Source organism: Lolium perenne, chromosome 6 (assembly GCF_019359855.2).
Source record: "Lolium perenne isolate Kyuss_39 chromosome 6, Kyuss_2.0, whole genome shotgun sequence".
In the NCBI taxonomy this organism is placed as follows: domain Eukaryota; kingdom Viridiplantae; phylum Streptophyta; class Magnoliopsida; order Poales; family Poaceae; genus Lolium; species Lolium perenne.
In genome coordinates this window covers 80,394,443-80,463,801 of record NC_067249.2, presented here as the reverse complement: position 1 = coordinate 80,463,801, position 69,359 = coordinate 80,394,443, and the positions used below count along the sequence as shown (strand labels likewise).

Here is a 69,359-nt window from a genome sequence, read left to right as displayed (position 1 = left end):
TTGTTTCCCATTAGCATCTGGGAAGGTGCAAGTGGCCAAAGGTGGAGAATTTGGGATCTGGTTCTGAAAATACAGCTGAGCCCATAGCTGAATAAACCACCAGGGGCCTCCTGTTTTGACTGTCTTTTGGGAGAACAGGTTGACAGACATCAGTTGGAGATATCGATAGACCTCTCCAAGGAACAGTTTACCGATGCCAAGTTGGGTGCCTTTGGCAAGTTCATAGGCCAAAGAAAGATAGTTCTTGGTTGGGGCAAGCGAAGGGCCACAGAAGATGAAATGTTCCAACCAGAAATTCAGAAAGGCCGTGTGTTCTCTATCTGTTACAGGGCCTTTGTTTTTCATGTGGCGTCTAAGGTAGGCACCCCAGTTTGTGCACTCTGTTTTAGAGGAGAGTGTAAAAGGTACCTTTTGCATCATAAAAGCAGAAGGGCTTGGGGATGCAATGTCTAGACCGGTGATCATGGCCACATCTAGCAGAGTTGGTGTCATGGGGCCGTGGCCAAACATGAAACAGTTCAGAGCATCAGACCAAAAGTAGCCGATGGTTTTCAGAAGGTTCTCATGCTTCTCAAGGGGAGACAGTGACAATGATAAAGCATCGGCTATTCCTGTAGTTTCCCATGTGGCTTGGTGAGTTTTAGATACTCTACTGTACCATGACACCCAATCTTCAGGAGAGTTAGGCCAGGCTCGTAAGCAGTCGGCCCAGGAAGTTAGATCTAAGTTCTGGTTGACAAAGGGAATCCTATTGGCCTCGCAAGAAATCAAATGGGCAGGACTCTCGGTAGAACGAGGGCCAAGGCAGATAGAATTTGGAAGAGAAGGATGCGGCAGCAGAATGTCTGATACCTAAATTAATGATGAGATGAAACATTAATTCAGGTGTTTGCTGTTAATTCTAACACTATGCTCGGATGGCGAGGAGCGGCTGAGGATTACCTTCAGGCCAGAGACCGTAGCATTGGCATTGGATGATTCCGCCATTGGATTCGTTGTGGAGTTGAATTGGCGCGGTTGAGATCTGAGATTCGCGTGGCTGTGAATTGGATCTGTTCGAGCGGCGGTTTGGGGATCTGAGTTTACTCCTTCAGACAGAGGTCGCAGGTTACCGTTTGAACAGGCAACTAAGTTTGGCCTTATCAGCGTTTTATGGTAAAGGCCGATGCGCTGCCATCGGCTCTTTGGCATTGACTTACTTTGACTATCGGCAAAATCAATTGAAAGCACTTTTCATTGATAAAGGGGATTTCTTACAGAGAAGAGCCGATTGCTCGAGAAAGGAAGAACAAAAGAAGAGCCGATTACTACTACTGGTCCTATGCTAGTAGTCCCTAATCTAGGGGCCGTCGCTGCCCTCGTCGTCGCTGTCGTAGCTGCCGTCAGCGCTGCTGCCGGCAAGCTCCTCGTCACTACTACCGTAGCCCTCGGCAGGGGCTTCTTCCTCCTCCTCATCGTCGTCATCGTCGTCGTCGTCCGACCCCGCGCGGAAGCGTTTCGCCGGCGGGTACTCGTCGGAGGAGTCGTCATCCTCCTCTTCTTCCTCCTCTTCTTCCTCCTCGTCGTAGGAGGAGAAGCTCGCCCAGGAGAAGAGGTCGTCCTCGCTCTCCGCCTCCAATTCCCCGTCGACAAGGAACCGGAGGTCCGCCTCCCCGTCGGTCAGGGACAAGTCGTCGTCTGACCCGACGATGGTCAGGGGTGCGTCGTTCACCCTGACGGTGAAGTCCCACTCCCTCTCATCCCAATGCTCGGGAGCCTCCTTCTCGTACTGCGCCATCTGGTCGTACTCTGGTATCGGCTCGCTGGAGGAGGAGGATTGGAAGGAGAGACCCGATGAGGCAGAGGAGGAAGAGGAAGACATGGTTGCAGAGGAGAGGGCTTTTCGATGGCGAGTGCAGAGCAAGAGGATGAAGAGGCGAACTGCTCGGTACGGTTAAATAAAGGGGATATAGTGGAAATTTAATGCTGCGGCGGTTTCCGAGGAAGTGGTGCCAAAGAACTGTCAAATTGTGCAGAGAAGTTGAGAAGGCAAGGCATCATGATGAAGGATACTGTGACGGTTCTGCTCTTCCACGACATGACCCGACGAAGAAAAAATAGAGTGGTTTTGGAATTATCATTACCAAAACCAGGGGGCATGTGTTATCGCCAGATTTTAACCAAGTCCGGAGATGGGCTGTGATTGAGATGGGCTTGGAGAATATGCACGGAAAATATTCATGAATCGGCCTTGTACAAGAGTTTGGGCTAGATTGCCCGTGTATCTGTAAATTATGGTAGGTTACGTGTCGGTTAGAATTAAGAGATAGAGTTTAGCTTGTACACGGTTGGGTTTATTCCCAAGTTAGAAAGTCTACGGACTATAAATATGTATCTAGGGTTATTAAGAAAGGAGGACGATCACGTTTGCAACAAACCAATCTAGGCGCATCGCCACCCCTTGTTTCGAGGGTTTCTTCCGGGTAAGCGCTATGCTGCCTAGGCAGTATCTTGTTTATTCGTTGTTCATGTGTTGCTCATACTGAAGCCTTGTTGATGGCGAGCAACACCGTTATCATGGATATGTTAGGGCTAGCATTGGTACTTTCTCGACGTATTTGCTTAGTTATGCTACCCCTGGATATCTAGCTGCCCTTGCACCCATCTTGGGTGTAAGGGCAGCACCTTGCTTAGTCTTTATTTGGTAGATTCGATCTGTTACGGTTGTTCCTTGTTCTTCAAGGATTAGTTTGATATCCATATGGTTAGGCCTTGCAAACGGGTTGAATGATCCAGTAGTACGTAAGGTACGGTTTGCTGATCCTAGAAGGGATGTTCCGGGAATCAACTCCATGTTGGTTTTTAGGCCTTTTCTAGGGCTGGTTTTCTTGTTATCTTTCGTATCTGCCAGGCTCAACTACGTGTAGGACGTTCCGGTTATGTGGTGAAAACCCTAAATCGTCGTAGATCGTTTTAGCTTAGTATTGATCAAGCAGGACCACCATGTTATCGTAGATCCAATACGAATCATGGGTGGATCGGCTCCTTGAGCCGATTCACAGGATAACCTGAGAGCCGATCGAGGCTCGTATTTAATGTTTACGTGTCTGCCATGCAGGAAATTAATCGAAGCACTCATCACCTTCCTGACCAGGTATAGGTCAGGTGGCACGCCCTTGCACCAGCTTGGACGTGTGCCGGAGCATTGCGGGCCATCGCCCGAGGGACCAGGACTCACCAGCAGTCCTGGGAGCCTCCCGGCTCTCCGTGTTGCCCATCGCTGCTCGCCGGTGGGTTTTGGCAGGCAACCTTTGTACAGGCGGCATAGATGTACCCCTTTGTGATACTTGGTTAAAACATATGTATTGCAATGATAATCCATGTAAATCCAAGCTAATTAGGACAAGGTGCGGGCACTATTGGTAATCTATGCATGAGGCTTGCAACTTGTAGGATATAATTTACATAATGCATATGCTTTATTACTACCGTTGACAAAATTGTTTCTTGTTTTCAAAATAAAAGCTCTAGCACAAATATAGAAATCAATGCTTCCCTCTTCGAAGGGCCATTCTTTTACTTTTATGTTGAGTCAGTTTACCCACTTCCTTCTATCTTAGAGGCAAACACTTGTGTTAACTGTGCATTGATTCCTACATACTTGCTTATTGCACTTATTATTTTACTTTATGTTGACAATTATCCATGAGATATGCATGTTGAAAGTTGAAAGCAACCGCTGAAACTTAATCTTCCCTTGTGTTGCTTCAATGCCTTTATTTAGAATCTATTGCTTTATGAGTTAACTCTTATGCAAGACTTATTGATGCTTGTCTTGAAAGTACTATTCATGAAAAGTCTTTGCTATATGATTCAGTTGTTTAATCATTGTCTTTACCATTGCTTTGAATCGCTGCATTCATCTCATATGCTTTACAATAGTATGATCAAGATTATGTTGGTAGCATGTCACTTCAGAAATTATTCTTTTATCGTTTACCTACTCGAGGACGAGTAGGAACTAAGCTTGGGGATGCTGATACGTCTCCAACGTATCTATAATTTCTGATGTTCCATGCTTATTTTATGACAATACCTACATGTTTTGTTCACACTTTATGATGATTTTATGCGTTTTCCGGAACTAACCTATTGACGAGATGCCGAAGTGCTAGTTCATGTTTTCTGCTGTTTTTGGTTTCAGAAATCCTAGTAAGGAAATATTCTCGGAATTGGACGAAATCAACGCCCAACATCTTATAATGCCACGAAGCTTCCAGAACACCCGAGAGGGACCAGAGGAGGGCCACAGGGGGCCCACACGTGTGGGCGGCGCGGCCAAGGAGCCAGGCGCGCCCCCCTACTGTGTGGTGGCCCCGTCAGCCTTCCGACTCCGCCTCTTCGCCTATAAGAAGCCCCCTGACCTAAATCTTCGAGACGAATAAGCCACAGTACGAGAAACCTTCCAGAGCCGCCGCCATCGTGAAGCCAAGATCTGGGGGACAGAAGTCTCTGTTCCGGCACCCTGCCGGGACGGGGAATTGCCCCCGGAAGCCATCTCCACCACCATCTTCACCGCCATCGCTGTCTCCATGATGAGGAGGGAGTAGTTCACCCCCGGGGCTGAGGGCTCTACTGTAGCTATGTGGTTCATCTCTCTCTTTGTGATCTAGTTGAATATCATGTATGTGCTACTCTAGTGATGTTATTAAAGTAGTCTATTCCTCCATGATGTAATGTTGACAGTGTGTGCATCATGTAGTACTTGGTATATGCTATGATTGTGATCTCTTGTAGATTATGAAGTTAACTATTACTATGATGGTAGTGATGTGGTTATTCCCCCTTTCATAGTCTGTCGGTGACGGTGTGCATGCTATGTTAGTACTCGGTATAATTGTGTTGATCTATCATGCACTCTAAGGTTATTTAAATATGAACATTGAATGTTATGGAGCTTGTTAACTCCGGCATTGAGGTGCTCTTGTAGCCCTACACAATTAGTAGTGTTCATCATCCAACAAGAGAGTGTAGAGTGGTTTTATTATGTGATCAATGTTGAGAGTGTCCACTAGTGAAAGTATGATCCCTAGGCCTTGTTTCCAAATACTGCAATCATCGCTTATTTACTGTTTTACTGCATCTGTACTTCCTGCAATATTACTACCATCAACTGCACGCCAGCAAGCTATTTTCTGGCGCCGTTACTACTGCTCATATTCTTTCATACCACTTGTATTTCACTATCTCTTCGCCGAACTAGTGCACCTATACATCTGACAAGTGTATTGGTGTTATCGCCAGATTTTAACCAAGTCCGGAGATGGGCCGTGATTGAGATGGGCTTGGAGAATATGCACGGAAAATATTCATGAATCGGCCTTGTACAAGAGTTTGGGCTAGATTGCCCATGTATCTGTAAATTATGGTAGGTTACGTGTCGGTTAGAATTAAGAGATAGAGTTTAGCTTGTACACGGTTGGGTTTATTCCCAAGTTAGAAAGTCTACGGACTATAAATATGTATCTAGGGTTATTGAGAAAGGAGGACGATCACGTTCACAACAAACCAATCTAGGCGCATCGCCACCCCTTGTTTCGAGGGTTTCTTCCGGGTAAGCGCTATGCTGCCTAGATCGCATCTTGCGATCTAGGCAGTATCTTGTTTATTCGTTGTTCATGTGTTGCTCGTACTAAAGCATTATTGATGGTGAGCAACACCGTTATCATGGATATGTTAGGGCTAGCATTGGTACTTTCTCGACGTATTTGCTTAGTTATGCTACCCCTGGATATCTAGCTGCCCTTGCACCCATCTTGGGTGTAAGGGCAGCACCTTGCTTAGTCTTTATTTGGTAGATTCGATCTGTTACGGTTGTTCCTTGTTCTTCAAGGATTAGTTTGATATCCATATGGTTAGGCCTTGCAAACGGGTTGAATGATCCAGTAGTACGTAAGGTACGGTTTGCTGATCCTAGAAGGGATGTTCCGGGAATCAACTCCATGTTGGTTTTTAGGCCTTTTCTAGGGCTGGTTTTCTTGTTATCTTTCGTATCTGCCAGGCTCAACTACGTGTAGGACGTTCCGGTTATGTGGTGAAAACCCTAAATCATTGTAACACCCCAAATTTCAATGAAAAGAAAGTTAGAGAATTCCAGAAAGCAAAATTTCAAACCAACAAAAACTTTTCTTTTGCATATAGTACCATGCATAGGACTTGTGCATTTGAGTGATATGCCATGATGATTGTTATTACTTGTATTTTGATGGGCTCTAAAACCCTAGAGTGATCATATGAAGATCACCAACCAAATAAATCAAAGAGGAAGAAATTCCAATATTTGAAAAACCCTAAAAACCCTCACATATGCCCTATGGCATTTTTATAAATTTTGACCCTAGACCTATTTGGTCTTCACCATTAGTGGAATAATGTTATTAAACACTTATTACAACTTTTGAACCAGGGTTGCACAATTCAAATGAATTTTAAACACTTTTCCCACTCACATGTGATGATGACCAAATCTGCCAATTTTAGTCTGATCACCACTTTGAGCCCCTGCAATTCAATCTTCCCAAACCAATCTTTGCTAACTCTTTGCACCATTTCAAAGTCAACATCAAGGTGAACAACTTTGATGAAGACCACCCTGCCAAATTCATCTTGGATCACTAGCTATGCTCATCCAAAGTCTTGACTTTTTAACATTGTCAACAATCTCCACTTAGCCATTTTGGCCAAATTTTGAAATCTAATTTTTCCACCACCACCTCAATTCATCTCTGGTCAATTACAACTTATCTCAACCTTCACATATCACAAACTTTCACCTTTTGAACTTTTTCCAATTTGGATAATTTTGCATTTTCCAAAATTGGGCACTATTTGCAACTATTGCAAATAGTGATCTACCTCATCCAAATTTAAACCAAAGCTATCCTACAATGCTCCCTGGTCCCCTTAAACCCTAAATAACGCATAGTGGAGCTAAGGAGGGAGAGAGAGCAAGCATGGCATGGCCATGCCGGCCACATGCCGGCCATGCCGCGCCACCCCCTCTCCCCTTGCTTCCCCAACCCTGGCCCCTGCGCCACCGTGTGCCACCACCTCTCCTACGCCACCCTAGCCCAGCCCTGGTCGAGGAGGAGCTCGACAACGCCGAGACCAGCACGCGTCCATGGCGCCCTGGACGCCGCGCACGTCGCGCGTGTGCACGCCGCGGGCACACACTGGCCACGCACCGCGCCATCACCACGAGCACGCCCTGGACTCGCTGACCAGCCGTTGAGCATCGCCGCGTCGCCACGCAGCCACCAGACATGCCCTCGACCCCGACCCGTGCCCGCCGTCGCCGGAGACGACAACGCGATCCCGCGACCAACACGGCAGACACGGAAGCAATGCGACCAATTTAGCCACCGCCCGACCCCGCTGTCGCCGCCAATAGCATCGCCAGGAGCCGTAGAACACTGCCACCACCTCGCCTAGCTCGATCACTTGCCGGAGAAGCCGCGCCATGGTCGACTTCTTCACGGCCAAGCCGCACCCTTGGCCATCTATAAATACCGCGTTCCCTGGACGAAGTTGAGCACACCATCTCGTTCACCACCCTCCACTGCTTCTACTCCACCCAACCACTCACTCGATTGTCGCCGGAGTTGCTCCAATTTGAAGATCGGAGCCCGCCAGTGCCGCACCTCGCCGCCGTCGATTGGAGCCGATCCAGGAGACGCCGCCGGTGCCAGGAGCTTCGCCGTCGTCCACATCGACATCACGCACACTGCCAGCCACCGCGGGAGCCCTGGTTAGCTCTCCCACCCCCTAGGCTCGCCGCCAGAACCTCTGCTTCTCGCCGGAGAAGACGACGACCGTGCGCCGTTGGATTGCCTTCTAATCCAACGCGCCACGTCGCTCGTACCGTTTCGGGTTTTAAACGCCGCTGACATGCGGGACCCCCCTGTCAGGCAGCCCACGCGGGCACAGACGCGTGGTGGGCTGAGGTGGGCCGTTTTATTTCAAATCGGCCCAGCTTCGTTTTCCCGCCGGCCTGTTTAATTCAAATTCGTTTTAAACATTTTCCAAACAATCCAATACTGCCCAAACTTTGAAATTCAACCATTTCAAATTGGCTAAACCAAATTTAGTGAATTTGACATTGTTAGAAAGCCACTGAAATTCTCTATCCAATGCCACTGGCCTCATGGTCAATCTCTTTGTAGAATTAATGTGACAAAAATAACAAGCCAGGGACTTTTCCCTATTCAAATAATTCTTAAAAATCAACCAAAATATATATTAAGTAAATTCCAACTCTAATAGCTCACATTTGACTTACACTAATTGTTTATGCAATAAAATGGTGTGGTCACTTTGCATGATCATGCCATGGTTTTGTGAATGGATATTTTGACTAGTTAACTAGTTGATATTGTCCAAAACTATTAAAGTTAAATGGTGTGAAGTCTTATACTTCATTTAAACTTGTCTCACATGAATTCATGGGATGCTTGGACCCCTGGTTCCAAACTCTCTTATATGAATTTCTTGAGATTTAAATCAAATGTAGTGTTATTTAAATGGTATGAGGTGTTCCACCTCATTTAAATCATTCTACCAAATAATGATGATGATGAACATTTGATGTAGGTCAATATGAGTTCATCCATGATTGTTGGAGAAATTAAATCTTAAGAAGATTTCAATGAGAGGAAATTATTTCTCAAGAACCCTATGGAAACTATCATCTACTTTTGGAATACACATTCTACTTAAATCCCACAACCCATGCACCCTAGTTTATTTATGTGTGTGCATAGAGTAGTTTGTGTGTTTATTTGTGATGTGTGGAATAGCCATTGAATTAGTGAGTAATTATACTCGTATTCAAATTTAGACGGTAGCACCGGAGAGTACGCCGAAGAAGAAGGTTGCTACCAGGAGGAGGAAGAGGAACAGTTTGAAAACTACCAAGGCAAGCTAAATTACTGTGCAAGCTAATATTCTTGTAAGGTGCAAAGCCCCTTTGGGGCAAGGCACCATGTTTCTTATCTTGGATTATGAGAACCCATCCCAAGTTTTTACTCTACAAGTTTTTACTTGTTTTCTAAAAGAGTTACTTTTATAGTTAACTTTGGTCAAAATACAATTTGGATACTAGAGTAGTGAGTTAGTCTCTTCCACGCAAGGCAAGATAGCACCCCTCATGAATTAGAGCTAGTGCTAATCAACTAAATGTGACTACTCTAGATGGGAGACTTGTGATTTTGAAAGGATTTTGAAACCTTGGAATGAAGATGCATTCCATTGAATGATTTTTGAAGGTGAATATGACCAAGAGAAGATGGTGAATTTTGATAAAACATGATGTTGGTTGGAATGCGATACCTTTCCAATTCTCAAGTACCCCCACAATACCTGATTATGGGTAGGGCTTAACTGGAAGTTTATGCGTCTTAGTATGGGTTCCCTCTAAACAAGCGTCATCGGGGTGATGCCGAAAGCTGCCTCTACCACAAAAGAAACGATACGATATGATGCGAAATGAGGTGAATGTCCGGCCCAAGCCCTGTGCAGTTCCCAGGTTGACAGTTAGTCTTCACTGGGAGGCCAAGCTCATGGGGAGAGGTGCTCATACTAGGGTTCGTAAGTGAAAGGTTATGGTTGATGATCCGCGTACTGTGTTACGATTATTCGGGGAAATCCCGACGGATGAAATCAAATGTTGTGGCACAAGTGTGCAACCTCTGCAGAGTGTAAACCTATTCGAATAGCCGCGTCCACGGTTACGGACGGTTGGAAAGGCCATACAGTTTCCGATGTCATATCTTTGAAAATGATGTTGAAAAGGTTGATGGTGAAATGACTTGTGGTGACTTGACTTGAAATCACCACTTGAATGGTGGGGATGACACTAGTGTTCCCACTTGAGTTAGTTAGCACTTGAGTAAGCTTTTCTCAAAACTTTGTGAACTAAAACTAGCTTTATGCAAATAAACTAGAGCTTAGCAAACCCTACTAGAATGTCTTGCACTTCCATTAGTTTGAGTTTGCGAGTACTCAACGTACTCACGGCTTTGTCCCTGGCTATTCCAATGGCCAGAGTATGAAGATGAACACGGAGATGACCAGCAGGACGCCTACGACAACTAAGCGCCTTCCGACGTCAAGCGTTGGCCTGTGGACTAGAGAGTCCTTGTATCTTACGCTTCCGCTATGTTGAACTATGAACTTGTGTTTGTTCGTTGATCAATAGATCAACTATTCGTGTAATATGGATCATGTGATTCCAATTTGTAAGACTTATGGGTTGTAATGAATGATGACTGTGATACTTAACTATTATGCCTCGCAACAACAATATTCCTGGGATTGCGATGTATGACATAATAGGCATTCGGACTTAAAAATCCGGGTGTTGACAAGTTGGTATCAGAGCCATTGTTTGACCTTAGAAGACCTTAGTTAGAATGGGCGTTCTGAAAAATTTAACTTTGAAATCAAAGGAAAGAACTTATTTGTGAAAACTTACTACACTCTTGTCTTGAGACTTTGCCAAAATTTGGGGAATCATGTTCTATCTTATTTGAATCAACTTAAAAATTTGCCACACTTTGCACTCTCTAACTTACTCATCCAATTCTCTTCAGATGGAGCCGAATGAACCCCTCAACACCAAGTTTTATCAGCTTGGGAACGGAGGAAGCTTGATCTTCGAGCATGACCTCGACTCCCTGTCGGATCACCTTGGCCGCCCACACCCCGAGTTTCACGGGATTCAGGTGGACGACCAGCCGGGAGGGGAGCTGCAGTGGATTATCACTGCCGACTTGAGGGGCAAGCTGGAGCCTCCCACCTCGGAGAGGATCCTTTTCTCTTTCAGGGAAAGCAACTGGCTCGACGGGCTTGCACGTGCTCTTCAGGAAGCACTTGCTCGTCTGTGCGGACAGAATACCGAAGCCCTTCGTGAGGAACGCTTTGCGCATCTCGCACGGCGTAACTCTGACGGAAGACCCATGGAGGTGCCACTCCACCCCCAGTTGAGGCACCATGTGGATCACTTGGACTTCATGCTCTACCAGACTCAGAGGGACCTAGACGCCTCTCGCGCTTACGCGAACCAGACCCATGCTCACATCATCGAGCAGGGTGAGGCGATCAAGCTACTCAACAAAGACCGCAGAAGCCTTCGCCAGCAGCGTGCCAAGAAGGACGCTACGATTCGCCGCCTTCGCGACCGGATCGCGTCACTCGAGGCCACTGTCAAGGCCCAGGAGGATCAGATTCTTCAGCTGGAGGAGGACGATGGAGGCCTCGACATCCGAGGAGGAGACGCCTTTCTGAGCGATGACGATGACTTTGAGGAGGACGAGAACACCGAGGAGGAGGACTACGAGTTCCTGGAGGCCGGACAGGATGACTACGTCCCGATCGATATCGATGATGAGGAGTAGTTGCACTAGTCTCACTTATAGTAGGTGTGAGTTGTATCCCGTCCTTTGTATCGTAGCATGAGAATGGTTCTTAAAACCATTGGAGTATGTGTAGTTTGTACTATGTGTTGCATGAATGAATGAATGTTATGTTTGTCATGAAAAGTTTACAAGTTATCAAATGTTTTTCAAACTTAACCCCAAAATGAACCATAGAATGTTCCCTCTTATCTCATGATCTTCTATATCTTCAGATGGCCCCTCCGAATCGCACCAACGACGCGATGATGCAACTTCTGCAAACCCTGCTTGCAGACCGGGAAACCGAGAGAGCCGAGCGACAAGCCAACATCATCGCCTTGCAGAACATCGCCAACCAAGGCCATGGAAATCATGACCACCCCGGATCCAAGCTCAAGAACTTCCAGAACACCAACCCTCCGGTGTTTAGCAAGACCGAGGAGCCCCTCGACGCCGACGATTGGCTCCAGACTATGGAGAACAATCTGGAAGTAGCTGGAGTGGAAGCCAACGAGAAGGTGTTGTTCGCCACTCACTACCTCGCTGGACCAGCTCGCGCTTGGTGGACAAGTACCCGTGCCATGAACGGAGGTCAATTCATGACTTGGGAGGATTTCAAACTCAAGTTCAGCAAGTACCATGTACCCCCGGGTCTTATCAAGAAGATGAGGGATGAATTCCGTGAGCTGAAACAAGGTCGCATGACGGTGGTTGAGTACCGCGACAAGTTTCTCACTTTGTCAAGGTATGCCCCTGATGAGACTGACACCGTTGAGAAGAGGAAGGAGAGATTCCTGAACGGACTGCATGATGAGATGCAGACTGTCCTCGTCAACATCCCCTTCGCCGACCTCGAAGCCCTTGTTGACTCCGCCATCCAGATGGAGGGCAAGTTAAACCAAGCCAATGAGAACCGCAAGCGCCGCATGGCAAATCAGAGTGGATCAAGCCACCCCCAAAAGTTTCGCCCTAGCTCAAGCGGAGGATTCCCTCCGAGACACAACAAACCCCCGATGCAGAACTCTCGCCCCGGTTATCAGAACCGGAGTGGAGGAAACCCCAAGCCAGGAGGCTACAACAACAACAACTACAACCGCGCTCCACCCCGAGCCCCGAACACCAACAACACCAACACCAACACCAACCCCAGAACCGGGAGCAATGCCATTCCCGTTGCGAACAAGCAGGACAAGAGCACTATCACTTGTTATGAGTGTGGTGTAGTGGGGCACTACTCCAACGAGTGTCCCAAGCGTCTTGCCAAGCTCGCCGGCAACACCGCTGCTCCTGCTCAGCAGCAACGCCGTGTCTCCACCGGCAAGAAGTTCGCTCCCAACAACCCCAACAACCGCAACGGCCGCCTCTACCACATGAACGCCGAAGAAGCCCAGGAAGCACCAGATGTGGTACTGGGTATGTTTTCTGTCAACCACACCCCTGCTAGAGTGTTGTTTGATTCCGGAGCATCGCATTCCTTTGTCACCGAAGATTTTGCATCAACAAGTAAAATTCAACCCCTCAGTTTGAAGCATGTTATGATAGTTCAAATCCCCGGATCAACCACCAAAGCCAGGAAATTTTGCAAAAATGTGCCTATCAAAATCCATGATGTTGATTTCTTTGCAAATCTCATCATACTTGGAACCAAAGGTTTGGAAGTTGTCCTAGGAATGGACTGGATGTCCAAGCACAATGGATTGATAGACTGCGCCAAGAAAGCCATAACCATGACTAGCAGCACCGGTATCGTAGTTGAGCACGTCTCTGAAAAACTACCCAGAAAATTTACCTGCAACCAAAGTGTATCCAAGCCAACTCTGGATCAAATCAGGGTCGTTTGTCGCTACCCTGATGTGTTCCCGGATGATCTACCCGGTATGCCCCCGGACCGGGATATCGAGTTTATCATCGAGTTAACCCCCTGAACTGGTCGGAAGTCGGAGAGAGTCAAGTGTTCGGCCCGGATGTTCTTCGTGAAGCCGAAGAGAAGGTTCACAAGATCCGCGAGTACCTCAAGACTGCGCAATCCAGGCAGAAGAGCTACGCCGACAAGAGGCGTCGTGAGATGACCTTTGAGATCGGAGACTTCGCCTATCTTAAAGTATCCCCCTTGAAAGGGATGCAAAGGTTTCAGCTGAAAGGAAAGCTTGCACCTCGCTATGTGGGACCTTTCCAAGTCCTCAGCCGCCGAGGTGAAGTATCTTATCAACTGGAGTTGCCTGAAGAAATGTCGGCTGTGCACGACGTTTTTCACATCTCACTTCTCCGGAAATGTCTTGAAGTCCCTGAGAAGACCGAAGTGTTCAAGAACATCGATCACCGATCGGTGGATATCAACCAGGATCTGACTTACCGCGAAGTGCCGATTCGCATCCTAGAAGAAGCTTACAGAACCACCCGCACCAGAAGCATCAAGTTTCTGAAGATCCAATGGAGCAATCATACAGAGGATGAAGCCACCTGGGAACGCGAAGATTTCATGAAGAAGGAATACCCAGATCTCTTTAGTACCTAACTTTCTTTTCGATCTCGGGACGAGATCTTTTGTAAGGGGGAAGGGTTTGTAACACCCCAAATTTCAATGAAAAGAAAGTTAGAGAATTCCAGAAAGCAAAATTTCAAACCAACAAAAACTTTTCTTTTGCATATAGTACCATGCATAGGACTTGTGCATTTGAGTGATATGCCATGATGATTGTTATTACTTGTATTTTGATGGGCTCTAAAACCCTAGAGTGATCATATGAAGATCACCAACCAAATAAATCAAAGAGGAAGAAATTCCAATATTTGAAAAACCCTAAAAACCCTCACATATGCCCTATGGCATTTTTATAAATTTTGACCCTAGACCTATTTGGTCTTCACCATTAGTGGAATAATGTTATTAAACACTTATTACAACTTTTGAACCAGGGTTGCACAATTCAAATGAATTTTAAACACTTTTCCCACTCACATGTGATGATGACCAAATCTGCCAATTTTAGTCTGATCACCACTTTGAGCCCCTGCAATTCAATCTTCCCAAACCAATCTTTGCTAACTCTTTGCACCATTTCAAAGTAAACATCAAGGTGAACAACTTTGATGAAGACCACCCTGCCAAATTCATCTTGGATCACTAGCTATGCTCATCCAAAGTCTTGACTTTTTAACATTGTCAACAATCTCCACTTAGCCATTTTGGCCAAATTTTGAAATCTAATTTTTCCACCACCACCTCAATTCATCTCTGGTCAATTACAACTTATCTCAACCTTCACATATCACAAACTTTCACCTTTTGAACTTTTTCCAATTTGGATAATTTTGCATTTTCCAAAATTGGGCACTATTTCCAACTATTGCAAATAGTGATCTACCTCATCCAAATTTAAACCAAAGCTATCCTACAATGCTCCCTGGTCCCCTTAAACCCTAAATAAAGCATAGTGGAGCTAAGGAGGGAGAGAGAGCAAGCATGGCATGGCCATGCCGGCCACATGCCGGCCATGCCGCGCCACCCCCTCTCCCCTTGCTTCCCCAACCCTGGCCCCTGCGCCACCGTGTGCCACCACCTCTCCTACGCCACCCTAGCCCAGCCCTGGTCGAGGAGGAGCTCGACAACGCCGAGACCAGCACGCGTCCATGGCGCCCTGGACGCCGCGCACGTCGCGCGTGTGCACGCCGCGGGCACACACTGGCCACGCACCGCGCCATCACCACGAGCACGCCCTGGACTCGCTGACCAGCCGTTGAGCATCGCCGCGTCGCCACGCAGCCACCAGACATGCCCCCGACCCCGACCCGTGCCCGCCGTCGCCGGAGACGACAACGCGATCCCGCGACCAACACGGCAGACACGGAAGCAATGCGACCAATTTAGCCACCGCCCGACCCCGCTGTCGCCGCCAATAGCATCGCCAGGAGCCGTAGAACACTGCCACCACCTCGCCTAGCTCGATCACTTGCCGAAGAAGCCGCGCCATGGTCGACTTCTTCACGGCCAAGCCGCACCCTTGGCCATCTATAAATACCGCGTTCCCTGGACGAAGTTGAGCACACCATCTCGTTCACCACCCTCCACTGCTTCTACTCCACCCAACCACTCACTCGATTGTCGCCGGAGTTGCTCCAATTTGAAGATCGGAGCCCGCCAGTGCCGCACCTCGCCGCCGTCGATTGGAGCCGATCCAGGAGACGCCGCCGGTGCCAGGAGCTTCGCCGTCGTCCACATCGACATCACGCACACTGCCAGCCACCGCGGGAGCCCTGGTTAGCTCTCCCACCCCCTAGGCTCGCCGCCAGAACCTCTGCTTCTCGCCGGAGAAGACGACGACCGTGCGCCGTTGGATTGCCTTCTAATCCAACGCGCCACGTCGCTCGTACCGTTTCGGGTTTTAAACGCCGCTGACATGCGGGACCCCCCTGTCAGGCAGCCCACGCGGGCACAGACGCGTGGTGGGCTGAGGTGGGCCGTTTTATTTCAAATCGGCCCAGCTTCGTTTTCCCGCCGGCCTGTTTAATTCAAATTCGTTTTAAACATTTTCCAAACAATCCAATACTGCCCCAAACTTTGAAATTCAACCATTTCAAATTGGCTAAACCAAATTTAGTGAATTTGACATTGTTAGAAAGCCACTGAAATTCTCTATCCAATGCCACTGGCCTCATGGTCAATCTCTTTGTAGAATTAATGTGACAAAAATAACAAGCCAGGGACTTTTCCCTATTCAAATAATTCTTAAAAATCAACCAAAATATATATTAAGTAAATTCCAACTCTAATAGCTCACATTTGACTTACACTAATTGTTTATGCAATAAAATGGTGTGGTCACTTTGCATGATCATGCCATGGTTTTGTGAATGGATATTTTGACTAGTTAACTAGTTGATATTGTCCAAAACTATTAAAGTTAAATGGTGTGAAGTCTTATACTTCATTTAAACTTGTCTCACATGAATTCATGGGATGCTTGGACCCCTGGTTCCAAACTCTCTTATATGAATTTCTTGAGATTTAAATCAAATGTAGTGTTATTTAAATGGTATGAGGTGTTCCACCTCATTTAAATCATTCTACCAAATAATGATGATGATGAACATTTGATGTAGGTCAATATGAGTTCATCCATGATTGTTGGAGAAATTAAATCTTAAGAAGATTTCAATGAGAGGAAATTATTTCTCAAGAACCCTATGGAAACTATCATCTACTTTTGGAATACACATTCTACTTAAATCCCACAACCCATGCACCCTAGTTTATTTATGTGTGTGCATAGAGTAGTTTGTGTGTTTATTTGTGATGTGTGGAATAGCCATTGAATTAGTGAGTAATTATACTCGTATTCAAATTTAGACGGTAGCACCGGAGAGTACGCCGAAGAAGAAGGTTGCTACCAGGAGGAGGAAGAGGAACAGTTTGAAAACTACCAAGGCAAGCTAAATTACTGTGCAAGCTAATATTCTTGTAAGGTGCAAAGCCCCTTTGGGGCAAGGCACCATGTTTCTTATCTTGGATTATGAGAACCCATCCCAAGTTTTTACTCTACAAGTTTTTACTTGTTTTCTAAAAGAGTTACTTTTATAGTTAACTTTGGTCAAAATACAATTTGGATACTAGAGTAGTGAGTTAGTCTCTTCCACGCAAGGCAAGATAGCACCCCTCATGAATTAGAGCTAGTGCTAATCAACTAAATGTGACTACTCTAGATGGGAGACTTGTGATTTTGAAAGGATTTTGAAACCTTGGAATGAAGATGCATTCCATTGAATGATTTTTGAAGGTGAATATGACCAAGAGAAGATGGTGAATTTTGATAAAACATGATGTTGGTTGGAATGCGATACCTTTCCAATTCTCAAGTACCCCCACAATACCTGATTATGGGTAGGGCTTAACTGGAAGTTTATGCGTCTTAGTATGGGTTCCCTCTAAACAAGCGTCATCGGGGTGATGCCGAAAGCTGCCTCTACCACAAAAGAAACGATACGATATGATGCGAAATGAGGTGAATGTCCGGCCCAAGCCCTGTGCAGTTCCCCGGGTGACCGTTGGTCTTCACTGGGCGGCCCAGCTCATGGGGAGAGGTGCTCATACTAGGGTTCGTAAGTGAAAGGTTATGGTTGATGATCCGCGTACTGTGTTACGATTATTCGGGGAAATCCCGACGGATGAAATCAAATGTTGTGGCACAAGTGTGCAACCTCTGCAGAGTGTAAACCTATTCGAATAGCCGCGTCCACGGTTACGGACGGTTGGAAAGGCCATACAGTTTCCGATGTCATATCTTTGAAAATGATGTTGAAAAGGTTGATGGTGAAATGACTTGTGGTGACTTGACTTGAAATCACCACTTGAATGGTGGGGATGACACTAGTGTTCCCACTTGAGTTAGTTAGCACTTGAGTAAGCTTTTCTCAAAACTTTGTGAACTAAAACTAGCTTTATGCAAATAAACTAGAGCTTAGCAAACCCTACTAGAATGTCTTGCACTTCCATTAGTTTGAGTTTGCGAGTACTCAACGTACTCACGGCTTTGTCCCTGGCTATTCCAATGGCCAGAGTATGAAGATGAACACGGAGATGACCAGCAGGACGCCTACGACAACTAAGCGCCTTCCGACGTCAAGCGTTGGCCTGTGGACTAGAGAGTCCTTGTATCTTACGCTTCCGCTATGTTGAACTATGAACTTGTGTTTGTTCGTTGATCAATAGATCAACTATTCGTGTAATATGGATCATGTGATTCCAATTTGTAAGACTTATGGGTTGTAATGAATGATGACTGTGATACTTAACTATTATGCCTCGCAACAACAATATTCCTGGGATTGCGATGTATGACATAATAGGCATTCGGACTTAAAAATCCGGGTGTTGACAATCATCGTAGATCGTTTTAGCTTAGTATTGATCAAGCAGGACCACCATGTTATCGTAGATCCAATACGAATCATGGGTGGATCGGCTCCTTGAGCCGATTCACAGGATAACCTGAGAGCCGATCGAGGCTCGTATTTAATGTTTACGTGTCTGCCATGCAGGAAATTAATCGAAGCAACTCATCACCTTCCTGACCAGGTATAGGTCAGGTGGCACGCCCTTGCACCAGCTTGGACGTGTGACGGAGCATTGCGGGCCGCCGCCCGAGGGACCAGGACCCACCAGCAGTCCTGGGAGCCTCCCGGCTCTCCGTGTTGCCCGTCGCTGCTCGCCGGTGGGTTTTGGCAGGCAACAATTGGGTGTGTTGGGGACACAAGAGACTTCTTGTATCGTGATTGAAGGGTTGCTTGAGAGGGATATCTTTGACCTCTTTCTCCCTGAGTTCGATAAACCTTGGGTGATCCACTTAAGGGAAAACTTGCTGTTGTTCTACAAACCTCTGCTCTTGGAGGCCCAACACTATCTACAGGAATAGAAGCGTGCGTAGACATCATTGTTTCATGTAGACATTTTCTTCTAAATCCCCGTTTAGAAATGCCGTCTTTACATCCATTTGATGCAACTCTAAATCAAAATGTGCAACTAGTGCCATTATGATTCTGAAGAAATCCTTACATGAGACCGAAGAAAATGTCTCATTGTAATCTATCCCTTCTCTTTGTGTAAATCCTTTTGCCACAAGTCGTGCTTTATACTTTTCGATGTTCCCATTGGAGTCATATTTTATTTTATAGACCCATTTGCAGCCCACTGTTTTGGCTCCTCTAGGAATATTCTCTAAGTCCCAAAATTGGTTGGCACTCATCGATCTCATTTCGTCTTCCATGGCCTCCACCCACTTTGATGAATCTGGGTTTCTCATGTCTTCTTCATATGAAGTGGGATCACCTTCCATATGAACTGTTTCTGTGTTGTAAACTTTGTAATCAGTCAAAATGGCTGATTTTCTAGCTCTTGTAGACCTTCTAGGGGCCTCAATCTCTGGAACATTCTGTTCCTCAACTTGTGGTTCAGCTTCAGGAGGTGGCTGTTGTTGCTCCCTTTCATGCTCAACAAATGGTTCATTCGGCTCCTGGCGGACAGGTTCCGAATTTTCACTCATCATTGTCATGGGTGGAGTCACAACAGGCGCTTGCACCACAATCGCAGGGATCGTCGGTACAGGTGCACATGGTAGCACAAAAATGGCTCCTGAGTCATCGGATTAGGTGCATGCACCCTATTCTCCTCAAGATCAATTTTCCGAGCTACCATGCTCCCCCTCATCATTTCGTCCTCTAAGAAGACAGCATGTCTCGTTTCCACAAACTTTGTGTATTTCTCTGGACAGTAGAAACGATAACCTTTTGACTTTTCAGGATAGCCAATAAAATGGCAGCTGACTGTTTTGGTATCTAACTTTGCGGATTGAATACTTTGGCCTCAGCAGGGCTCCCCCACAATTTCAGGTGGTTTAGAGAAGGCACTCTCTCTGTCCATAGCTCATACGGCATTTTGGGCACCGATTTGCTTGGTACTATGTTTAGAATGTGAATAGCGGTTTTTAATGCCTCAATCCACAATCCCAATGGTAGGGTGGAATAGCTCATCATACTGCGCACCATATATATCCTTAAGGGTACGGTTGCGCCTTTCAGCTACCCCATTCTGCTGAGGTTCGCCCGGCATCGAGTACTGGCGACTATTCCAGTCTTCTGTAGGAACCTTGCAAAAGGTCCAGGGACTTGGCCATATGGAGTATGTCGACCGTAGTACTCCTCTCCACGATCAGACCTGACTATCTTTATTCTTTTATCATGCTGATTTTCAACTTCAGCTTTGAATATTTTGAATTTATCCAACGCTTTTGTTCTTTCTTTTATTGGATAAATATAACCATATCGGGAGTAATCATCAGTGAATGTTACGAACGAATCATAGCCATCCACACTTTTCACACAAAATGGTCCACATATATCGGTGTGAATTATTTCTAGTGTTGTTGTGCTTCGATTTGCACCCTTTTTAATTTGCTTTACAATTTTTTCTTTAATGCAATCGATGCACTGTTCTATGTCTGAGAATCCTAATGGAGGAAGAATATCATTTTTAACAAGTCATTCTATCTCCCCCTCGAAATATGGCCTAAGCGACAGCACCATAATTTCGATGATTCATCAGTTCTTTTTTCTTTTATTTTGTTCTTTGTCCGACGCGGACAACACTTTTTCACTCACATTACACAGAGAGAATATTTTTTTTACGCAAGGACAATAAATAAAGCTCATCATGGAGTAACGCAACCCCACATAAGCATTATTACAACCCTATGGAACACTCACCATGTCCTTCATGTCCATGTGTACTTTTCTGTCACCAGTTGCTTCAGCAGCTGGGTCGCACATATCTTTGAAGAACCAGTGAACTAGCTCTTTATACTTTCAAGATACTCCCCTACGGAAGCACACTCTGCAATTGAGCCCACAATAGAGTTCTCAATTGTATTCTTTATAAATGGCACTTAGCCACTTTTTTATGCTGCCATGCAGCATCATCATCCTTGTCATTTCTGACTGGATCTTTTCGTCTCACCGGCTATGGGAACCCAGTCCACCTCAGCCGACCTTCTTTTCTCCATTCAGTGTAGTTGTCACCTTTAAGGGTTGGAACATCCTTGATGCAGCTCATCAAGTAGTACCCTCCTATAAACCACGATGAAATGAGATCATAACAACAATTGCATGCAATAATCCAACGTTGGTCAAAATTAGAACATACAACTTTTCGTGCAATTAAAACTATATCACCGTTGGGCAGAAATAGAGATAAATGCACTTCTTATTACAACAAAATATGATCATGTCATTAATAACGTTGGTCCAGAAATAACATAACCATAATTGTCACAATAATCACTTTAATCATTTCTTCGAAATTTTGATTATCACTTTTGCATTTTTTTCAGAATTAAAATGCAACTTTAACTATCTGTAGCGGAAACTTTGAATTCCTTAAACTTTAAAACTGTCAGAAGCATCTTTGTTACTTTTTAATTTTCTAAAAACAAATATCTCGTTGGTTCAATTTGCTCAGGAAAAAACTTGACCAAAATGCTTCTTTTACTATTTGCAGCGGAAACTTTGACATTAAACTATTAACTTTTGAACTTTTCAGAAGCATTACTGTCACTTTTTATTTCCTAAAACAAATATCTCGTTGGTTCAATTTGTTAGGAAAAAACTAGACAAAAACCGGCTAAAAAAAGCCCAAAATGTCTAAAATATGCCTCTAGAACTTTTCAATTTGTGCAGGGCCCAAAAACGCTGCGCGGTCCACGGCCCACGCGAGCGAAAAAAATTACGCGCCGCTCGGCGCCTCACGGCGGCAGCGTCCTGGACGCGGCCCGACGGCCCACACGGCCTGCCTGCACGGTCCGCGAACTCTGCCGGCCTACTCTGGGCGCCAGCTAGCTGCTGGCCGTCGGATCTCATCCGACGGTCCCCCTTCTCTTACGCCTGGTACAAAAGGACGGCTGAACCGCCGCCCCCTCTGTAACCCTAACCCTAATTCATTTTTCCCCAGCTCGGTCTCCCGCTCGCTGGCGGCGGCGGAGAGAAAAACTGCGCGCCCGCCCTGCTCTTGCAGCGAGGCCGTGTCCTGGCGGCGGCTAGGCAACGGCGCCGCCCAGCCCAAGGCCGGCGACGGCGGAGCCAGCCCCCTTGCCCTTTTCTTCCTACACGGCGGAGCTCGCCCTTCTGTCCTTTTCTTCCTGCACCAAGAACCTGATGGCCACGACCACGAGGAGATGAAGTGGCGCCCCTCTAGCCCTCTCGCCGGCGCGTGCGTGCACTCACGGGTGAAACGAGCGGCTCAGTGGCAGCGCCCTTTGTCGGTGATGACGAGCAGCAGTGGCGGCCGCTACCCGCAACCGGTGTCTTTTCTCTCTGCCCCGTGTGGTTGGGTACAGGGTTAGGCGCGGCCAAATGGCGGCGCTGCTTTGCCGGCGAGTTGCCAGTGACGCTTTCTTTTCTTTGCCCTTTCTCAATCAGATCAAGGGTTAGGGTTTGGGGCGGGTTAGGATTTTCATTTCTATTTTCTTTGCTTTTCTTTTCCCGGATCAACGATCGACGACTAGGAACAACTGCTCTGATACCAATGATGTATGTGCTAGATCGCCTAGAGTAGATCATTGCCGGGTAGGTGAGGGTACTGTGAACATTTACCTTCTCACTTGAGGAAGACGAACCCGCCGGGGTAGACATGGCGACGACGGCGATGTGTGGGTGACGGAGTGGTGGCGGCTTCCCGTCGGCACTGTGCAAAACCCCAGATCGTTGGGTTATCTCGGTGGGGCGAGCGGCACTCCAGTCAACCTCGTGATCTGTGCCACCGCCCCCACCACTCTATATATAGCACAGGCGACAGGGGCCCACCAACCAGAAATGCGGTTGGGCGCCCCCGATCAGGGCGCAGACGAGGTCAAAGGGTCGTGCTCGATCCGTTGGGTTCAACCACGTTGGAGATCATCCTAACAACCAACTCTTAGATGCTTATGGGCTGACGATGCATTGATTCATGCCATCTTAGAGTCGCATCCTGTCAACGACCAAGCTACTCGAAGTCAAGGCTCCACTCAAGATGTTGCTGACCAAGCTCCAAGTCAAGAAGTGGGCCGGCCCAAGCGAAGGCGATGGCTCCGAAGTGGCACGCTGGCGAAGAGTGGGCCCAGTAATCGGCCACACGAGAGACGCGTCGGCTTGTGCTACAAGAAGAGAGAGTGAACAACGCAAGACACTGGCTTGTATTTTTGAATTGGATGTATTGGACGGTTGTGCCGTATGAACTAAGCAAGGGGTGGTTGGGAGGAAATTGGCCAGGATCCTCTGGATCTGGATCGCTTGTTCGTATTAACTCTGTGAGATCTGAGAGTAGACTAGACACCTCTTACAATTGGTATCAAGAGCCACTTCCGATCCACGATCTGGAGATTCCTAGACACAAATATCCCACCAGATTTTCGTCTCGCTGCCGCTCGGAGTTCATGGAGGATCTGTCGTCGGAATCCAAGGCTCTATGAGATCCTCAAGGCCGACACGGAGGAGGAGTACGAGCGCCGATTCGCTGATTACAAGAAGCAGATGCTCGACCTCATCCACCCCTTCGCCGTCGACACCAACAGGCAACTCAAGTCCGTCACCACCGCCGTCGCGTCGGTCCAAACATCGGTCATGGCGGACCTCGATGCAGTCAAGGCCCAGATCGGCGACGAGCTTGAGAGGGTACGTCACACCTTCACCTCGGAGATCTCTCAACTGGCGGCCTCGTTTGGGCGCACCTCGCGTCCAGATCCTGGCGCCGTGGCGGAAGGGCCCTGGGCTTCTCGACCCCGGGAACCAGGAGGAGATTCCATAGGCCCGGATGGGCACCGCGCTGCACACACTAACCGGGGAACAGCAGGTGGTTTCCACCTGTCTTCTCCGGTCGGAGATACGAATTCCGGCCGAAATTTCTCCAGTTCCTTGAACATTGGTACTAGCTATGGAAACACTTCTGACTCTGGCCATGGCCCCCGTGCTGAATTGCCGCAATTCGATGGTGCCAACCCGAAATTGTGGCAACGAAGGTGCGAGGAATATTTCCAGAGATGGCAGACACCAACAAGTATGTGGGCTTGCTATGCGTCAGACCAGTTCGTCGGCCCCGCGGCGACGTGGCTGGAATCATATCTCCAGCAACATCCTCGATCAACCTGGTCGGAATTTGTTGATGCTGTTCAGACTCGTTTCAGCCGCAATCAGCATCAGATCCTAGTGCGCCAACTGTTACACATCAAGCAGGAGACCACAGTGGAGGACTATGTTGCTCGTTTCTCTGCTCTGATGGATCAGATTGTTGTGTATGAACCAACGCCTAATCAGGTACACCACACTACCAAGTTCCTGGATGGGTTGTTCCCCGGTGTGCGTATTTTGGTGGCTATCCAGCAACCCAAGGATTTAGACACCGCTTATTCCCTGGCCTTGTTGTATGAGGAATTTGGCGAAGATTGTGGTCCAATTGCTCTTCCAGTGCAACCGGCTGTGTCTGTCTGCACACCGTTTTTCGCCATCACAGTTGCCTCCTCCACCGCCACCGCAGAGATGGGTATCTAAGTCTGTTGATGAGAAAAGAGCAGCCGAGAACCAGAAACGTGCTAGCGATGACAAGTGTCAGAGTCTACGGAATTACAGGCGCTCGAAGGGCTTATGCTTTGTTTGTGGAGAGAAATGGGGCCGTGAGCATCAATGTAAGAACACCATTCAGCTTCATGTGGTGCAGGAAATGATGGAGTGTATGTCTGCGCCAGGCGACACTGATGATGAAGCGTCCGAATCTGAACAAGGGGCTTCACCGACATATCAACAGCACCAGCAACTGATGATGTTGTCAGTAGCAGCTATTGATAGTTCAGTCCAAGCCACGAAGACCATGCAGCTGCAAGTCTCCATTCAAGGGCATGATTTTTTGTTTCTGGTTGACTCTGGAAGTTCCTCTTGTTTCATCAGTCCAGATTGTGCAGAGAAGCTGGAAGGAGCTCAATGTTTAGCTATGCTAGTGCCTGTCAAGGTTGCAGGAGGTGCTGTATTGCAGAGTACCAAATTTTTTCCTCAGTTAACTTGGTCTGCAGGTGGAGCACAATTCGAGGATGATTTCAGAATTTTGCAGTTGGGCGGCTATGATGGAATCATTGGTTTGGATTGGCTTGGAAAGTACAGTCCAATGCTAACTCATTGGGAGCAAGGTTGGCTTGCTATCCAGCATCAAGGAAACACAGTTGTGTTGTATGAAAAGGGCATCAACAATGTACACATGCAATTGTGGAGTTGCACCTCATTCATGAAGATGGACAGGATAAGCCCCCACCTATTCCACCTGAAGTGCAAGCCTTGCTCGACAAGTATGCTACAGTTTTTTCTAACCCAGTTGGGCTACCTCCTTGACGAATTTATGATCACCACATTCCATTACTGCCCGGTGCTCGTCCTGTATCTATTCGACCCTACAGAGTTGCTCCTGAGCTGAAAACTGAATTGGAAAATCAGATTAAGGAATTATTAGCTCAAGGTGTCATTGATACGTCTCCGACGTATCGATAATTTCTTATGTTCCATGCCACATTATTGATGATATCTACATGTATTATGCACACTTTATGTCATATTTGTGCATTTTCTGGAACTAACCTATTAACAAGATGCCGAAGTGCCAGTTGCTGTTTTCTGCTGTTTTTGGTTTCAAAAATCCTAGTAAGGAAATATTCTCGGAATTGGACGAAATCAACGCCCAGGGTCCTATTTTGCCACGAAGCTTCCAGAAGACCGAAGAGTCAACGAAGTGGGGCCACGAGGTGGCTAGGAGGGTAGGTGGCGCGGCCCCACCCTTGGCCGCGCCGACCTGTCTCCTGGGCCCCTCGCGACGCCCCCTGACCTACCCTTCCGCCTACAAATAGCCTTCGTCGCGAAACCCCCAGTACCGAGAGCCACGATACGGAAAACCTTCCAGAGACGCCGCCGCCACCAATCCCATCTCGGGGGATTCAGGAGATCGCCTCCGGCACCCTGCCGGAGAGGGGAATCATCTCCCGGAGGACTCTACGCCGCCATGGTCGCCTCCGGAGTGATGTGTGAGTAGTCTACCCCTGGACTATGGGTCCATAGCAGTAGCTAGATGGTTGTCTTGTCCTCATTGTGCTTAATTGTCGGATCTTGTGAGCTGCCGAACATGATCAAGATCATCTATCTGTAATTCTATATGTTGTGTTTGTTGGGATCCGATGAATAGAGAATACTATGTTATGTTGATTGACAATTTATATCTATGTGTTGTTTATGATCTTGCATGCTCTCCGTTATTAGTAGATGCTCTGGCCAAGTTGATGTTAGTAACTCCAAGAGGGGGTATTTATGCTCGATAGTGGGTTCATGTCTCCGTGAATCTGGGGGAGTGACAGAAACCTCTAAGGTTATGGATGTGCTGTTGCCACTAGGGATAAAACATTGATGCTATGTCCGAGGATGTAGTTATTGATTACATTACGCGCAATACTTAATGCAATTGTCTGTTGTTAGCAACTTAATACTGGAAGGGGTTCGGATGATAAACTGAAGGTGGACTTTTTAGGCATAGATGCATGCTGGATAGCGGTCTATGTACTTTGTCGTAATGCCCAATTAAATCTCACTATACTCATCATAATATGTAAGTGCATGGTCATGCCCTCTTTATTTGTCAATTGCCCAACTGTAATTTGTTCACCCAACATGCTATTTATCTTATGGGAGAGACACCTCTAGTGAACTGTGGACCCCGGTCCAATTCTCTTTACTGAAATACAATCTACTGCAATACTCGTTCTACTGTTTTCTGCAAACAATCATCATCCACACTATACATCTAATCCTTTGTTACAGCAAGCCGGTGAGATTGACAACCTCACTGTTTCGTTGGGGCAAAGTACTTGGTTTGTGTTGTGCAGGTTCCACGTTGGCGCCGGAATCCCTGGTGTTGCGCCGCACTACATCTCGCCGCCATCAACCTTCAACGTGCTTCTTCACTCCTACTGGTTCGATAAACCTTGGTTTCTAACTGAGGGAAACTTACTGCTGTATGCATCACACCTTCCACTTGGGGTTCCCAACGGTCGCGTGCTGTACGCGTGTCAAGCTAAATTTCTGGCGCCATTGCCGGGGAGATCAAGACACGCTGCAAGGGGAGTCTCCACATCCCAATCTCTTTACTTTGTTTTTTTCTTGCTTAGTTTTATTTACTACTTTGTTTGCTGCACTAAATCAAAATACAAAAAAATTAGTTGCTAGTTTTACTTTATTTACTATCTTGTTTGCTATATCGAAAACACAAAAAAATTAGTTACTTGCATTTACTTTATCTAGTTTGCTTTATTTACTATTGCTAAAATGGGTACTCCTGAAAATACTAAGTTGTGTGACTTCACAACCACAAATAATAATGATTTCTTATGCACACCTATTGCTCCACCTGCTACTACAGCAGAATTCTTTGAAATTAAACCTGCTTTACTAAATCTTGTTATGCGAGAACAATTTTCTGGTGTTAGTTCTGATGATGCTGCTGCCCATCTCAATAATTTTGTTGAACTTTGTGAAATGCAAAAGTATAAAGATGTATATGGTGACATTATAAAATTAAAATTGTTCCCTTTCTCATTAAGAGGAAGAGCTAAAGATTGGTTGCTATCTCTGCCTAAGAATAGTATTGATTCATGGACTAAATGCAAGGATGCTTTTATTGGTAGATATTATCCCCCTGCTAAAATTATATCTTTGAGGAGTAGCATAATGAATTTTAAACAATTGGATACTGAGCATGTTGCACAAGCATGGGAAATAATGAAATCTTTGGTTAAAAATTGCCCAACCCATGGACTGACTACTTGGATGATCATCCAAACCTTTTATGCAGGACTGAATTTTTCTTCGCGGAACCTATTGGATTCAGCTGCTGGAGGTACCTTTATGTCCATCACTCTTGGTGAAGCAACAACGCTTCTTGATAATATGATGATCAATTACTCTGAATGGCACACGGAAAGAGCTCCACAAGGTAAGAAGGTAAATTCTGTCGAAGAAACCTCTTCCTTGAATGATAAGATTGACGCTATTATGTCTATGCTTGTGAATGATAGGACTAATGTTGATCCTAATAATATTCCGTTAGCTTCATTGGTTGCTCAAGAAGAACATGTTGATGTAAACTTCATTAAAAATAATAATTTCAACAACAATGCTTACCGGAACAATTCTAGTAACAACTATAGGCCATATCCTTATAATAATGGCAACGGCTATGGTAATTCTTATGGGAATTATTACAACAATAATAGGAATTCACCCCCTGGACTTGAATCCATGCTTAAAGAATTTATTAGTACACAAACTGCTTTTAACAAATCTGTTGAAGAAAAGCTTGGGAAAATTGATATACTTGCTTCTAAAGTCGATAGTCTTGCTGCTGATGTTGATCTTTTGAAATCGAAAGTTATGCCTAATGAAAATCATCATAATAAAATTGTTACTACAGTAAATGCCATCCAAGTTAGAATTAATGAGAATATAAGATTGATGGCCGAATTGCGTGCTAGGTGGGAAAGAGAAGAAAATGAAAAAGAAGATAATACAGCTAAAGTTTGGACTATTACCACCACTAGTAATGCTAATGCTACACAAGTTGCTGCACCTCCTACTATTAATGGTAAAATAATTGGTGTTGGCAATGTTTCCACTTCTAATGCAAAGCGCGAGAAACTGCCCGAAATTGCTAAAACTGCTGAAACTGCCTGTGATAAAACTGCTGAAATTTTTTCCAACATTGGGGATGATGATCCCATTGCTTTAGATTATAATGGTTTGAATTTTGATGATTGCCACATCTCTGAAGTTATAAAGTTCTTACAAAAACTTGCTAAAAGTCCTAATGCTAGCGCTATAAATTTGGCTTTCACGAAACATATTACAAATGCTCTCATAAAAGCTAGAGAAGAGAAATTAGAACGCGAAGCTTCTATTCCTAGGAAGCTAGAGGATGGTTGGGAGCCCATCATTAAGATGAAGGTCAATGACTTTGATTGTAATGCTTTATGTGATCTTGGTGCAAGTATTTCTGTTATGCCTAAGAAGATTTATAATATGCTTGACTTGCCACCATTGAAAAATTGTTATTTGGATGTTAATCTTGCTGATCATTCTACAAAGAAACCTTTGGGGAAAGTTGATAATGTTCGCATTACCGTTAACAACAACCTTGTCCCCGTTGATTTTGTTGTCTTGGATATTGAATGCAATGCATCTTGTCCCATTATATTGGGAAGACCTTTTCTTCGAACTGTTGGTGCTATCATTGATATGAAGGAAGGTAATATTAAATATCAATTTCCTCTCAAGAAAGGTATGGAACACTTCCCTAGAAAGAGAATGAAGTTACCTTTTTATTCTATTATTAGAACAAATTATGATGTTGACACTTCGTCTCTTGATAATACTTGATGTACACTTTCTGCGCCTAGCGGAAAGGCGTTAAAGAAAAGCGCTTATGGGAGACAACCCATGTTTTTACTACAGTACTTTGTTTTTATTTTGTGTCTTGGAAGTTGTTTACTACTGTAGCAACCTCTCCTTATCTTAGTTTTGTGTTTTATTGTGCCAAGTAAAGTCGTTGATAGCAAGGTTCATACTAGATTTGGATTACTGCACAGAAACAGATTTCTTTGCTGTCACGAATCTGGGAAAAATTCTCTTTAGGTAACTCAGAAAATTATGCCAATTTACGTGAGTGATCCTCAGATATGTACGCAACTTTCATTCAATTTGAGCATTTTCATTTGAGCAAGTCTGGTGCCTCAGTAAAATTTGTCATTACGAACTGTTCTGTTTTTGACAGATTCTGCCTTTTATTTCGCATTGCCTGTTTTGTTATGTTCGATGGATATTTCGATTCCATTGACTTTCAGTAGCTTTGTGCAATGTCCAGAAGTGTTAAGAATGATTATGTCACCTCTGAACATGTATATTTTGATTGTGCACTAACTCTCTAATGAGTTGTTTTGAGTTTGGTGTGGAGGAAGTTTTCAAGGATCAAGAGAGGGAGATGATACAACATGATCAAGGAGAGTGAAAGATCTAACCTTGGGGATGCCCCGGTGGTTCACCCCTGCATATATCAAGAAGACTCAAGCGTCTAAGCTTGGGGATGCCCAAGGCATCCCCTTCTTCATCGACAACATTATCAGGTTCCTCCCCTGAAACTATATTTTTATTCCGTCACATCTTATGTGCTTTGCTTGGAGCGTCGGTTTGTTTTTGTTTTTTTTTGTTTGAATAAAATAGATCCTAGCATTCTTTGTGTGGGAGAGAGACACGCTCCGCTGTAGCATATGGACAAATATGTCCTTAGGCTCTACTCATAATATTCATGGCGAAGTTTCTTCTTCGTTAAATTGTTATATGGTTGGAATTGGAAAATGATACATGTAGTAATGTGCTAAAATGTCTTGGATAATGTGATACTTGGCAATTGTTGTGCTCATGTTTAAGCTCTTGCATCATATACTTTGCACCTATTAATGAAGAAATACATAGAGCATGCTAAAATTTGGTTTGCATAATTGGTCTCTCTAAGGTCTAGATAATTTCTAGTATTGAGTTTGAACAACAAGGAAGACGGTGTAGAGTCTTATAATGTTTTCAATATGTCTTTTATGTGAGTTTTGCTGCACCGGTTCATCCTTGTGTTTGTTTCAAATAACCTTGCTAGCCTAAACCTTGTATCGAGAGGGAATACTTCTCATGCATCCAAAATACTTGAGCCAATCACTATGCCATTTGTGTCCACCATACCTACCTACTACATGGTATTTCTCCACCATTCCAAAGTAAATTGCTTGAGTGCTACCTTTAAATTTCTATCCTCTACCTTTACAATATATAGCTCATGGGACAAATAGCTTAAAAACTATTGTGGTATTGAATATGTACTTATGCACTTTATCTCTTATTAAGTTGCTTGTTGTGCGATAACCATGTTCCTGGGGACGCCATCAACTACTCTTTGTTGAATATCATGTGAGTTGCTATGCATGTCCGTCTTGTCTGAAGTAAGGGAGATTTACCACCTAATGGTTAGAGCATGCATGTTGTTAGAGAAGAACATTGGGCCGCTAACTAAAGCCATGATCCATGGTGGAAGTTTCAGTTTTGGACAAATATCCTCAATCTCATATGAGAAAATTAATTGTTGCTACATGCTTATGCATAAAAGAGGAGTCCATTATCTGTTGTCTATGTTGTCCCGGTATGGATGTCTAAGTTGAGAATAATCAATAGCGAGAAATCCAATGCGAGCTTTCTCCTTAGACCTTTGTACAGGCGGCATAGAGGTACCCCTTTGTGACACTTGGTTAAAACATGTGCATTGCGATAATCCCGGTAATCCAAGCTAATTAGGACAAGGTGCGGGCACTATTAGTATACTATGCATGAGGCTTGCAACTTGTAAGATATAATTTACATAACACATATGCTTTATTACTACCGTTGACAAAATTGTTTCTTGTTTTCAAAACCAAAGCTCTAGCGCAAATATAGCAATCGATGCTTTCCTCTTTGAAGGACCATTCTTTTACTTTTATTGTTGAGTCAGTTCACCTATCTCTCTCCACCTCAAGAAGCAAACACTTGTGTGAACTGTGCATTGATTTCTACATACTTGCATATTGCACTTGTTATATTACTCTGTGTTGACAATATCCATGAGATATACATGTTACAAGTTGAAAGCAACCGCTGAAACTTAATCTTCCTTTGTGTTGCTTCAATGCCTCTACTATGAATTATTGCTTTATGAGTTAACTCTTATGCAAGACTCATTGATGCTTGTCTTGAAGTACTATTTATGAAAAGTCTTTGCTTTATGATTCAGTTGTTTACTCATGTCATTTACATTGTTTTGATCGCTGCATTCACTACATATGCTTACAATAGTATGATCAAGGTTATGATGGCATGTCACTCCAGAAATTATCTTTGTTTATCGTTTACCTGCTCGGGACGAGCAGAAACTAAGCTTGGGGATGCTGATACGTCTCCGACGTATCGATAATTTCTTATGTTCCATGCCACATTATTGATGATATCTACATGTTTTATGCACACTTTATGTCATATTTGTGCATTTTCTGGAACTAACCTATTAACAAGATGCCGAAGTGCCGATTCTTTGTTTTCTGCTGTTTTTGGTTTCAGAAATCCTAGTAAGGAAATATTCTCGGAATTGGACGAAATCAACGCCCAGGGTCCTATTTTGCCACGAAGCTTCCAGAAGACCGAAGAGTCAACGAAGTGGGGCCACGAGGTGGCCAGGAGGGTAGGCGGCGCGGCCCCACCCTTGGCCGCGCCGACCTGTCTCCTGGGCCCCTCGCGACGCCCCCTGACCTACCCTTCCGCCTACAAATAGCCTTCATCGCGAAACCCCCAGTACCGAGAGCCACGATACGGAAAACCTTCCAGAGACGCCGCCGCCGCCAATCCCATCTCGGGGGATTCAGGAGATCGCCTCCGGCACCCTGCCGGAGAGGGGAATCATCTCCCGGAGGACTCTACGCCGCCATGGTCGCCTCCGGAGTGATGTGTGAGTAGTCTACCCCTGGACTATGGGTCCATAGCAGTAGCTAGATGGTTGTCTTCTCCTCATTGTGCTTAATTGTCGGGTCTTGTGAGCTGCCGAACATGATCAAGATCATCTATCTGTAATTCTATATGTTGTGTTTGTTGGGATCCGATGAATAGAGAATACTATGTTATGTTGATTATCAATTTATATCTATGTGTTGTTTATGATCTTGCATGCTCTCCGTTATTAGTAGATGCTCTGGCCAAGTTGATGCTAGTAACTCCAAGAGGGGGTATTTATGCTCGATAGTGGGTTCATGTCTCCGTGAATCTGGGGGAGTGACAGAAACCTCTAAGGTTATGGATGTGCTGTTGCCACTAGGGATAAAACATTGATGCTATGTCCGAGGATGTAGTTATTGATTACATTACGCGCAATACTTAATGCAATTGTCTGTTGTTAGCAACTTAATACTGGAAGGGGTTCGGATGATAACCTGAAGGTGGACTTTTTAGGCATAGATGCATGCTGGATAGCGGTCTATGTACTTTGTCGTAATGCCCAATTAAATCTCACTATACTCATCATAATATGTAAGTGCATGGTCATGCCCTCTTTATTTGACAATTGCCCAACTGTAATTTGTTCACCCAACATGTTGTTTATCTTATGGGAGAGACACCTCTAGTGAACTGTGGACCCCGGTCCAATTCTCTTTACTGAAATACAATCTACTGCAATACTCATTTTACTGTTTTCTGCAAACAATCATCATCCACACTATACATCTAATCCTTTGTTACAGCAAGCCGGTGAGATTGACAACCTCACTGTTTCGTTGGGGCAAAGTACTTGGTTTGTGTTGTGCAGGTTCCACGTTGGCGCCGGAATCCCTGGTGTTGCGCCGCACTACATCTCGCTGCCATCAACCTTCAACGTGCTTCTTGACTCCTACTGGTTCGATAAACCTTGGTTTCTAACTGAGGGAAACTTACTGATGTACGCATCACACCTTCCACTTGGGGTTCCCAACGGTCGCGTGCTGTACGCGTGTCAGTCATCACCCACAATAACAGTGCCTTTGGTTCTCCAGTAATCTTGGTCAAGAAAAGTGAAAACACTTGGCGTTTGGTGGTCGATTACTGGCACCTCAATGCACTAACAGTCAAGGGAAAATACCCACTACCAGTTATTGATGAGCTATTGGATGAACTTGCGGGCACCAAATGGTTTTCCAAATTGGATTTGAAAGCAGGGTATCACCAAATTCGGTTAGCTCCTGGAGAAGAGTACAAAACAGCCTTCCAGACACACAGTGGCCATTATGAATTCAAAGTCATGGCCTTCGGTCTCACTGGTGCGCCAGCAACCTTCCAGCATGTGATGAACGCCACCTTGGCACCGGTCTTGCGCAAGTTCACCTTGGTTTTTTTCGATGACATCTTAATATACAGTTCCACTTACAAAGAGCATTTGCAACATCTAGCTACTGTGCTTGATATCTTGCAAAGGGATAAATGGCAGGTTAAAATGTCCAAATGTACTTTTGCACAAGAACAAGTGGCGTATCTGGGGCATGTTATATCAGGTGCTGGTGTGGCAACAGACAACACGAAGATTCAGTCCATCAGTTTTTGGCCTGTACCTAGTAATTTGAAAGAGTTGCGTGGATTTCTGGGCATCACGGGTTACTACAGGAAATTTATCAACCATTATGCTATTATCAACAAACCTCTCACACAATTGCTGAAGAAAGGAACCTTGTTCATTTGGACTGACATCACTGACACGGCCTTCAGGACATTGAGACAAGCTCTAGTCAGTGCACCAGTTCTTGCCTTACCGGATTATAAGCTGCAATTCACAGTGGAGACTGACGCGTGTGATGTTGGCATAGGAGCAGTCCTCTCTCAAGCGGGGCATCCCATTGCTTATGTCAGTAGAGCTTTGGGGCCACGAAATCAAGGACTATCTGTTTATGAAAAAGAATATCTGGCTATTTTACTGGCTGTACAATAGTGGCACCCTTATTTGCAATTAGCTGAATTTGTTATTCGCACTGATCATAAGAGCTTGATTCATTTGACTGACCAGCGACTCCATACTGTGTGGCAGCAAAAGGTTCTTACCAAAATGATGGGGCTCAATTTCCGAGTGCATTATAAAAAGGGTATTCATAATGGAGCAGCAGATGCCTTGTCCAGGAAGCCGATACAGAGTTCCCAGTTGTTCTCAGTTACAACCATTCAACCAACTTGGCTTCAATCTGTCATGTCCAGCTATGATGCTGATGAGAGAGCACAACAACTCTTGCAGAAATTAGCCCTTGACCCATATGCTGACGGACAATACTCGCTGGACAATGGTCTTTTGCGTCATAAAGGAAGAATATGGGTTGGCCCTGATATAAAACTGCAATAGCAGATTGTGTCTGCTTTTCATGATAGCCCACAAGGGGGACACTCTGGGTTTCCTGTAACATACCGCAGGATTGTTTCCTTGTTCAGTTGGCCTCGCATGAAAGAGCTAATCCGGGAATGGGTGCGCAAATGCCAGGTATGCCAACAAGCCAAACCCGAGAGATTGCCACCTGCAGGCTGCTTCAACCCCTGCCAATACCTTCTGGGCCCTGGGAAGTAGCCACTATGGACTTCATCGACGGATTACCTTCTTCCAACCACTACAATTGCTTGCTGATTATTGTTGATAAGTTCTCGAAGTATTCTCACTTCATTCCTTTGAAGCACCCATACACGGCAACCAAAGTGGCTAAGCTCTTTGTGGATAACATTTACCGTCTCCATGGCATGCCTAAGTCGCTGGTTTCGGATCGAGACCCCGTGTTCACAAGCAAGTTTTGGCAAGCAGTGTTTCGCGCTACTGGCACCCAGCTCAAGCTCAGTACAGCGAATCATCCGGAAACAGATGGGCAGACTGAACGTGTGAATCAGTCAGTGGAATGCTATTTGCGCTGCTTTGCTAGCGCGCACCCTCACCATTGGGCCAAATGGATATCCTTGTGCGAGTTCTGGTACAATACCAATTGGCATTCCTCTTCTGGTAAGTCTCCGTTTGAGCTCATCTATGGCCGCCAGCCCAGATACTTTGGTGTCACAGCTACTAGTCACATTGCTCCGTCAGATAACAAAGAATGGCTTGATGAACGCACAGTCATCATCGCATCAGTCCGGCAACACCTCTTGCGTATGCAGCAAAGGATGAAAGATCAGGCCGACAAACATCGCACCGAAAGGACCTTTGCAGTAGGTGACAAGGTCTTCCTCCGCTTGCAACCCTATTTGCAGTCATCCCTGGTGAAACGCTCCTGTCAGAAGCTAGCATTCAAGTTCTATGGCCCGTACAGTATTCTCGAGCGGGTTGGACAAATGGCATACAAACTTGATTTACCAGTGACACGCAAAGTACACCCAGTCTTCCATGTGTCCCAGCTCAAGCTGTGTGTTGGCCCGAATTGCCAGGTATCGTCGCAACTGCCTTCACCTGATGCTCTCTTCCAGATTCCTGTTCAGGTTCTTCACCGTCGAGCGCGCCAAGTGGGGAACCGCACGGTGGCTCAAGTTCTGGTGCAATGGAGTGGAGCTCCATCGGATGCTGCTACCTGGGAAGATGTGGACGCGCTTCAACAACAGTTTCCGTTTGCACCTGCTTGGGGGCAAGCAGGTATTCAAGGAAGGGGGATTGTCAACGACCAAGCTACTCCAAGTCAAGGCTCCACTCAAGATGTTGCTGACCAAGCTCCAAGTCAAGACGTGGGCCGGCTCAAGTGAAGGCGATGGGCTCCGAAGTGGCACGCCGGCGAAGAGTGGGCCCAGTAATCGGCCACACGAGAGACGTGTCGGCTTGTGCTACAAGAAGAGAGAATGAACAACGTAAGACACTGGCTTGTATTTTTGAATTGGATGTATTGGACGGCTGTGCCGTATGAACTAAGCAAGGGGATGGTTGGGAGGAAATTGGCCAGGATCCTCTGGATCTGCATCGCTCGTTCGTACTGTGAGATCTGAGAGTAGACTAGACACCTCTTACACATCCAGTCTCTTGAAGTTCCCTTCTTGGGTCATGACGCGGCCAAGAAACTCAGTGTATCGCCTCCTCGATATTCATGCCAGGAGACAGTGCAAGGCAAGTCGTGTTGTATCGGGTAGCCTTGCATAGCGTTGTACGTACCGTCTTGGCTTCTTGTATGAAACGTGATACACCTTCCGTGGTGTATTTTAGAACAAGAAAAATGTCCTGGCATGTCTAGGGGGGAATCAACGGCAAGGGCGAGTCATGTCGGTATAGTAAACCGATCAAAACACGTCCTACGAAGAGAAATACAGGGAGTACAAACCATGCAGAACATACATTTCCTTCTTCAGAGCAACAAATTCCATTAGATCTAGTCTCCTAAGTTTCATAAAAAAATTCAAACGAAATTTCATGAACACAAGGCAAATCAAGCGCTAATTTTATTTTCATGGTTGCAGACAATACAAGCTCAGAATTTATGTGATTAGCATTTTAATTACTCACTATTCCTGCTCATGGGTATTGTAACGGGACACTCAGTACTTAGGCAGTACAGATGCACAACTCTTCAGTACTCACCTTCCTGTGAAGGAAGTGGAAGTGATGGAGCAGAAACTTGGCTGTCCTCCCGTGAAGAGCAGACCAACCTGCGCGAGCTCGATCTCCTGCTGCGTGCCGGACAGAGGCCAAACAAACGCAGGCCTCTCAAGTGGGGGAATCGGGGCTGGTGCTCCGCCGATTAGCACCTGCACTGCCTTCTTCATGGATGGTCTATGCCTTGGGTTTGGATGGCAGCAAGCCAAGGCCAGCCTCACCGCAGCATCCACCTGTTCATCATCGTACACTCCACCAAGCTCTGCATCAGCCGTCTCCACGACTTTCCCAAGGCTGTAATGCCTCCAAAACCAATCCACGATGTACATTTCCTGTCTGTCATACAGCATAGACCTGCTTGGGCTCTTCCCGCTGATAACCTCCATGACAAACACACCGAAGGCGTAGACGTCGGTGTCGAGGCTGGCACGGCCGGTGAAGAAGCTCTCGTGCGCCATGTACCCACGAGTGCCGGCGACTGCCTGGGTGGAGTGGTGCGTCACTCCTTCGAGCTGGATGGCACGGGCGAGGCCGAAGTCGCCCAGCCGCGCATTGTACTCCTCGTCGAGCATCACGTTCCCAGCCTTCACGTCCCTGTGAAGGATCCTCCTGCTGCTCCCATGGTGCAGGTAGTCGAGCGCAGATGCCACGCCGCAGATTATCCTGAATCGGCGGTCCCATGTGAGCTCAGGGGTTCCCGGCGACAACGCGGTCGCTCTGCAATTGGCAAACAAGAGCTTGTCAAGGCTGCCCAGGGGAAAGTAGTCGTAGACTAGGAGTAGCTCGCCCCCCTCGTGACACCAGCCCATCAGCTTGACGAGGTTGCGGTGGGAGAGCTTGCTTATGGTGTTCACCTCCGCGACAAACTCCTTCTCTCCTCGGCGTGACTTGTCGTTGGCTGAGACCCGCTTCACGGCCACCTCCCTCCTGATCCTGCTCAGGTAACCATGATAAACAGTGCCGCCGCCTCCTCTACCGAGCTTACGACGAGGACTGAAGTTACCCGTCGCGTGCTTCAGCTCCTTGAGCTTAAATCTGACCGGACCATGTGCGTCGATCCTTTTCTCGAGGGCCTGGTAGGCTAGCCTTCTCTGCCGCGTCACCCTTCTCCACACAAACAACACCAGAATCGAACATGTAGTAAACGAAACCAAGGTAACCAGACATACAAACACGTTCCTGGTCTCATGTCTTGTTTCAACTACGACCTCCTCTACTGTGGTAAAGTTCCACGACTTTATCTGGCTCAGTTGGGTGTAATCACCAGTGGAACCTGCGAATCCCAGATGTATTTCATTTTCATCTAGTAGGTGTTGGGATAGATCAACTGGCCAGCTTTCTCGCAAATTGTGTCCCCCATGGCCGATTACAGATAATATAAAAGCAGGTGTTGTGCTATTGTAGGTGATACTGACCAACACATCAAAACCGCTTGTCAGGATAATGGAAAGATTGCTGAGAGGATACTGGTTAGCTGATTTGATACTGTTCAAGTCGAGGCCGACATGGTTGCCGTCAAGGTCGTCCTCGTAGCTTTTCCTTGTGTCGAATTCCACAGCAACTATTCGATTCATCGGGGCGCCATCGGTCTTGTTGTTGCAAATGCCGAGCCACTGGCCGCTGCTATTCCTGGGCAACGATGGATTATTTGTCAATATGAAAGCCATACCTTCTCCAGTCTCATGACTCTCATCCTGTGGAAGGATGTTCAGTGTGAACTGCGTCCTAAAAGATGTGGGCACCCCCTGCTTCCTGTTCCATAGCTTGAGTGTTTCCTTTGTGTATACTACCCTTCCCGATCGCTGGTTCAAGTCTCCGGTGTTTGGCACGACGACTTGCAGGGAACCATTTGCAATTGCTGAGCCTGGGCTAAAGCTGAAATCATCCTTGTTGGTCATGTCGAAGCTGGGGTAATTGAACTGCAAGCAACTGCAGGTTCTACCTCCGAGGATAAGAGCTACAGAAGCTATGAACGAAAAGCTCAAGATCATGCTATTGGGCCTTGTCATGGCTAAATGGAACCTCGATTCCTCAATCTCCCCAAGAAAATACATAAACACAAGATGTGAATTCCTGCCGTCCACGTATTTCAGGATAACACCTTTCAGTACCGAAGGGAGGAAGACTTGGAAGAGTCATGGTCAATGGAAAAAATCTCCATGTGCAGGACACCTGTCAGTTCATCTTGAACTCACTGCTAGCCACTGTAGAAGGCTAGGGTTTTAGGTGCAAGCGGAATACATTGATCGGTGCACCTTGGCACATATATATAGTACATGATGCGGGCCTCTACCTCAACTATACAAGAAAACTAGGAGGTGGGCCGGATACACAACGCACACATATACAATATATTCAACACCCCCCCGCAGTCGAAGCGTCGCCAGAGACACAGAGACTGGAACGAAACTCCTCAAAGGTAGAAGTCGGCAATCCCTTGGTCATCACATCGGCGAACTGTTGCGCAGTCGGAACATGAAGAACCCTAGTCTGTCCGAGAGCAACCTGGTCGCGGACGAAGTGAATGTCAAGCTCAATGTGCTTTGTCCGGCGATGATGAACGGGGTTGGCGGAGAGATATACGGCCGAGACGTTGTCACAATAGACAACCGTAGCGCGGGACACACCGTGATGCAACTCCTGAAGCAGCTGTCGAAGCCATGTGCACTCGGCAACGGCGTTGGCCACAGCTCGGTACTCAGCCTCCGCGCTAGAGCGCGAAACAGTAGGCTGTCGTTTCGAGGACCAGGAAACTAGTGAGGGACCGAGGTAGACGCAGTAGCCGGATGTAGAGCGCCGAGTGTCGGGGCAGCCGGCCCAGTCGGCATCCGAATAGGCGACCATCTCCATAGAGGGGGACGCTGTGAGGGTGAGTCCCAGATGCGTCGTGCCACGGATATAGCGGAGAATCCGTTTGACGAGCGTCCAATGGGAATCACGAGGAGCGTGCATATGGAGACACACCTGCTGAACAGCATACTGCAAGTCTGGGCGTGTGAGCGTCAGGTACTGGAGAGCTCCAACAATAGAGCGATAGAACGGAGCATCAGACGCTGGAGAACCGTCGAGAGCAGAAACCTTGGCCTTCGTGTCTACAGGGGTGGCGACGGGATGACAATTGAGCATACCAGCGCGCTCAAGTAACTCATGGGCATACTTCTGCTGATGAAGGAAAAAGCCATCAGGGCGCCGAGTGACCTCAATGCCAAGGAAGTAATGAAGAGCGCCCAGGTCCTTGATGGCAAACTCATCACGTAGCCGGAGAGTGAGCTGCTGAAGGAGAGCGGCGGAGGAGGCCGTGAGTATGATGTCATCGACGTACAGGAGCAAGTAGGCAGTCATGTCACCGTGGTGATAGACAAACAGCGAGGCATCCGAGCGAGTAACACAGAATCCCATAGTCTGCAGAAAGCTGGCGATCCGCTGGTACCAGGCGCGAGGGGCTTGCTTGAGGCCGTAGAGCGACCTAGAGAGCAAGCACACATGTCCAGGATGAGAAGCATCAACGAAGCCAGTAGGTTGCTCACAATAGACCTGCTCAGTAAGGTGTCCATGAAGAAACGCATTAGAGACATCCATCTGGTGAACTGGCCATCCGCGAGAGACCGCAAGCTGCAGAACAGTGCGAATCGTGCCCGGTTTAACAACCGGTGCAAAGGTCTCGGTGAAGTCGACGCCGGCACGCTGACGGAAACCGCGAACCACCCAACGAGCCTTGTAGCGCTCAAGGGTACCATCGGAGTGAGTCTTGTGCCGAAAGACCCACTTGCCACTGATGACATTGGCGCGAGGTGGCCGAGGAACCAGTGTCCAGGTGCGGTTCCGCTGTAAGGCGGCGTACTCCTCCTGCATCGCAGCGAACCAGTGAGGACCCCGAAGAGCGGCCCGTACGGATACGGGGATCGGAGACGGCGCGGATGTAGAGGCCTCAAGGAGATACTCGTCGCTAGAGTATCTCAGGCTCGGGCGGTGGGTACCGGTCCGAGACCGCGTCGTAGGGGCGACGGTGGGAACCGTCGCGGCAGGGGCTCCGGCCACACCAGGGGCCGAAGAGGCGGGCGACGCCGAAGGCGGGGCAGCGGCCGCGCCAGGGGCCGAGGTGGCGGGCGACGCCGTGGGCGGTGCAGCAGGCGACGGGGCGAACTCCGAGTCGGAGTCGGACGGCGAGCAGCCGGGCGGCGAGGGGGCGCGACCAGGGAGGGTCGCAGCACGTCCCGAGGCGCATGCAGCGCCAAAGCCAGGGGGCGGCCCAAGGCTGGACCGTCCAGGACCGTCCGTGGTGGACGGCGAAGCGAGTACCGGCGGCGAGGAAGAGGCGGCGGGTACCTGCTGAAAAGGAAACTGCATCTCGTCAAAGTAAACGTGTCGCGACGTGAAGACGCGATGGGAGACGGGATCATAGCAGCGATATCCTTTTGTGTTGGGCGGGTAGCCAATGAAGACACAGGCTAACGAGCGGGGTGCAAGCTTATGAGGCGCAGTAGCGGCGATGCTAGGATAGCAGAGACAGCCGAAGATGCGAAGCTCGTCATAAGAAGGCGGTGCACCGAAGAGGAGATGATGAGGAGCGAAGTTACCGCGGGTGCGACATGGGCGGATATTAAGAAGGAGAGTGGCTGTGGAGAGTGCGGCGGGCCAGAAACGCGGAGGCATGTAGGCGTGAAAGAGGAGGGTGCGAACGCAGTCATTGAGAGTGCGGAGGACACGTTCGGCGCGACCATTCTATTGCGAAGTATATGGGCATGTGAGGCGAAAGGTGGTGCCATGAGTGGTGAGGAGAGTGCGAACAGCGAGGTTGTCAAACTCCTTCCCGTTGTCTGTTTGCAACGCAAGAATGGGACGACCAAACTGCGTGGCGACATAGGAGTAAAACGCGGCAAGAGTGGCGAGAGTATCGGACTTGCGGCGCAACGGAAAGGTCCACACATAATGAGAGAAATCATCAAGGATGACAAGATAATAAGTATAGCCCGTATTACTTGCAACAGGAGGGGTCCAAACATCACTATGAATTAACTCAAAAGGGTAGGAGGCGACATGAGAAGAAGCCTGAAACGAAAGCCTAGTATGTTTGCCGAGACGACATGCATGACAAGAATGATCAGCGATCTTATTACACGTGAAAGAAAAACTCCTAAGAATGTGGCGAAGGGTGGCGGGGTTGGGATGACCCAAGCGAGCATGCCAAAGGTCCACACCGGTGGCGAGGGCGACAGGGGCGGCGGATGTGGAAGGCGAGGAGTGCACGGGGTAGAGGTCGCCGGGACTGTCACATCGGAGGAGCACCATCCGGGTTCGGGAATCCTTGACAGAGAAACCAAACAAGTCAAACTCAACAGTCACAGGATTATCACGTGTAAATTGTTTAACAGAGACAAGATTTTTGATGAGGTTAGGAGACACTAAGACATTAGACAGTGAGAGGGGAGTAGATGAAGACGGAAGAGATGCATGGCCTATATGGGTGATAGGAAGAGAGGAACCATTGCCGACGGTAATGCGAGTAGAAGTGGTGACGGGGCGGGAGGTATGAAGAGTACCGGGGTGGGCAGCCATATGAGCAGAGGCGCCCGTGTCCATGTGCCAGTCGCCACCGCCAGCGTAGGTGGTCGGAGTCGGAGCGGCGTGCAGCGCGGCGAGGAGGGCCGGATCCCAAGGCGCAGGCGGCATCGGGGGCAGCGGTGGCAGCCCGCCTGGCTGCGACGGCTGTCCTACCCATCCGTAGGGCGGCATGTACGGCTGCGGCGCGGCGAAGTACGCCTGGTGGGAGGGTGGCCGCGGGCCAAGGACGCCGGGGGCAGGCGCGCGGGGGACCGGCATGGTGTAGGCATGCACGACGCCGGTCCAGGGGTTCTGCCCGGCGTACCAAGGAGCCGGCTGGAAGACCTGCTGCGGACGGGCAGCGCCGCCCGTGGGCGGTTGCTGCGCCTGAGGCTGCTGCTGCTGCTGGCGGCCGCCGCGACGACCCCCACGGCGGCGATTGTTGTTGTTGGCGGGTGGGGCCGGCTGCGGTGGAGGCGGCACCGGCTGGTAGGCCGGCGGGTGAGGAAAGCCGGGCGGCGGAGGGCGAGCAGCGGGGGGCGCAGGGCCGGCGCGGGTGCCGGTGACGAGGGCGGTGTGCGTCGCACGGGACCGCACCATCCGCAGCCGACGCTCCTCAAGCTTGAGGTACGCCACGACCTTGGGAAAGGTGGGGTCCGGGAGCAGGGTGAGGTTGGAGGCGGCGTTGCCGTAGTCCTCGTGCAGGCCGGCGGTGAAGGTGGTGATGAGGAGCTCGTCGCCGATGGGCTCGCCGAGATCGCGAAGCTCGTCCGCAATCTTCTTGAGGCGCATGCAGTAGTCGTCGATGGAGGAGTCGAGCTGGTGGCACCCGTAGAACTCGCCATGGAGGAGGACCTTGCGCTGGAGCTTGTTGTCGGTGAAGAGACCGTTGAGCTTGAGCCAGACGGCGCGGGCGTCGTCCTCGTCGGCCACCACCGTGTGGAAGAGGTCGGTGGAGATGGTGAGGTAGAACCAGCGAATGATGGTGGCGTCGATGATCATCCACTCCTCGTCGTTGACCATGAGCTTGGAGTCCACGGAGCCGTCGACATGGCTGTGAAGGAGGAACTCGCGAAAAACGAGAGAGAAGTACCGCTTCCAAGGAGAGTAGGACGCGGAGGTCTGGCTGAGGGTTACCGGGACGCGATCGGCGATGTTGAGGTCGCGGATGAGAGCCATGTCCGGGCCGGCAAAGGGGTTGCTGCCGGAGGAGAGGGAGGAGCCCGGGGACTGCATGGCGGCGTCAGGGGAGAGGGGCGCGCGGTGGGGCGGGTAGGCAGCGGCGGCGGCTCGGAGAAGAGAGCGGCGGCGGCGGCGGCGCAGGGGGAGCGCGGCGGCGACGGCGGCTAGGTTAGGATGCGTGGATGGAATCTGATACCATGTAGAAGGCTAGGGTTTTAGGTGCAAGCGGAATACATTGATCGGTGCACCTTGGCACATATATATAGTACATGATGCGGGCCTCTACCTCAACTATACAAGAAAACTAGGAGGTGGGCCGGATACACAACGCACACATATACAATATATTCAACAGCCACATACCTGTGTGTTGGTACGTGAAAAAAATCTAGAGATGTTGATTATGGAAACCTAGTTCTACATTGACCTTCGGGAGTGCCAAGTGCAGTATTTGAGTGCCTCCTGACAAATGTCGGATCTTTCTTTCTAGCTATTGTGCCCCTTCTAATTCCCTTTTTTTTATCGTGTCTTATTTTCAACCTAAATTTTAAGGGCAAACCCTAAGGTGGAGACGCATTTCGTCCCGTGCGTCCGGTTTTTGTCCACGCGGATAGAGGCACGAATGCCCTCTCGATTTTAAACCTATTTTTTAGCGCAGCGAATGCCCTGAATGAGAATGATAATGAATCTCTCCCACCATGTCCCGAATGAGAATGATATGAGGCCTAACGAGAATGATAGTGGACATGGTGTCGGTGCTGCTGATAATGATGCTTGAAGGAATAAAAGCCAAGAATGGGTTGACCCTATGTGGGCTGACAGAGGCAACACGAGGATATGATGTGGAAAAATTGAAGAAGTGAAGTGAATAAAAACTGATGAGGCAACATGTTATGGTTGGTATCTTCTATTCCAGGAAGGGGCCCAAATAGTGGGCAAAATTAGGGGCTTAGCCCAGTTATTCTATTATATAAGCAGATGTAATCAGACTATTTTGATCAAGCAATAATCAATCTCATTATTACCGACTCCCAGAGGAGTCGGCCTTCTCCTGCCGCGCCGCCGTCAACCCTAGCCGCCGCCTTCCCCAACCCTCGCGACGGCGCCCTGCCGCCGGCGCTGCCCTTCTCTCTCTCGCTCGCAGCACTTCCACCGCTACAACCTATGCCCCCATCCTGGTAGAACCCTAGACTCTACAAATTTGGTATCAGATTCCTCGGTTGCGATCATGTCGTCGGGCCAGCCTTCTGCCACCATCGTTGTCACCTCCGAGACGTCGCCGGCCTCCACAGCCGCCGCGCACGTGGCGCCGGGCGCCGAGCCGCCCCCCGTCCTCTCTCCGGCGGAATTGTCTGCGGCCGTCCGCGACCTCACCATGGCGATCGCCAATATGCGGACGTTTCTGCAGGTAACGCACGGGCTACCGGCCGCCGTGTCCGCTCCACCACCGCCGCCGCCACCCCCGCCCGCGCCACATGCGACGCCTCCGCCGGCCCCGGCCGCGCACCAGGGCGTCCCCATCACCAATATCAAGTGGCCGGCGTCTCCGTATGGGTGGACGCGCCGGTCTTCACACCTGCCCCTGCCCAGCCGACCGTGCCTCCACCGGCGGCGCACGCTGCGCCCTCCCCCTTCGGTGGCTTCGGTGGCTACGGAGATCCTCATGCGGGGGGCAGCGCTGTCTACTCGCCCCCTACCGCGCTGGCCACGACCTTCGTTGCTGCGCCGACCGCTCAGTAGCCCCCGCGCTACACCAAGTTGGAGTTCACCACCTATGATGGCGCCACTGATCCCCTCAACTACCTCAACCAGTGCGAGCAATTCTTTAGGGGGCAGCGGACATTGGCGTCCGACCGCACATGGATCGCTTCCTACCACCTCCGCGGAGCCGCCCAGACGTGGTACTACGCCCTCGAGCAGGACGAGGGCAGGATGCCGCCGTGGGAGCGCTTCCGCGACCTGTGCCTCCTCCGGTTCGGACCCCCGGTACGCGGGAGTCGCCTCGCCGAGCTGGGGCGCCTGCAGTTCACCTCGTCGGTGCAGGACTTTGCCGATCGCTTCCAGTCATTGGCATGCCATGCCCCCGGCGTCTCAGCTCGTCAGCGCGCCAAGCTCTTTGTGGGCGGCCATCCCGACCACATCCGGGTCGACGTGGAGTTGCGCGAGCCGCAGGACCTGCAGACCGCCATGTACTACGCCCGGGCGTACGAGCAGCGCACCCTCGCCATCCAGTAGTCCTTCCAGGGCAGGGGAGCCTGCCCTCCGCCACGCCCTGCCCAGACGGCCCCGACGCGCCCGGCGCTGCCGGCTGCCGCGACGACCCCTGCAGCACCTACACGTCCTTTCCGTCGCCTGACGACGGCCGAGCAGCTCGAGCGGCGCCGCAAGGGCCTATGCTTCAACTGCGACGAGCAGTACGCACCAGGTCACACACGTGCGCTCGCCTGTTCTATTTGGAGACGGTCGATGACGAGGACGGCGAGCCACTTACCCCGGAGCTTGACACCGGGGCCGTTTCCGAGCCAGGCGCCACGACCTATGGGCCGGTCGACGCGAAGGCTTTCGTCGTCTCCCTCCACGCGTTGGCAGGCATCAAGACGGCAAAGACCATGCTCCTGCCGGTGACGATCAGCGGGGAGCGCCTCACAGCGTTGGTTGACACGGGGTCGATGCACAACTTCCTGTCCGGAGACGCCATGCGCCGCCTCGCACTACAGCCGTCAGGAGACGAGCACTTCAGCGTCACTGTCGCCAACGGGGACCGCCTAGCCTGCCAGGGCGTGGCTCGGCAGGTGAATGGATCGTAGCGAACAAGAGGGGGGTGAATGGCGCTACGGCAAGTTTTAACCTTTTTCAATTTTAGCGCAACGGAAGGTAAAGGTGACAACTTTAGCAATAGCGGTGTTCCTACAATGATGCTAGGACATGTGCAACAAGTAAAGGAATCAACAAGATAGTAAGAGTAAGGAGCGAGACAACCGGAGGGCGCGGAGGCGAGGCGAGGTTTGTTTACCGCAGTTCCTTCCACAACAGGAAGTACGTCTGCGTTGAGGAGGTGCTAGTCTCACACAAGAGACTAGACGGCCACACCACGAAGGAAGGCCTCACCTTATTCCTCGAGAGAGCTCCACGGAGGTGCTCTCCCTCTTCCACTAAGGCACCGGTCGAGGCGGTGATTCCTTCACAAGGTTGGGGTGAGCTCCACACACAAGGATGCTCCCAACACCCTATGGAGCTAGTACATCACCAAGCTAGACTCCATAGATGCACATCTCCAATGCTCCACCATAGGAACCCATCTCCAATGCTCCACCAAGAAGCTCTTCCAGTGCTCCACCAAGAAGCTCTTCCACCAAGGAACCCTAACTCCAAGATCCACTAAGGACTACCACGAATTGGTGAACTTTCTCTCTGTAGAATGATAGATCGGGGTCTCCTCTACCACCTCTCAAAGTATGAACAAGATTGGTTGGGTGGATGAGGAGATCCCCTCAATTTTGAGCTCAGCAACAATGGGGGAGAGAGAGAGAGAGAAGAGCTAAGGCTGGCTGGAGAAGAAGGGGCCTTTATATAGGTCCCTCCAAATCCAACTGTTACCTACTGTTTTTGCCTAAGCGGTACTACCGCTTCTGGAAGCGGTACTACCGCTCTGAGTTCGAATCCCCACTGAACTTGTCCACGTGGACACATTGCGGTACTACCGCATGCGGTACCGCTCGAGGTACCGCAACAGGGTCCAGAGCTTGCAGGACTCGAAGCGGTACCAGAGCGGTACGACCGTAACGCGTTACGGTACTTGAGCGGTACCGTGGGCGGTACTACCGCTCTCAAGTGGTACTACCGCTCATGGTACCGTAAAGGTACTGTAACGGGTTCTGTGGGACATTTCCATATGCAATCCTCAGAGCGGTATCTCGGGCGGTACCAGTAGGGGTAGCAGTACTACCGCTCCTGGTACCGGTAGTACCGCAAAGACTAAAACAGCTTTTTCCTCTTTGCCTCTCCTACCATGTTACCTCGCGACACACACACAAAACCAGAAACCCTAATAACTACGCTTCGGTCTTCTGATCATAAAGTGTTCGGCGAGGGTACCGTGCATCTTGCAAACCTATCAATGACAAACTTTGTGCACGGTTAGAATTGTTCGAGTGTTGTTATCAAACACACAAAACACGGGATATGGATCTTGCTCTTACAATCTCCCCCTTTTTGGTGTTTGATGACAACACACGAATTTGCAATAATTCATAGGATATTATGATAAGGTATTTGGTTTTCAAGAATAGGCGAAGCTCCCCCTAGATGTGTGCATATTAAAATATGCATTTGTATACAAATGCACACATCCTAGAGAGAACTCCCCCTAAATTCTACAAACAAAGCGCAAGCGCTAAGAAGAACATATTACAAGATTATGTAGCACAAGTACATTATAGAGGCAAGAACATTTGTATATAGGGAAGTTTGGGTGAGCCTTTTCATACCTTTGCCTTGAGAAAACCCAAACTCATCATAATAATAGGTGCCTCCATAGGAATGATGTAGCCAATCAAAGAATAAATAATGGAGACCATTGACCATTAAGCTACGCATGATTAAGTCTTAATACAAACGGGGGGATTGGGAGACCCACGAATAGAGTAGCAAACACACATACGAATAAAGTTTCGAATAACTAGGGAAAAGATTTGATGCCAAGGCCGAAAGAACCAAAATGAAGCCACCAAGCCCTTGGCATCCCCATGCAAATTCCCGTCCTAATAGATCAACTTCTCCCCCTTTGGCATCGAGACACCAAAAAGGGGGAAGAAGCATACTAACGTCCCAAGGGAATCAATCCTCGTCTTCATCGTCCTCATCATCATCATTCTCGTCATCATCATCCTCGTTCTCATCACCCTCCTCCTCATACTCGCCTTCATCATCATCATCTTCTTGGGTAAGGCCCTTGCCATGAGGCGGCTCGGGGATGGATTCCTCGGAGCTTGACCAAACGAGCTTCGACTTCCACTCACCGGGAGGAGTAATGTTGTCCTCGGAGCCCTCGGAGACCGGGAGTTGCATGTGCCTCATCATGGCCTTTTGGCGTTGGCGGATCTTCTTGTTGTCGTGATGAGCTTGATACATCCTATCTTCGAGATCCCTCTTGAAGCAAAAGGACTTCTTGAGGTGAGCGGTGAGCTTGGCGAAGAGGCCCTTGGTCTTGATGGAGTTGGGCACATAGTCGGAGTCGTCGCTATCGGCTTCGTCTTCATCCTTGTCCTTGGGAGCTCCTTTGCCAAACCTTGGAAGATCATGGTCCTTGACAAGAGGACTCTTCTCCTTGTGGATGGTGACGTTGGGGCGTGATACGCGTACAGCACGCGTCCGTTGGGAACCCCAAGAGGAAGGTGTGATGCGTACAACGGCAAGTTTTCCCTCAGTATGAAACCAAGGTTTATCGAACCAGTAGGAGCCAAGAAGCACGTTGAAGGTTGATGGCGGCGAGATGTAGTGCGGCGCAACACCAGGGATTCCGGTGCCAACGTGGAACCTGCACAACACAACCAAAATACTTTGCCCCAACGAAACAGTGAGGTTGTCAATCTCACCGGCTTGCTGTAACAAAGGATTAGATGTATAGTGTGGATGATGATTGCTTGCAGAGAACAGTAGAACAAGTATTGCAGTAGATTGTATTTCAGATGTAAAGAATGGACCGGGGTCCACAGTTCACTAGAGGTGTCTCTCCCATAAGATAAATAGCATGTTGGGTGAACAAATTACAGTTGGGCAATTGACAAATAGAGAGGGCATGACCATGCACATACATGATATGATGAGTATTGTGAGATTTAATTGGGCATTACGACAAAGTACATAGACCGCTATCCAGCATGCATCTATGCCTAAAAAGTCCACCTTCAGGTTATCATCCGAACCCCTTCCAGTATTAAGTTGCAAACAACAGACAATTGCATTAAGTATGGTGCGTAATGTAATCAATAACTACATCCTCGGACATAGCATCAATGTTTTATCCCTAGTGGCAACAGCACATCCATAATCTTAGAGGTTTCTCTCACTCCCCCAGATTCACGGAGACATGAACCCACTATCGAGCATAAATACTCCCTCTTGGAGTTATTAGCAAAAACTTGGCCAGAGCCCCTACTAATAACGGAGAGCATGCAAGATCATAAACAACACATAGATATAAATTGATAATCAACATAACATAGTATTCTCTATTCATCGGATCCCAACAAACACAACATATAGCATTACAGATAGATGATCTTGATCATGTTCGGTAGCTCACAAGATCCGACAATGAAGCACATAAGGAGAAGACAATGATACGTCTCCAACGTATCGATAATTTCTTATGTTCCATGCCACATTATTGATGATATCTACATGTTTTATGCACACTTTATGTCATATTCGTGCATTTTCTGGAACTAACCTATTAACAAGATGCCGAAGTGCCAGTTGCTGTTTTCTGCTGTTTTTGGTTTCAGAAATCCTAGTAAAGAAATATTCTCGGAATCGGACGAAATCAACGCCCAGGTTCCTATTTTGCCCGGAAGCATCCAGAACACCGAGAACCGCCAGAGAGGGGGCACAGGCCCACCAAACCCTAGGCCGGCGCGGCCAAGGGGGGGCCCACGCCCCCCTATAGTGTCGTCGCCCCTTTGACCTCCTGACGCCGCCTCTTCGCCTATTTAAGGGCCCTCGACCTAAAACCTCGATACGAAAAAGCCACGGTACGAGAAACCTTCCAGAGCCACCGCCATCGCGAAGCCAAGATCTGGGGGACAGGAGTCTCTGTTCCGGCACGCCGCCGGGATGGGGAAGTGCCCCCGGAAGGCTCCTCCATCGACACCACCGCCATCTCCATCAACGCTGATGTCTCCCATGAGGAGGGAGTAGTTCTCCATCGAGGCTCGGGGCTGTACCGGTAGCTATGTGGTTCATCTCTCTCCTATGTACTTCAATACAATAATCTCATGAGCTGCCTTACATGATTGAGATTCATATGATGATGCTTGTAATCTAGATGTCGTTATGCTAGTCAAGTGAATTTTACTTATGTGATCTCCGGAGACTCCTTGTCCCACGTGTGTAAAGGTGACAGTGTGTGCACCGTGTGGGTCTCTTAGGCTATATTTCACAGAATACTTATTCACTGTTATGAATGGCATAGTGAAGTGCTTATTTATATCTCTTTATGATTGCAATGTGTTTTGTATCACAATTTATCTATGTGCTACTCTAGTGATGTTATTAAAGTAGTTTTATTCCTCCTGCACGGTGTAATGGTGACAGTGTGTGCATCCGTGTTAGTACTTGGCGTAGGCTATGATTATGATCTCTTGTAGATTATGAAGTTAACTATTGCTATGATAGTATTGATGTGATCTATGCCTCCTTTCTTAGCATGAAGGTGACAGTGTGCATGCTACGTTAGTACTTGGTTTAGTTGAGTTGATCTATCTTACACTCTAAGGTTATTTAAATATGAACATTGAATTGTGGAGCTTGTTAACTCCGGCATTGAGGGTTCGTGTAATCCTACGCAATGTGTTCATCATCCAACAAAAGAGTGTAGAGTATGCATTTATCTATTCTGTTATGTGATCAATGTTGAGAGTGTCCACTAGTGAAAGTATGATCCCTAGGCCTTGTTCCTAAATACTGCTATCGCTGCTTGTTTACTGTTTTACTGCGTTACTACTGCTGCGTTACTACTGCTTGTTTACTGTCCTGGGCAAAGCACTTTTCTGGTGCTGTTGCTACTACTTATTCATACCACCTGTATTTCACTATCTCTTCGCCGAACTAGTGCACCTATTAGGTGTGTTGGGGACACAAGAGACTTCTTGCTTTGTGGTTGCAGGGTTGCATGAGAGGGATATCTTTGACCTCTTCCTCCCTGAGTTCGATAAACCTTGGGTGATCCACTTAAGGGAAAACTTGCTACTGTTCTACAAACCTCTGCTCTTGGAGGCCCAACACTGTCTACAGGAAAAGGAGGGGGGCGTAGACATCAAGCTATTTTCTGGCGCCGTTGCCGGGGAGGAAAGGTAAAAGGCACTCATACTTCGGTTCCAGGTAGTACTTTTCTGGCGCCATTGTGTTTGTGCTCGAAGCTATTTCCTTTAGATCCTGCAATTGCAACTTTTTGTTTCTTGTTTACACTAGTTAGGCATAATGGAAAACTACAAAAATATGAGAGATCTTTATGAACTTTATCTTGAATTAGGACATGATGTGTTTGAAGAGAGAATTAAAAAACCCATGGAACTTTATATGCATACTAATGGGAATGTTATTAATATGAATGCTTTGAACACTATTGTTGCTAATGCTATGGAAAATTCTAAGCTTGGGGAAGCTGGCTTTGATGAGTATGATATTTTTAGTCCCCCAAGCATTGAGGAGGAAATTTACTTTGATGATACTGTGCCTCCTATTTATGATGATTATAATGATAGAAGTCTTTTGTTGCCACCTATTATGGAGGATAAATTTGATTATGATTACAATATGCCTCCTATATTTGATGATGAGAATAATAATTATAGCTACTTTGTTGAATTTGCTCCCACTACAACTAATAAAATTGACTATGCTTATGTGGAGAGTAATGATACTTTTATGCATGTGAATAAGAATGCTTTATGTGATACTTATATTGTTGAGTTTGTTCATGATGCCTCTGAAAGTTATTATGAGAGAGGAAAATATGGTTGTAGAAATTTTCATGTTACTAAAACACCTCTCTATATGCTGAAATTTTTGAAGTTACACTTGTTTTATCTTCCTATGCTTGTTACTTTGCTCTTCATGAACTTGTTTATTTACAAGATTCCTATACATAGGAAGCATGTTAGACTTAAATGTGTTTTGAATTTGCTTCTTGATGCTCTCTTTTGCTTCAACTCTTATTTCTTGCGAGTGCATCATTAAAACTGCTGAGCCCATCTTAATGGCTATAAAGAAAGAACTTCTTGGGAGATAACCCATGTGTTATTTTGCTACAGTACTTTGTTTTATATTTGTGTCTTGGAAGTTGTTTACTACTGTAGCAACCTCTCCTTATCTTAGTTTAGTGTTTTTTTGTGCCAAGTAAAGTCGTTGATAGTAAGGTTCATACTAGATTTGGATTACTGCGCAGAAACAGATTTCTTTGCTGTAACGAATCTGGGCAAAATTCTCTGTAGGTAACTCAGAAAATTATGCCAATTTACGTGAGTGATCCTCAGATATGTACGCAACTTTCATTCAATTTGAGCATTTTCATTTGAGCAAGTCTGGTGCCTCAATAAAATTCGTCTTTACGGACTGTTCTGTTTTGACAGATTCTGCCTTTTATTTCGCATTGCTTCTTTTGCTATGTGGGATGGATTTCTTTGTTCCATTAACTTCCAGTAGCTTTGGGCAATGTCCAGAAGTGTTAAGAATGAATGTGTCACCTCTGAACATGTGAATTTTTGATTATGCACTAACCCTCTAATGAGTTGTTTCGAGTTTGGTGTGGAGGAAGTTTTCAAGGGTCGAGAGAGGAGGATGATACAATATGATCAAGAAGAGTGAAAGCTATAAGCTTGGGGATGCCCCGGTGGTTCACCCCTGCATATATCAAGAAGACTCAAGCATCTAAGCTTGGGGATGCCCAAGGCATCCCCTTCTTCATCGACAACATTATCAGGTTCCTCCCCTGAAACTATATTTTTATTCCATCACAGCTTATGTGCTTTACTTGGAGCGTCTGTATGTTTCTTGTTTTTGTTCTTGTTTGAATAAATGCTTGTGTGGGAGAGAGACACGCTCCGCTGGTTCGTATGAACACATGTGTTCTTAGCTTTTAATGTTCATGGCGAAGGTTGAAACTGCTTCGTTAATTGTTATATGGTTGGAAACAGAAAATGCTACATGTAGTAATTGGTATGATGTCTTGGATAATTTGATACTTGGCAATTGTTGTGCTCATGTTTAAGCTCTTGCATCATATACTTTGCACCTATTAATGAAGAAATACATAGAGCTTGCTAAAATTTGGTTTGCATAATTGGTCTCTCTAAGGTCTAGATAATTTCTAGTATTGAGTTTTGAACAACAAGGAAGACGGTGTAGAGTCTTATAATGTTTACAATATGTCTTTTATGTGAGTTTTGCTGCACCGCTTCATCCTTGTGTTTGTTTCAAATAGCCTTGCTAGCCTAAACCTTGTATTGAGAGGGAATACTTCTCATGCATCCAAATACTTGAGCCAACCACTATGCCATTTGTGTCCACCATACCTACCTACTACATGGTATTTCTCCGCCATTCCAAAGTAAATTGCTTGAAGTGCTACCTTTAAATTTCCATTCTTCACCTTTACAATATATAGCTCATGGGACAAATAGCTTAAAAACTATTGTGGTATTGAATATGTACTTATGCACTTTATCTCTTATTAAGTTGCTTATTGTGCGATAACCATGTTCCTGGGGACGCCATCAACTACTCTTTGTTGAATATCATGTGAGTTGCTATGCATGTTCGTCTTGTCTGAAGTAAGGGCGATCTACCACCTTATGGTTAGAGCGTGCATATTGTTAGAGAAGAACATTGGGCCGCTAACTAAAGCCATGATCCATGGTGGAAGTTTCAGTTTTGGACATATAACCTCAATCTCATATGAGAAAAATTAATTGTTGCTACATGCTTATGCATAAAAGAGGAGTCCATTATCTGTTGTCTATGTTGTCCCGGTATGGATGTCTAAGTTGAGAATAATCAATAGCGAGAAATCCAATGCGAGCTTTCTCCTTAGACCTTTGTACAGGCGGCATAGAGGTACCCCTTTGTGACACTTGAAACATGTGCATTGCGATAATCCCGGTAGTCCAACCTAATTAGGACAAGGTGCGGGCACTATTAGTATACTATGCATGAGACTTGCAACTTGTAAGATATAATTTACATGATACATATGCTTTATTACTACCGTTGACAAAATTGTTTCTTATTCTCAAAATCAAAGCTCTAGCACAAATATAGCAATCGATGCTTTCCTCTTTGAAGGACCATTCTTTTACTTTTATGTTGAGTCAGTTCACCTATTTCTCTCCATCTCAAGAAGCAAACACTTGTGTGAACTGTGCATTGATTCCTACATACTTGCATATTGCACTTGTTATATTACTCTATGTTGACAATATCCATGAGATATACATGTTATAAGTTGAAAGCAACCGCTGAAACTTAATCTTCCTATGTGTTGCTTCAATGCCTTTACTTTGAATTATTGCTTTATGAGTTAACTCTTATGCAAGACTTATTGATGCTTGTCTTGAAGTACTATTCATGAAAAGTCTTTGCTATATGATTCACTTGTTTACTCATGTCATTTACATTGTTTTGATCGCTGCATTCACTACATATGCTTTACAAATAGTATGATCAAGGTTATGATGGCATGTCACTCCAGAAATTATCTTTGTTTATCGTTTACCTGCTCGGGACGAGCAGAAACTAAGCTTAGGGATGCTGATACGTCTCCGACGTATCGATAATTTCTTATGTTCCATGCCACATTATTGATGATATCTACATGTTTTATGCACACTTTATGTCATATTCGTGCATTTTCTGGAACTAACCTATTAACAAGATGCCGAAGTGCCAGTTGCTGTTTTCTGCTGTTTTTGGTTTCAGAAATCCTAGTAAAGAAATATTCTCGGAATCGGACGAAATCAACGCCCAGGTTCCTATTTTGCCCGGAAGCATCCAGAACACCCGAGAACCGCCAGAGAGGGGGCACAGGCCCACCAAACCCTAGGCCGGAGCGGCCAAGGGGGGGCCCGCGCCCCCCTATAGTGTCGTCGCCCCTTTGACCTCCTGACGCCGCCTCTTCGCCTATTTAAGGGCCCTCGACCTAAAACCTCGATACGAAAAAGCCACGGTACGAGAAACCTTCCAGAGCCGCCGCCATCGCGAAGCCAAGATCTGGGGGACAGGAGTCTCTGTTCCGGCACGCCGCCGGGACGGGGAAGTGCCCCCGGAAGGCTCCTCCATCGACACCACCGCCATCTCCATCAACGCTGATGTCTCCCATGAGGAGGGAGTAGTTCTCCATCGAGGCTCGGGGCTGTACCGGTAGCTATGTGGTTCATCTCTCTCCTATGTACTTCAATACAATAATCTCATGAGCTGCCTTACATGATTGAGATTCATATGATGATGCTTGTAATCTAGATGTCGTTATGCTAGTCAAGTGAATTTTACTTATGTGATCTCCGGAGACTCCTTGTCCCACGTGTGTAAAGGTGACAGTGTGTGCACCGTGTGGGTCTCTTAGGCTATATTTAACAGAATACTTATTCACTGTTATGAATGGCATAGTGAAGTGCTTATTTATATCTCTTTATGATTGCAATGTGTTTTGTATCACAATTTATCTATGTGCTACTCTAGTGATGTTATTAAAGTAGTTTTATTCCTCCTGCACGGTGTAATGGTGACAGCGTGTGCATCCGTGTTAGTACTTGGCGTAGGCTATGATTATGATCTCTTGTAGATTATGAAGTTAACTATTGCTATGATAGTATTGATGTGATCTATGCCTCCTTTCTTAGCATGAAGGTGACAGTGTGCATGCTACATTAGTACTTGGTTTAGTTGAGTTGATCTATCTTACACTCTAAGGTTATTTAAATATGAACATTGAATTGTGGAGCTTGTTAACTCCGGCATTGAGGGTTCGTGTAATCCTACGCAATGTGTTCATCATCCAACAAAAGAGTGTAGAGTATGCATTTATCTATTCTGTTATGTGATCAATGTTGAGAGTGTCCACTAGTGAAAGTATGATCCCTAGGCCTTGTTCCTAAATACTGCTATCGCTGCTTGTTTATTGTTTTACTGCGTTACTACTGCTGCATTACTACTGCTTGTTTACTGTCCTGGGCAAAGCACTTTTCTGGTGCTGTTGCTACTACTTATTCATACCACCTGTATTTCACTATCTCTTCGCCGAACTAGTGCACCTATTAGGTGTGTTGGGGACACAAGAGACTTCTTGCTTTGTGGTTGCAGGGTTGCATGAGAGGGATATCTTTGACCTCTTCCTCCCTGAGTTCGATAAACCTTGGGTGATCCACTTAAGGGAAAACTTGCTACTGTTCTACAAACCTCTGCTCTTGGAGGCCCAACACTGTCTACAGGAAAAGGAGGGGGGCGTAGACATCAGACAACCATCTAGCTACTGCTATGGACCCATAGTCCAGGGGTAGACTACTCACTCATCACTCCGGAGGCGACCATGGCGGCGTAGAGTCCTCCGGGAGATGGATCCCCTCTCCGGCAGGGTGCCGGAGGCGATCTCCTGAATCCCCCGAGATGGGATTGGCGGCGGCGGCGTCTCTGGAAGGTTTTCCGTATCGTGGCTCTCGGTACTGGGGGTTTCGCGACGAAGGCTATTTGTAGGCGGAAGGGCAGGTCAAGGGGCGTCACGAGGGGCCCACACGATAGGGTGGCGCGGCCAGGGCTTGGGCCGCGCCGCCCTATCATCTGGCCGCCTCGTGGCCCCACTTCGTTAGCTCTCCGGTCTTCTGGAAGCTTCGTGTGAAAATAGGCCCCTGGGCGTTGATTTCGTCCAATTCCGAGAATATTTCCTTACTAGGATTTCTGAAACCAAAAACAGAGAACAAGAATCGGCTCTTCGGCATCTCGTTAGTAGGTTAGTGCCGAAAAATGCATAAATATGACATAAAGTATGCATAAAACATGTAGATATCATCAATAATGTGGCATGGAACATAAGAAATTATCGATACGTCGGAGACGTATCAGCATCCCCAAGCTTAGTTTCTGCTCGTCCCGAGCAGGTAAACGATAACAAAGATAATTTCTGGAGTGACATGCCATCATAACCTCGATCATACTATTGTAAGCATATGTAATGAATGCAGCGATCAAAACAATGTAAATGACATGAGTAAACAACTGAATCATATAGCAAAGATTTTTCATGAATAGTACTTCAAGACAAGCATCAATAAGTCTTGCATAAGAGTTAACTCATAAAGCAATAATTCAAAGTAAATGTATTGAAGCAACACAAAGGAAGATGAAGTTTTAGCGGTTGCTTTCAACTTATAACATGTATATCTCATGGATATTGTCAACATAGAGTAATATAACAAGTGCAATATGCAAGTATGTAGGAATCAATGCACAGTTCACACAAGTGTTTGTTTCTTGAGGTGGAGAGAGATAGGTGAACTGACTCAACAATAAAAGTAAAAGAAAGGTCCTTCAAAGAGGAAAGCATCGATTGCTATATTTGTGCTAGAGCTTTGGTTTTGAAAACAAGAAACAATTTTGTCAACGGTAGTAATAAAGCATATGTGTTATGTAAATTATATCTTACAAGTTGCAAACCTCATGCATAATACTAATAGTGCCCGCACCTTGTCCTAATTAGCTCGGATTACCGGGATTATCGCAATGCACATGTTTTAACCAAGTGTCACAAAGGGGTACCTCTATGCCGCCTGTACAAAGGTCTAAGGAGAAAGCTCGCATCGGATTTCTCGCTATTGATTATTCTCAACTTAGACATCCATACCGGGACAACATAGACAACAGATAATGGACTCCTCTTATATGCATAAGCATGTAGCAACAATTAATTTTCTCATATGAGATTGAGGATATATGTCCAAAACTGAAACTTCCACCATGGATCATGGCTTTAGTTAGCGGCCCAATGTTCTTCTCTAACATTATGCAATGCTCTAACCATTTTGGTGGTAAATCTCCCTTACTTCAGACAAGACGAACATGCATAGCAACTCACATGATATTCAACAAAGAGTAGTTGATGGCGTCCCCAGGAACATGGTTATCGCACAACAAGCAACTTAATAAGAGATAAAGTGCATAAGTACATATTCAATACCATAATAGTTTTTAGGCTATTTGTCCCATGAGCTATATATTGCAAAGGTAGAGGATAGAAATTTAAAGGTAGCACTCAAGAAATTTACTTTGGAATGGCGGAGAAATACCATGTAGTAGGTAGGTATGGTGGACACAAATGGCATAGTGGTTGGCTCAAGGATTTTGGATGCATGAGAAGTATTCCCTCTCGATACAAGGCTTAGGCTAGCAAGGTTATTTGAAACAAACACAAGGATGAAGCGGTGCAGCAAAACTCACATAAAAGACATATTGTAAACATTATAAGACTCTACACCGTCTTCCTTGTTGTTCAAACTCAATACTAGAAATTATCTAGACCTTAGAGAGACCAATTATGCAAACCAAATTTTAGCATGCTCTATGTATTTCTTCATTAATAGGTGCAAAGTATATGATGCAAGAGCTTAAACATGAGCACAACAATTGCCAATTATCACATTATCCAAGACATTATAGCAATTACTACATGTATCATTTTCCAATTCCAACCATATAACAGTTTAACGAAGAAGAAACTTCGCCATGAATACTATGAGTAAAGCCTAAGGACATATTTGTCCATATGCAACAGCGGAGCATGTCTCTCTCCCACACAATGAATGCTAGGATCCATTTTATTCAAACAAAACAAAAACAAAAACAAACCGACGCTCCAAGCAAAGCACATAAGATGTGATGGAATAAAAATATAGTTTCAGGGGAGGAACCTGATAATGTTGTCGATGAAGAAGGGGATGCCTTGGGCATCCCCAAGCTTAGACGCTTGAGTCTTCTTGATATATGCAGGGGTGAACCACCGGGGCATCCCCAAGCTTAGAGCTTTCACTCTCCTTGTTCATGTTGTATCATCTCCCTCTCTTGATCCTTGAAAACTTCCTCCACACCAAACTCAAAACAACTCATTAGAGAGTTAGTGCACAATCAAAATATACATGTTCAGAGGTGACATAATCATTCTTAACACTTATGTACATTGCACAAAGCTACTGAAAGTCAATGGAATCGAAATATCCATCGAACATAGCAAAACAGGCAATGCGAAATAAAATGCAGAATCTGTCAAAAAAGAACAGTTCGTAAAGACGAATTTTATTGAGGCACCAGACTTGCTCAAATGAAAATGCTCAAATTTAATGAAAGTTGCGTACATGTCTGAGGATCACTCACGTAAATTGGAATAATTTTCTGAGTTACCTACAGAGAATTTGGCCCAGATTCGTGACAGCAAAGAAATATGTTTCTGCGCAGTAATCCAAATCTAGTATGAACCTTACTATCAACGACTTTACTTGGCACAACAATGCACAAAACTAAGATAAGGAGAGGTTGCTACAGTAGTAAACAACTTCCAAGACACAAATATAAAATAAAGGTACTGTAGTAAAAACATGGGTTGTCTCCCATAAGCGCTTTTCTTTAACGCCTTTCAGCTAGGCGCAGAAAGTGTATATCAAGTATTATCAAGAGACGAAGTGTCAACATCATAATTTTCACAATTTGTCCCATTGGGTATCTTAGATGCTCCCTTATATATAGTGGTTTTAAGAGCTTTATCAATTTTAGGCCTATAATAGCTTTTTGGTTTAGGCCCCTTAGAGACATACATGAACTTTTGCTCCTTACCCACATAAGCTTTCTCTCTAAACTTTATAGATGAAAAGGTTGAACCCAATGCTTCCATAGCCTCTTCAAGTTCACTAATCCTTTGGGTTTGATTATCATGAATAGCACAAGCTTCTAATATGGCAATTCTCTCATTAATTCCACCCAGAGATTTATCAAGTTTATCAGTGCTATCAAGTAATGCTCTCAAATTAGTCTCAATACTTGGAAGATTTTGCTCTATGGTCTCCAACTTTTTCATGACATCTTCAAGAGAGATTTCAACTTCATTAACAGGTGGTATTCCAAATAGACTCTCAATAATGCAACTAGCTTCTAAAGCAGGGGTACTTAGAAAGTTACCTCCCGCGAGACGATCAAGAACATACCTATTCCAGCTAGAGATACCAACATAAAAATTTCTGAGTAGGATAGTGGTGGAGTGTTTCTTAGTGAATCTATTATGGGCATCACTAATTCTATACCAAGCATCTTTTAAACATTCTCCCCCTTGTTGCTTAAATGAACGAACTTCAACTTCAGGATTACTCATTAGCAATAGTAAATAAAGCAAACTAGATAAAGTAAATGCAAGTAACTAATTTTTTTGTGTTTTTGATATAGCAAACAAGATAGCAAATAAAGTAAAACTAGCAACTAATTTTTTTGTGTTTTGATTTACTGCAGCAAACAAAGTAGTAAATAAAATAAATCAAGACAAAAACAAAGTAAAGAGATTGGGATGTGGAGACTCCCCTTGCAGCGTGTCTTGATCTCCCCGGCAATGGCGCCAGAAAAAGAGCTTGATACGCGTACAACACGCGTCCGTTGGGAACCCCAAGAGGAAGGTGTGATGCGTACAGCGGCAAGTTTTCCCTTAGTATGAAACCAAGGTTTATCGAACCAGTAGGAGCCAAGAAGCACGTTGAAGGTTGATGGCGGCGAGATGTAGTGCGGCGCAACACCAGGGATTCCGGCGCCAACGTGGAACCTGCACAACACAACCAAAGTACTTTGCCCCAACGAAACAGTGAGGTTGTCAATCTCACCGGCTTGCTGTAACAAAGGATTAGATGTATAGTGTGGATGATGATTGCTTGCAGAGAACAGTAGGACAAGTATTGCAGTAGATTGTATTTCAGATGTAAAGAATGGACCGGGGTCCACAGTTCACTAGAGGTGTCTCTCCCATAAGATAAATAGCATGTTGGGTGAACAAATTACAGTTGGGCAATTGACAAATAGAGAGGGCATGACCATGCACATACATGATATGATGAGTATTGTGAGATTTAATTGGGCATTACGACAAAGTACATAGACCGCTATCCAGCATGCATCTATGCCTAAAAAGTCCACCTTTAGGTTATCATCTGAACCCCTTCCAGTATTAAGTTGCAAACAACAGACAATTGCATTAAGTATGGTGCGTAATGTAATCAATAACTACATCCTCGGACATAGCATCAATGTTTTATCCCTAGTGGCAACAGCACATCCATAATCTTAGAGGTTTCTCTCACTCCCCCAGATTCACGGAGACATGAACCCACTATCGAGCATGAATACTCCCTCTTGGAGTTATTAGCAAAAACTTGGCCAGAGCCCCTACTAATAACGGAGAGCATGCAAGATCATAAACAAAACATAGATATAAATTGATAATCAACATAACATAGTATTCTCTATTCATCGGATCCCAACAAACACAACATATAGCATTACAGATAGATGATCTTGATCATGTTCGGCAGCTCACAAGATCCGACAATGAAGCACATAAGGAGAAGACAACCATCTAGCTACTGCTATGGACCCATAGTCCAGGGGTAGACTACTCACTCATCACTCCGGAGGAGACCATGGCGGCGTAGAGTCCTCCGGGAGATGGATCCCCTCTCCGGCAGGGTGCTGGAGGCGATCTCCTGAATCCCCCGAGATGGGATTGGCGGCGGCGGCGTCTCTGGAAGGTTTTCCGTATCGTGGCTCTCGGTACTGGGGGTTTCGCGACGAAGGCTATTTGTAGGCGGAAGGGCAGGTCAAGGGGCGTCACGAGGGGCCCACACGATAGGGTGGCGCGGCCAGGGCTTGGGCCGCGCCGCCCTATCATCTGGCCGCCTCGTGGCCCCACTTCGTTAGCTCTCCGGTCTTCTGGAAGCTTCGTGTGAAAATAGGCCCCTGGGCGTTGATTTCGTCCAATTCCGAGAATATTTCCTTACTAGGATTTCTGAAACCAAAAACAGCAGAAAACAGCAACTGGCTCTTCGGCATCTCGTTAGTAGGTTAGTGCCGGAAAATGCATAAATATGACATAAAGTATGCATAAAACATGTAGATATCATCAATAATGTGGCATGGAACATAAGAAATTATCGATACGTCGGAGACGTATCAGGGCGGCATTGTTCCAGAAGATCTCCGCGGCCTTCTTGATACCACTTGATACAGATGAGCCTCATGAGATAAGGAGCATACTGAGGGCGCTTGCGAAGGAATGCACAATCATGCATCTCATGCCAAATGTAGTCCATGACGTCCAGTTGCTTGCCGCTGCCCCTCAACTCATGTGTGCGCACAAGGAGATTCACAAGGAACCCATGCACTTCATCGTGATTGGTATGCTTGGGGTTGATGGTGCTGCGGTAGATGCGGTTCATGATGTCGTAGACAGGTAGAAGGCCCTTGGTGCTTCCACACAACATCCTCCCTCGAATATGGAGGTTGGCCATTTTCTCCTTGGCCATTGGCTTGGCTTGGAGATGCATGCGGAAGGTGTTTGAGTCGTTTTCGGGGATCTCATAACCAATGCCTCTAGCAAAGTCCTGCTTGTGGCCTCCATCACATGCTCCTTTGTCATCCACTTTAAGGAGCAAAAGCCTCCATCATCCTCAAGAAAGACAACCGTGGCATAGAATTGGCAAATCACCTCCCGGGAGAAATCGTGAGAGAAGGTCATTATAGGAATAAGTCCTTGTTCATCACATATCTCAAGTGCTTCTCCAAAGTAGTCGAGGTCGGAGTTGAGCTTGTCCATGCTTGTGGAGTATTGGGGGCAACACTTGAACTCTTTGGCCCCATAGACCTCAGTGTAGATACTCTCTTGATTGACATGATGAAAAATAAGGATTGGGGCATTGACGAGTGTCGTGGATGTAACCACGACAAATGCTACAGGGGGTAGCACTTCGTTGATGTGAGGGCAAGGGAACATCGCCATCTACGGGTCGAGGTGCAAGAGACGCAAGGGTTTACCCAGGTTCAGCCCCTCCAGAGAGTAAAAGGCCTACGTCCTGCTAGATCTTATTGCTCAGTGGAGAATTACAATGGGGGGGCTCAGTCGGCACGGGGCCAAGAGCTTACAAAGGGGAGATTGGATCTCAGATGATCTGTCTTCTAGGGTTTAGCCCGGGGGTTTATATTTCCACCCCCGGCCTAGGGTTACAAGGGGATAACTCCGAATCGTATCAGTTACTACAAATCCGGGATACCACACCCTTCTTCAAGTAATCTCCATCTTGAACCGAGCGGATCATCTCCTTGGGACTTCGGCCCAGTCGCCTTCGGGCCCAGTCGGTTAGGCGACTGGCAATCCTTCCTGGGCCTTCATCCTCGTGGCGAGTGGGACTGGCGACCCACCCCCTATGGGCATATCCCCATCAGTAGTCCCCGAGCGCGGTGGTGATGAAGTGTGGATCCGGCGCGGGTCGCGAAGAGGCACAGGGGTGGGTTGAGGTGAATCGCCGCCGGGCTCCCGAAGTAAACATCAGCTGGTCGCTAGCCTTCACTCGCCTGAACTTATCGAGCCACTCGGCGCATGACAGTCGGCGTTATGCCAGTCGTCGTATGGCAGTCGGCGCACGCCAGTCGCCGTAGGCCAGTCGGCGTAAGTCCCGCGCGCGGACACGTGGAGGTGGCAACGGCTAGATTTCACGTTGACCGAGGCGCGGCCCGTTTGCATGGAGTTGACCGTTGGGCCCGATGTGACCGCTAACGGCTAGTATTAACGCCCGTTCCGCCGATCCCGCCGCCAATCCTGACCGTTAACCGCGGGGCGGTGATATCACGGCGAATCAACGGACGGATTTGGTGCCTATCCGGAGCGAGTGCGGCGATATAAAAGGCCGGACCCGGGGATTAGGGCTTATCACTCTGCCACATTCTTCCTTCATTCCCATTCCACCTACTTCTCGACGAGAGCTCCGAGCTTAGTCATGGCGGCGAGAGCCTGGGGCAAGTCCAAGGTCACGCGCGAGTCTCTCCTCCCTTACGTCGCCTCCGGGGTCATCCCCGAGTTCAAGCAGGAGCGCTGGCGAGTCCCGCCGGCGAACGAGGTGGAGCCGCTCCCGAGGCCGGGCGAATTCGTGCTCTTCCTCAGCTTCTTGGATCGCGGATTCGCGCTCCCCTCCTCCGACTTCATCCGCCAGCTGCTGGCCTTCTATGGCATCAAGATATGCGACCTGGGACCGCACAGTATACAGCAGATCTCCCTGTTCGTGGCACTGTGCGAGTGCTACCTGGGCTGCCCGCCGTACTTCCCGCTGTGGGTATCGATCTTCCATGGGCGGGCGACCCGGGCCAGCAAGAGCAGCGAGGCGCTCATCCCGAACGGCGGGATCACTTTCCAGGTGAAGTCCGGGGAGAGCTTCATCGACATGGCGCTCCCCAAGAAGGCGCAGTCGCAGTGGCGCCGCTTCTGGTTCTACGCCAAGGAATACACTCCCCCCGGCGAGGTTTGTATTCCTCAGTTCGACCCCGAGCCCAGCGTCCCGCGACGCCTCAACGTCCGGTCGCTGCCGCGCGAGCAGGAGGAGGTGGTGAAGGGGATGCGCCAGGCGATCCAGGCGCTGAAGGACAAGGGCCTGACGGCGGCCAACATGTACAACTGCTGGCTCGGCCGTCGGCTGATCCCCCTGCGGTGCCAAGCTCACTCCATGTGGGAGTACCGGGGGCAAAACGACTGCACCCGGTCGACGGCGACCGAGTGGGACGAGGGCGAGTACCGGAAGGCGATCGCCAAGATCACCACGGCCACCTTCACCTCCTTCGAGGACGGCCTGTAGCCCTTCTCCGAGGACAACCCGGCGCCTCAGGTAACGACTTGTGCAGCGACCCCGGATACCTTGGTAGTGCCCCTCCTTTCTGACTTATTCCCTTGATTCAAATGCAGCGGTGGCAGAAGATCGCCGACCATCTTCCCCCTCTCGCCGGGAAGGAGCCTCCGAAAATGACCGAAGGCGAAGAAGAGGAGGTTGACGACGAGGAGGAGCGCACCGAGTCGGACTCCGAAGCGCGAGACTTCGTCTGACTCCCGCGCGGATCGAAGAGGGGTGCCGGGTCTTCATCACAGGGCGCTCCGAGGCCGCAGGAAGGCGAAGGGGACGAGGAGGCGACCTCTCACCCGGAGGAGGGGGAGCCTTCAAAGGAAGGGGCCGAGCCGCTGTCCAAGCGGCTGCGCCCGACTATCCTGGAGGGCTCCATAAAGCTTCAGTGCCCTCTGAAGGACGCGATCGACGCCGGAGCCCGAGCCGGCCCGGGCGTAAAGGCGATCCCCACGGTGAAGTAAGTACTCCTTGTCGTACTCGTTCTCTTCATGGCGGGATTAGCTGACGACTCACCCCACTCCCTTGCAGGTCCAAGAGGAAGGTCTTGGCGAGACCGGCTACGATTGGGGCGGCGGCCACGAGGGCGGCCGAGGCGAAGAAGGCGGCCGAGCTGAAGAAGGCCGCGGAGAAGAAAGCGGCGCCTTCCGACCTTGGGGGCGCGGGGTCGACTCCGGAGGAGACCGTCGCCGCGAGCCGGGCTGAGAAGGCGAGCGCCAGCCGTGCGGAGCCCACCGCCGAAGTTTTCCCCTTGCCCAGCATGGGTCGCGGGGGCTCGGCGAGCGCGGCGATGGGGCCGAGCGCCGTTCCTCCCGTGGTAGAAGAGGAGTCGGCGGGCGTCGGGTCGACCGAGGGCCAGAAGGCGCCCGAAGTCGAAGATGACACCGCTGAGGAGGGCGGTCTCTCGGTGCCGATGAAGGAGCGCCGGTCCAAGGCCGCTAGGGACCGAGTCCACCCCAGCGACCCCGAGACGCGGACAGATGGGGCGCCGTCGACCGAAGCAGTGATGCAGGCGGGTGAGGCGGCCGAGTCGCGCCGTCCTCCGCCCTCTGCTTTGACCTTCACTGAGCTCCACACGGCGCTTGGTGAAGCACACGTGGTGAGTATTTCTGTATTCGCAGTCCAGTCGCCCCCCAGTCCCCGAGGGTCGACTTGGCCTGGAAGGGCGAGTCGAGTCTCTTTTCGCCTGCCTGGACTGCATTTATTGACTCTGGCATTGTTTTTTGTGCAGGCGGAGGTTAAGGGATTGACCGCGCTCGTGGAGGAGGCGGCGCAAAAGAACCGGAAGCTCATTGCTCTGGGCCGTAAGTCATGCCCACTCGCTTTCTCCTCTCAGTCGCGCTCGCCTTGTTTGTACTTCTGTTCTCACCGCCCCCCTTTTTTTGTAGCAGAGGCGCAGGCGAAGGCGCTTGCCGAGGCTCGGGAAGGGTTCGTCAAGGAATCCTTCTACCGCGAAGCCGAGTTCCGGGCGCAGCAGGCCGAAGAGGCCCGGAAAAAGGCGAAAGCGGAGGTGGCGGACTTGACGAAGGTCCTTGAGCAGAAGGGCCGGGAGCTGGAAGATGTCATCGCCGAGTACAAGGTGAAGCTGGAGGCCGCGACGGATGCGCGGGATTCCGCGCGTGGGGCCACCGCAGCCCTGCGAGAAGAGGTCGCGGCCTTGAAGCAGCAGCACGCCAAGGAGTTGGCCGCGGAGAAGGAGGCGTCCGAGGGCATCGTCCTGGCGGTGCAGGCCGAGAAGACCAACTTCGAGGCTTTCGTCCGCGAGATGTCGCGGCAGCTTCTTGGTAAGTTTCCATCTCTCTCCTGTTGTTTTATTGTCGATTGCCGCGGCGGCGAGTCCCCGAATATGGCAAGTCAGCGTCGGGGGCCAGTCCCCAGGCATGGCGAGTCGGCGTCAGGGGCCAGTCCCCGAGCATGGCGAGTCGGCATCGGGGGCCAGTCCCCGAGCGTGGCGAGTCGGCTTCGGAGGCCAGTCCCCGAGCATGGCGAGCCGGTGTCGAGGGCGAGTTCTCATTTCTCTTCCTTTTGTTGTTGGTTGTAGGTACAAGCGACTTCACAGAGACGGCGACTCCACGGGAGTGCCTGTCGACCGCGACCGCGCGCATCATTGCTTGCGCGGGGGAAATACTGGCGGCGCTCTAGTACTTGAGTCCGCGGGAAGTGATTCCGCGGGACACGCCGTCCGTCTTCAGGGCCGTGTCGAACATCCCGGCCGTCGTTGACTGGCTTCGCCGCTCCTCCTGCCGCGTTGGCATTACCATGGCTTTGAGCATGGTGCTGGCGCACTACTCTGAGGGGTTTGATGTGGAGGAGGTCACTGCTAGCTTCCCCTCGGAGACTGGTGAATTCGACGTCGCCGAAGTGCTGCGCTTGATGGAGGCGGTGCGCCCCTTTGCCGACCGGGTGCTGGCGACTGCTGACTTGGAGACTCACATCCCCAGCCAAGCGGTGCCTGGGGACGCAGAGAAGGAGCCCGGCCCGGTGGACTACCCCGCGGAGCGCCTCTTCCACGCCGCGGCTACCGGCTCTTTGTCCACGTACCCGGTCGTCCTGTACACGCCGAAGTTTCGTCATGGCGATGGTGGCGCCGAGCCTGTTGTGGAGGGAGCTCCGGGGCCGTCTCAGTAGGTTCTTGAGCCCCTGTGTAAGAAGTAACTCGAATTCCCGCGAACGGGTGTTAGTTGTAAATAAAGTGTCAGCTTTTGCTTAACTATAACTCGATGGTTGCTTTTGAATTATGTTATTGTGGCGGCGATGTTTCGGAGTTGGGTCCGACTCTCCATGGCCTACAGGCCAGTCGCCATGCGACCCCAATGAAGGCTTTCGACTTGACTGTTTTCCTTGTCGAGCTGGGCGTCCCCAGTCGCAGTACGTAGTCGTTATAGTGCGAATAGCAGCCTCATGGGTGGAGTAGCGGTGAGCTTGTAGTTGCGTTGTTTGTATGTAGCGCGCCACTCGTCGTGGCTCGGTGAGCCAGTCGCTAGGCGACTCCAAAGCGGGTTCTTGCGGGCGTTTTTCCTTGGCGAGCCGCGGGTCCGTTTTGCGGGGTCCCTGGTCGAAGTACTTGGCCATTCAAGTCACCAGCCTAAGGTAGAGGAGGGCTTTGTTGTGCTGTATAGCGTAGCACGAGACGGTCGCCGTGGCCCGGGGGGCTGGTCGAGCATGCGACCCTGCTGTGGGTTCCAGTCGCCGTTTTCACCTGACGGCGTAAGGGGTGGTAGGCGACCGGGCCTGGTGTTTCGCCCAATCGCCCCGCCGTGCACTTGTTAGCCCGGCTACTTGGCCAATCATGGACTTCACTCTTCCAGCAGCGGCGACCGAAGGTCTCTCAGTACCGAGTCGCTTGTCGTGGCGACTAGGCCGGTATGTACCGGGATGAGAGATGGAGATAGCTAGCGGGTGATGGAGAGGCAATCGGAGTTGGAGATCAATGCGATCGGCGATCTTTATTAACCTCTGAATTTGTGGGTTACACTTTGTCCTTAGGTGTAAAACCGTCGGAGGAGGTTGACGTTCCAGGGGCGCTCCACCTCTCTGGTGAGTGGTTCGCCTTTGTCATCCTTGCGGACGTCTGTGAGGTAGTAGGAGTCGTTGCCGAGTACGCGGCTGACGGCGAACGGTCCTTCCCAGGGCGGGGATAGCTTATGCATGCCTTTATTGTCTTGGATTAGCCGGAGCACGAGGTCTCCAACTTGGAAGGAGCGACTCCGAACGCGACGACTGTGGTAACGGCGGAGATCTTGCTGGTAGATGGCGGTCCTGGAGAGTGCGAGGTCCCTGGCCTCGTCAAGGAGGTCGATATCATCTTGGCGAGCTCGC

The 69,359-nt window shown here is 48.0% G+C and overlaps 3 protein-coding genes across 3 annotated transcripts; 1 reads left to right on the top strand and 2 right to left on the bottom strand.

The window, feature by feature from the left end:
• Positions 1–36,965: 36,965 nt before the first annotated feature.
• LOC127307810 (probable L-type lectin-domain containing receptor kinase S.5) lies at positions 36,966–39,320 on the bottom strand. Its single transcript, XM_051338589.2, has one exon. It carries the CDS (start codon positions 39,204–39,206, stop codon positions 37,134–37,136), a length of 2,073 nt encoding a protein of 690 aa, XP_051194549.1. The 5' UTR covers positions 39,207–39,320; the 3' UTR covers positions 36,966–37,133.
• Positions 39,321–42,203: 2,883 nt separating this feature from the next.
• On the bottom strand, positions 42,204–43,970 carry LOC127310431 (uncharacterized). The gene is made up of 2 exons (XM_071821358.1): positions 42,693–43,970; positions 42,204–42,456 (listed from the first exon to the last, which is right to left on the bottom strand). The coding sequence occupies exons 1-2, from the start codon at positions 43,927–43,929 to the stop codon at positions 42,422–42,424; spliced, it is 1,272 nt and encodes a 423-aa protein (XP_071677459.1). The 5' UTR covers positions 43,930–43,970; the 3' UTR covers positions 42,204–42,421.
• A 1,133-nt stretch (positions 43,971–45,103) lies between these two features.
• LOC127310430 (uncharacterized) lies at positions 45,104–46,682 on the top strand. The gene is made up of 3 exons (XM_051341110.1): positions 45,104–45,511; positions 45,616–46,026; positions 46,335–46,682. The coding sequence occupies exons 1-3, from the start codon at positions 45,104–45,106 to the stop codon at positions 46,680–46,682; spliced, it is 1,167 nt and encodes a 388-aa protein (XP_051197070.1).
• The last annotated feature ends 22,677 nt before the right edge of the window (positions 46,683–69,359 follow it).

Coding starts and splice junctions, on each gene's coding strand:
- LOC127307810 (XM_051338589.2), bottom strand. CDS start 39,206: ATGTATTTTCTTGGGGAGATTGAGGAATCGAGGTTCCATTTAGCCATG.
- LOC127310431 (XM_071821358.1), bottom strand. CDS start 43,929: ATGCAGTCCCCGGGCTCCTCCCTCTCCTCCGGCAGCAACCCCTTTGCC. Junction 42,457..42,692: donor TCATATGGCTGCCCACCCCG/GTACTCTTCATA, acceptor TTCTCTGTCAAG/GATTCCCGAACCCGGATGGT.
- LOC127310430 (XM_051341110.1), top strand. CDS start 45,104: ATGTCGTCGGGCCAGCCTTCTGCCACCATCGTTGTCACCTCCGAGACG. Junction 45,512..45,615: donor CGCTGCGCCCTCCCCCTTCG/GTGGCTTCGGTG, acceptor ACCGCTCAGTAG/CCCCCGCGCTACACCAAGTT. Junction 46,027..46,334: donor CCGACCACATCCGGGTCGAC/GTGGAGTTGCGC, acceptor TTCTATTTGGAG/ACGGTCGATGACGAGGACGG.